Source organism: Xenopus laevis, chromosome 1L (assembly GCF_017654675.1).
Source record: "Xenopus laevis strain J_2021 chromosome 1L, Xenopus_laevis_v10.1, whole genome shotgun sequence".
Lineage (NCBI taxonomy): Eukaryota > Metazoa > Chordata > Amphibia > Anura > Pipidae > Xenopus > Xenopus laevis.
Window position 1 is genome coordinate 19,669,042 of NC_054371.1, and position 72,089 is coordinate 19,741,130.

General features: G+C 39.1%; 2 protein-coding genes across 2 annotated transcripts; both read right to left on the reverse strand.

The window, feature by feature from the left end:
- Positions 1–37,372: 37,372 nt before the first annotated feature.
- LOC121402013 (transmembrane emp24 domain-containing protein 11-like) lies at positions 37,373–47,909 on the reverse strand. Its single transcript, XM_041587511.1, has 5 exons — positions 47,725–47,909; positions 44,860–44,960; positions 42,696–42,821; positions 40,453–40,599; positions 37,373–37,563 (listed from the first exon to the last, which is right to left on the reverse strand). The coding sequence occupies exons 1-5, from the start codon at positions 47,855–47,857 to the stop codon at positions 37,414–37,416; spliced, it is 657 nt and encodes a 218-aa protein (XP_041443445.1). The 5' UTR covers positions 47,858–47,909; the 3' UTR covers positions 37,373–37,413.
- Positions 47,910–54,042: 6,133 nt separating this feature from the next.
- On the reverse strand, positions 54,043–72,067 carry spon2.L (spondin 2, extracellular matrix protein L homeolog). Its single transcript, XM_018227894.2, has 6 exons — positions 71,845–72,067; positions 70,012–70,234; positions 63,542–63,765; positions 61,467–61,658; positions 59,171–59,345; positions 54,043–54,594 (listed from the first exon to the last, which is right to left on the reverse strand). Exons 1-6 carry the CDS (start codon positions 71,887–71,889, stop codon positions 54,416–54,418), a joined length of 1,038 nt encoding a protein of 345 aa, XP_018083383.1. The 5' UTR covers positions 71,890–72,067; the 3' UTR covers positions 54,043–54,415.
- Between the last annotated feature and the right edge of the window lie 22 nt (positions 72,068–72,089).

The window sequence follows — 72,089 nt, forward strand, 5'->3', positions numbered from 1 at the left end:
TGTCTACTCACGGATTTCAGTGAGGACCTGGTCTCTGCCAGTGCTCTGCTTCTTGCTCCCTAAATCCTTATTACATTCTACATTTCTCAGCCATCTTTAACATTCTAGCAGAATACCATAGCCTGGAATGTGACATAACTTTGGACATGCCATGATATCATTTAGATAGAATGACCACTGGGATAAAGGAGTACTGACTGGTAGTCATTGGCTTAACTGTTTTAATCTATTTGGGTTAATTTAATCATCCAAAATGTTAACATTAAAGGTGGCCATATATGAGCAGATTTACTGTAAGTGGCTAATTTGGGCCCTTTAGACCGATTTTGCATCTTATCTGCCCGTGTATGGGGCCCTCCAACGAGTCCACCCAGCCCATATCTGGCTAAAAAAGGAGCAGATATTGATCCGGCAGGTTTTATTTTGTTGGCTCAAATTCCTGCTGTTGTAATAAAATTGATTGGTCCTAGGGCCACCTAGGGTGGGCAAGTTGGGTGGAAAGATCTGCTTGTTTAGCGTTCTTGGCCAATGAGTTGATCTTATAGTGTATGGCCAGCTTGAGGGACCACATGTGATCTAGTGACCATGTAGGTTGGTTAGAATGGACTAAATTCGACGATTTAATCTCTGCCTCTATGTGTGCGGCCAATGTAAAAGAGATGGTTGGGGAGAGGTGATGGGAGAATAAGATATTGATGTCTCCCTTTGAAATGTGGCGTTAAATGCAGAAGTCCTGGAAAGCTAGTCTTTTTTTGGTCACTGTTAATTTAGTACTAATACTAAGAGGTCTTTGGTTAGGTACTTGTGTATTTGGATGGTCTGTTTCCAGAAATGACCCCCAGTGCATTGGATAGGCATCAAACGTAGATACTGCATTGACCTTGTGCATGTCTACCCAAAACCTTATTGACCCATCTGGCTTAGCCACCAGGACTATGGGGCTACACCAGTCACTGTTAGACTCCTCAATCAATCCTCAATATTCCGTAACTTAAGTATTTCTGCTAGTTCCTTCTTCACAAGACCTTTTCTGATGCGAGGGAGGCTGTACAGGTGAGATCTAGTGTTCACCTCTGAGTCTGTTTATCCTTTACCAGGGAGCTCTAAGAGCAAATCTATAAACTATGTGGGTTGGATCCAGCTGATGAAAAATTGTATTAGCTAATGGGCTAAGACTCTGGACCTGGGTTGAGACCTGAACCTTTGATGGTTCACCTCTGGTGTGAGGTCCAACCTGTCCAGGATAGTCACCATTACCATCTACCATTACAGGCTTCTGTAAACTTACTGTGCTTCACCAGTCGTAAGCAGTGCTAGTAGTGTCCCACTGGTCTTTCGTCCATTTTTGGGCACTGACTACTCTTTTAAAAATTAAGAGAAATGTCTCTGGATCCTCAGACTGTCTCGTTTTCAACAGAGGAGGTGGAGGCATGGATGCTGTCTCCAGACTGGACTATGTGGCCTGGAATTGGGTCAGTTGATTTGCAAGGCTGGGCTATTCCTGCAACTGCCTGATTAGTAGGATCTGCTGAATCCTTTGGTGTATCTGTTGATATTGCTCTTGCATCAGATCTTGCCAAAAAAAAAAACGTTGTTCAGAATTCCCACATTTTCACCGAAATGGGAGAAATTCACCCATCACTAGGTATTTTCTCCTATTATGGTTGCCTAACATTAGGCATCCTAGTGATCATACCGTTCCTTCTCCTTTAAAAGTAATGGACACTGAATGCCATTTTTTGAGCTGATGCAATTTAATTTTTTTTTAAAAAGTATTCAATACCTATTCATGCCTAAAAAAACTATGACTTTAGTACATTACTTCCTTAGAGACAGCTGGAGAATTATTATTACAGAAGAAATCAGTGTTTTTCAATGGTATTTATACTTAAAAAAATGTAATATTTTATTTACACTGATATTCCCTTTCACGTAGCTATGTACACAGCTGAAACGATAATCACAATCCTGCATGTCATTTTATAGACGATGAGGCGCTTGTCTGGGTATTCAGTGGTTCTCTCTTATATACAGTATAATAACACCAGCCAGGGAATAGAAAGCTTCACAACTCACACAATTGCACTCATGCTGGGACATGGACAAATGCAAAACCCTCCTTTATTAAAGGCATAAAATACACAATGCAAAATTATTTACTAAAATCAGAATTGATCTCATATTTTATTAAAAAAAAAATCACAACCAAACTCCCATGCCCTATTTTAGCTTATTTATTTATAATAATCTGTTGCGGAAAAACTCAATAACATTGAGCAAAAAGCTGAATCTTTTTCAGGCTTTTTTCCCGAAATGCTCTAATTTTTCAGGCTATTTTCCACAATTGCTCGAATTTTTTGAGTTTTTAGCCCGAAAACCCAGATTTTGGCTAAACCCAGCGCAGACCACAAAAACTTCCAATTGAGATTGGTGCCTCTCCCATTGACTTATATAGGATCTAGATTTTTTTTCCTCTAATCATTCAATTTTTCTAGTGAAAAAAACGAATATTTTTAGAAATTTCACAACTCAACCTTTAATAAATAACCCCCTTACTGTCTCCCAGTCATAAATCAAATTTAGATATATTGTATATAAAACATACTTATTTCATTGCCACAATCATCATTTATAATAGTCATTATGAGGAGCAATCATCTAACTCGGACCTCAATGATCAAAGTCGTGCATCCGCTTTTTCATGTGACCACCGTAACTGTGAGTCTGGCTTCATATAGAGCGATGAGAACTTTGTAAGAATCATTTAGATGGACATTGTCATGAATATATCAAAGCAATGGAACTTCATGGTGGAAACATCCCTAATTCCCAATCTGTGAATGAACCTATTCAGTTACAACAGTTCTGCACTGAAATTCAACCATAATCCATGATGTTTAATAATCCCAGTGCTGCAGTTGTGTCTTTGATCTATACAACACAGTTGCCCTGGGCACATATGGGCCTGATATAATCTATGACAACAACACTACCGTCTATGTTAATCCTGTGCATTTCAGAGCACTTCAATGGGTTGTTTACTTTTAAATTTACTTTTGGGGTGTTGTTCACTTTTAGGGGGTTATTTACTAAACGGAAATTCTTTGGAGCAGGCACTCAAAAAAGTCAATCTTCCACCAGGCAATAAATAAAGTGCTAGTGGAAACAGTGTAGAGTAGCCTATGATTAAGTGTTTGTAACACGAAACGCGTAAGACACAATAAACTGCTTTTTCACTTTGAACTAATTGCCTGGTGGAAGATTGCCTTTTTTGAGTGCCTGCTCCAAAGAATTTTCGATTTGTCTGCTCCCTGTGCTGAGGGCTCAGGGCGGTGCCTTATTTTTTGCCTTATTTATTAATAAAATCACTTGAATAAAATGGATCAGGAAAAAACCCCATAAATTCAGATGAAAACGCAAATCTTAGTTTTTTTCAACTTTTTTCCCAAATTTATCATATTACCGTCTTAAAGGGCACCTATCACAGCCGAAATCAAACACATATTAACAATCTGACCAGTACAAGCTAAACACGTTTAATCAAACTACATATATAGTTTTTTGAAAAAACTGCAGGTTTTAAAAAAAATCCCTTACTTTGTCAAATGGGTTCTTTCACTGAGGGAGGCCATATTGAGACTCTAACAGAGACTCTAATGTGCAAATTTCAGGAGCATGCTCAGATTGTAACACTGCTTTGAGTATTCTACCCAGAATGCCTTGTTTTAGTAAACTCCTCCACTAGAAGTATCCACTAGAAGTGCTGCCACCTGCTAACTTCCAGCAGGTGGCAGCACTACTGTACAGCAGCTAACACACAGGTTTGGCTGATTTGAAAATAGCTTAGAAGGGTTGATAAGCAAACAAGGAATTTGAACTGAGCATGTGCGAGATTTCAGAGCTACAGTTGGCTGGGAAGATATAGGTAGGAGGAGCCAGTGAAATCCAAGATGGCTGCCTCAGCTAGAACTGCACGGGAGATAGGGGAGATCTTGCAGAAGGAATAGTGAGCTGATCATTTACATTTTACAAACAATTCTAACTGTTTTAAAAATCGTATTTCTTGAACTTTCACATAGTGTATTTACTTAGTAAATGATTTTGGTCATGATTGGTGCCCTTTAAAGGAGGAATACTCCCCCAATAAAAAAACCCTATCTACTACCCTAGAATAGTCCCCCTCCCTGCTCCCCCCCCCCCTGCGCATAGTTCTTTTCCCTTGAAAGTGTCCAGAATACATTGCTCACATATTTGTGCAGAGTAAGAGCATCTTCCAGATCTTGCACCGTTGGAGTAGTCTTCCAGATTGTAGCAACTGCGCATGCGCCAAAAGAGGACCAGAAAAAGACAGAAGATCCGGAAGATGCGCCCATGAGCTGTGCTGCACTAAAAGGACTAAAACTGCAACTCATAAAAACTGTGTAGATTTATATAATCCTTTCTAGAGGGCAGCATATAAATAATGATACAAATGTATTGGAAAAAAGGGGGCTTTTGGGGGTGAAGGTAAATATTTCATTGCAGTCTGTGCTCATCATGGGTATTTGGTTCCATGTCCCTATAATTGTTACAATCATTATGCAAATAATAAGGGCAGATGGAGGAGTAACGAAATATTTAAGACCTCTGCCTTTCGGATTGTTAAGGTGATCCATCTATTTCTTAATTGTGTGTGTGCAGGTGTGGCTCAAGCAATGTTTGCTTCTATTTAACCAGAGTCGCATAATTTGAGTGATTATTTATGTTGTTATTCTTCAAACGGTTTGAATGAAACTGATCTGTTTGCAGATCCACCATACGCTCTGAAAAATGTCCCCCCTGTGTAAGTCAGCCTACTGCAGAGCACCTGCAGTCTCCAATCTACAGAATCTTTGGTAATCCAGGTCACATTACACTATGTGTATGATTTACCTGGTGTTTATTACTAATATGATGCCCCCTGACACCAGGCTTTATAATTTCAGGTCCTAAATTCAACATTGTACCCCATTATATAGTGTGCTTGAGGGTATCTACCACCTGACCATGTCCATTCACCGTCCCTTCCATTCCCATGATTTGTGAGTTTAAACTTCCCTACTCTAAATGTTTTTTTAAAGGTTTTTGCAAACCCCATAAGGCTATGTCAGATTTTTATTGCTTAGCATATCTCTGGCACAACAATGTTTTCTTTCAAAGGCAGTGCTTTTGCTAGCAGTGCAACTTCGAGGTCATTATTGGTGGAAAAGGAGCTATAACTCCCGTACACTTGCCCTGAAACACAAATGAAAAAGTTAGCACCTCATATTGAAATACTTAAGGAATTAGGTTTACAGTTTCCAAGAAATGTAAAGGGCTTACTGTTACTCCCCCTTAAAGTCTTCATTGAGTTCTCTTCCTGTAAACGAGTGGATTCTAGGTTGGAGATCACTAAGCTGGCCCTTGAACTTGGTGCCTAAATAGGCGGATGGTGGATGTTGGATTGGCATGATGGCTACAGAGCAATAAAATAATTTCCTAGGATATTTGCCAATGACTCTTGGTGGGAAGTTCTGAAACTCATGCACTATGGGAGTAAAACTTTATGCTGTTCTCGAGCCCACAAGTACAAATATTTATTCTATAGTTATTCTATATTATTATATTTGTGTATGGCTAGTGCAGTATTCCTTGTTTCCTTCAAAGTGCTGTGTCTATGACGGTGCTATATAAATACAATAAAAGAAACCATATAAACGCTAGTCATACAGAGCTTAAGATAAGAGGGTTCATTTTCGACTACAAAATGCAATTTTAGGTGCAATCTACCATGTTTTTTTATCAACAATGCAACTTTTCTCATACAATTTCAGCCTAATTGCACCCCCAGATAACAATACAACAGAGTTGTGTCTGATGTATTACAATGAGGGCAATTGGTATGTGCTTTGACTTGAATCAGATTTGCTGAATATCTGATGTCAGAATGTTGTCCATGGTGCCGACACCTAATGGTATCTGGGAATACACCTGTGGGTGGCCCCATTAGGAATAACATGAAACACATACTTTATTATATAAAAACAACAACTTTATATAAGGAAAGTGTAATTTAAAGGGGAAGTAAAACACATTTACATCATATCAAATATAACCCACTACCATGGGAACCTATGGCAGTCCATTTCCTGACCCTCCATGCCAGGCAAAGTTCCGCACCACTCATTTGCACATTTAAGTCTCAGTCCCTCATCCCAAACGAGTACAATAGGTCACAAGTAGCAATAGCAGCCCAAGATAACGTTCCCTACGGTTAGGTACGGACTCCCTCGTGGCAAGCATAAACAAAGCCCATATCATAATGGAATATTGCTGGATCCTCTCTTTTTCCACCCTCTCCTGCCATCACTCACCCGAGGGCTCACACAGAGAGCTGGTAGGCTCACCTAGAGCTGTAGCAGGCATCCATAGCTGTTAATCCATTCCATAACATATGCAGCTTGTATTAGCTTCCATGACATAGCTCCCAGCATTGTCTATAGCACGAGAACACTGTTGCTAAATCCAAAACTGAACTGCAGCTCCCAGCACTGTATATAGCACAAGTGTTTCACTTTCAGTTGGGCAAATGTGGACCTTCCGACCCTCTTGATCAAGCTCCCAGGCATGGGGTCGCACCCCAGCCGCTGAGGCCTTCCTGCCTCTACATTGTGGCAGCTGAACTCACTACTCATTAGTGAAACCAATCAGCAGCAATCCTCCAGCAGTAATGGCATTGGCTGCGAGCACATGGCAATCTCCTTTTATATAGCACAGCAGCGACACCTTGTGGCTGCTTTTGGGATCAGCCATGCTGCACCAATCAGGAAACCCTGTATACACCATGAGGCTCCAAATGAAAAAGGGGAACTTACGCCCTCAGGGTCCCTACATATACTGTACAAAGGTGCAAGAAGTGGGGTTGTATGCAAGTACCTTCTATGAATGGTGCTGGTTTGTGCAAAGACTGCACCTTTTTTTCTGCAGCTGCAACTGTGGTTGCAGTCATAAATAAGTTTTAAGGTATTGTTTTAGATGCACAAAGCTACGACACAGATATGACATCAACTGACTGTAGTCATTAATACAATCTCTTCTATTTCATACTTTCATCCAGCAGGACCTTCATTAGCCGCTGTGGCAATGCAATAGGCACGTGGGAAACATCTGATCCTACACAAGGCAGCACCAAAGAAATGAAGGGCCCGCTGTAAGTGGTTCATCCATTGGTGAAGTTCTACCCTTGCTGCGGGTTCAAGGTGCAGCACCTGGAACACGTATATCGAGCAGTGAGTGAACTAGTTTACACTGATGTGAGAGAAAAATAGCCTTATGTGAGAGGTTCGGGCATTTGTATTTACAGTTACTACCTTTGTTTTTATAAAAATTTATTTTGTTACTGCAAACTGTGTGATTTATTTTTCCTAGTGGAATCCTCCTGAGGTATGCTCCTCAGTGTCCACTAGGTGGAGGCACTGTACTTTAAATCCCAGTTCTCCCAGTATCTTTCATACACAAAGAGAATTCAGGGCCCTGGATTGCAAAGGGTTCATCGCTATTTAAGAGAGTGTAACCAAAATAGGGTTATAGATACACGTTAGTATTTTGCTTTTTGGTTGGCTGGGCAGTCCAAAATTGGTCCATATTTGTTTGGCCAAATTATATCTATTTCTCAATCAGTTCCCTCAAGTGCACGCCATGAAGTGAAGGAAGAACTGGTCAATCAGCTTGGAAACGCCTGCAGAATGGTAACATGATTTGTCCATTATAAAGCCATGCTGATTCCTGCTGCTCTTATAATGCCAGTCTCCAGAACATCATCGTCACTGTGATGCCTTAGCATTCTCATTAGAAGACAGACTGACCAAGTGAGGGACTGACTGGTGCCATACCAGTCACTGGCTTCTAATCTTTTTGACTTTTGAGATTATATTATTAGAAAAGCTTAATTAGAGAGCATTGTTATATACACTGCTCAAAGACCTTGCCTTTCAGGCAACAACATTGAATTTAATTTTGGTGGAAAGAAATCCAGAGCAATGCCTGGGCATTTCATTTGAAGCACCTCACAATCCATCTGTTCCATTGGGACAGTTGAACAAATCCATGGGCAAGAAGCACAGGGCACTGGTTTCTGCCAGCTTTTTAAGGCCAACACAGTTATTGGCTTTTTGTATTTCTTCAGAGATCATCTTGAAGGAGACGTTGAGCCTTAATAAATTACTTTTACAAACACCAAAGAGCTGCTAAAAACTGACTAACATCATCAGTTGCTATATTTATAACTGTTGGTCTTGGAAAACAAACGTTTATGTTTTGGAGCAAACCATAGGAAAATGCATAATAACAGCTACCAAGTTTACAGCTTAGTTTATTGAAATTATGGTCAATAAAAGTTTTTGATTAAATTCAGCCAAGTTATTTCAAATTACGTCACCACCACTACAGCTGAACCTGGCGCAGGCATCGTCTGTACTCGAAGTTCACCAATAGCTAAATCAGAGGGCTATTAAATGTGAATGTCTCTTTTCAATAAGTACTAATATACATATAATACTGTAAATAAACCTTCCACGGGAAGTTTCCAGATCTTGTTTCTTGTATGCAAAACCAAGGTGTAGCGTGATGAGCAGATCATGAGGTGCTTGATCAGTGGCTTTGTCAACTCTTGGGCAGGAACCGGTTCATGAATCTTGGAAGTGGCATTAAAGGGCATGTCAAGTCTAAAATAGAATAAGGCTAGAAATGCTGTATTTTGTATACTAAATATAAACTTGAACTTACTGCACCACAAGTATAATCAAAGAAATAATTTATGCTTTCAAAGTTGGCTACAGGGGGTCACCATCTTGTAACTTTGTTATACATCTTTGCAAGACTAAGACTGTGCACATGCTCAGTGTGGTCTGGGCTGCTTAGGGATCATCATAAACAAAGCTGTTTGAGTTCTGCATGGCTGGGAAGTAAGACAGGGGCTCCCCCTGCTGTTCATAAGTATGATTGTTTCCCTGCTCAGCAGTTAGGGACCGTCTGACAATTCCTATCCACAGCAGTAAATGAAGGGCGAATTTCACTGCATACAGTCAGGTTTCTTATAAAAACAGTACACATTTTTTTAATTGAAGTATATTGGAGATAGGTTTCTTTTTCATTAAAGAAAGTAAAAATGGGATTTTATTTTTTTGCCTTAACATGCCCTTTAAGCATCCAAATAAATGCTCCACCAACTCTTCTATTCTTTTAATTTTTTAATTATTGTAGTTGCCTTACATTAAATACACAAACACATTAGTTACAAGAAGATGCCCACATATATTTGACATGGCATTTAATGATATTTTCAATCAATACTTGTAGAGATATCAGCCTGGCACATTCTTCTTTTGGTTTTTTTCTCCATCTCTTGGTAAACCATGACTATACTTGTTACACCCTGACCACACCCTATTTCATCCTGACCACACCTTTCTACATTATGACCATGACCTGCTAAACCCTGACCACACCCTGTTACACAACATTCGAATTAGAGTTTGCACAGCTCAAATTGTTCATTTGAATTCAAGTTTCCAAAACACAAAAAAAATCTTTTGAGATTTATTAAGAGCAAAAAACTCTGGCATGTTCACATAGTTTACATAGTTTTCCAGATACATTTCAATTTGTGATTTAACTGCATACAAGTTGGGGTTTTTCACATTTTTGAAAAGTGATCATGTTTTAAATTTTGCCTTCAATATGTGTACATTCAAGATTTGGGAGTTTTCATGTTATTTTGAATTTGAGAAAATCTTCAAAGTGTATATTGCAAACTTATTGTTGGCATGTTTGACTTTGTTACATTGATGAGATGATAGAAGGGTTATAAATCATACATCATAAGTTTATACATTTGGCCTCGAACCATTGGTTCCAGATTTTCCTGTGTAGGAGGGGCAGCCCCAAACTCTGTAAGTGAATTTGATTTTGATTTATTGAATACATTCTGCTACTGACAAAGTTAGAGGCTCTGACCTCATCCATATTTAAAGCAGTGGCTTATTTTTCATAAACAGTGTCAGTTATTTCTCCAGGAACGGTGTGGCTTGATGGATAAAACCTCTGGCAAAGGAAGTGTTTTGGCCAGGTAAGTTGTTACACCTAGAACCAAGTGGACACATCTGGTTGTAGTTTTGGTATGCGGAATATTCAGTGTATATGTTTAAACTCAATCAGTCTGTCCATCAAGGAAATTAAGCTAATGTAGAGCTGGTCGCTGACCTCCTCCATGACCCCAGTACGGAGCTATAGCGAGTGCTATTTTGGATGCCTTGACATGACATAAGCCTTAGGTTTATGGAAGTTCTTATCTGGAAGGTGCTGGTGGGCTCAACCTGAAGGGAGAAGGGGAAGCTATAGGCGGAAGGTTCACATGAGGGAAAGATGCTAAACTTGCTTGTCTCTCAAGTACAAATGTTTGGGACTGAGAAATATCTAGATTCTGCCCAGAATACACCATCTAATAACAAAATATGAAGCTTCTTCACATGTATATCATTTCATGATTGGGTGTAACTAAACTTTTTAGGGTTGCTTTCTTTGTCCTGCATTACATCTCTCTTCTGCAGAAACAAAATACTTTATGATCTTAAAATTACTATCTACTGAATGAGCAGGTACTGAAATCCCATTTCCATTTTCATCCCAAAATGCAAGAAAATCAAAACAAAATGTTTCAGAAAAGAAGATTAAATGAATTTTAAATTGACAGAAGCTGCTAATATTCAGCAGCTACTGCAGCAGAAACTTGACATGAATATATATCAGTTATGAAATATTGTTTTCTATCATTAGTAAATGCTGCCATCTTGTGAATTAAATTGGAAATCCTTTTTTTATATCCTTTATTGTGACTGTCAATTACCAGGTGAGTGTATGAGACTAAAAGATGAGGATAGCTTGTTTTAGAGGATGTTTTCTTAATGTCGCTTATGATAAGGGGCAAATGAATGCATTTATGATGGGCTGTATCATGTTTCATCTGCTGTTTCAATATTTATGATAATAATTATGACTATTCATTTAATTTAAATGCATGGTGTTTACCAATTATATTAATTATTGGAGATTTCTTTACATATGTATAGTGACTATTTGATTTTAATATGCACTTTTTATTGGTGTGGTTTTATAAGTCTTGTACCCATAGGGGGCGTCTAAGCTTCTCATGAAGTGACTTTGGTCACGAAACGCGTAAAGCTGGTTTCCCCTGCCTGGCGTTTATCCTTATTCGCAAATGAATGCACAGGGTGCTGTAGGATATAGTCTAGGGGCCCACAGTGATCAGGGGCCCATTTCTATTTTCTTTTCTTTTAATATTTATTTGCACTGCTGGGTCTGGTCGGGTATACATACTGGGAGAAGACAGCAGGCAAGGCACGTGCATACCCTCGGATGCTTGCAGATCATTGACATCATTGACTCTCCAAACCCAACCCGGCGTAGAGAGCTCAGTGCATGCTTTCTTGGATCCTGACCCAGCAGTAGCCTAGAAGGGGGCCCTGTGTGGATGTAGCCTAGGGCCCTCATGTCATTAATTTGCCATTGCTTATGATGTTATCCTTTTGCTCAGGACTGGACTGAGAATTAAAATAGGCCCTGGCATTTCAGGTACACAGAGGCCCAATCAGCCCACACAGAGGCCCAAACAGCCCCCACCAGCCCACTAAATACTGGCTTTCTACGGCACATTATATATTATATGGCATTTGCCAGAACCCATAGATTGCCAGTCCGAGCCTGCTTTTGCTTCTAGAATATACAGTGGAACATTACTGGTAATATTTTTATTATCAACCCCAGTATAAGGGTTACCCTGACCTGGAAAAGTATGATAATATAAACAAATTTTCAGTATCAAGTCCGGAGTACTGGGGATTGGTGTGCAGGAAATTTTAAAAGCTATTGTATCCTGCGAATCCCCAGTGCTTCCGATCAATGCGGGTGTGGTTGGGAGGCATGCCGCCCCCCTAAAATTCTGCCTCCCTAGACCTGGGCCTTTTCACAAATCCGGGCCTGGGCACAATAAGTGCAATGAACAGGTGCAGAAGTCTTACAGTCTATGGGGCAAATTCACTAAGATTCGTAGTTGCGGTAGCGTCCACTTTGCCGCACTTCGCCACGCGTATTTTCGCCAGCGCTACGCAAATTCACTAAAATCCGAAGTTGCGCTCAGGGGAAGCGTAAGGTTGCGAAGTTGAACTAGCGTTAATTCGCCAAGCAAAGCGAAGTTACGCTAGCGATGCTTAATTTGCATACAACGCCAAATTGAAGTTACAATGGAGGTATATGAAGCATCACTACACAAGCCTGGGAAACCTTCAAAACAGCAAATAAAATTTTTATTTTGCCCTACACATGTGCCCACTGTATAGTTAAGGTGCCATGAGTTAGGAAATGTAGGGGGGAAGGAGGGTAGCCCCAAAAATTTTTTCGATCTTTTTCAGCCTATCACCCATAAAAAAAGAAAAAACGCCAGCGTTTTTTGGGACTTATAAAAATTTGTAACTTTTTTTGAAGCAATCCCTATCTACTCTATTGCACTTCGCCTGGTCTGAGGTGGCGAAGGAAGTCTGGCGTAAAAGGTAGCGTTCAGAAAAATGCACGCGTCAGTGAATTTGCGTAGTTAGGGTGCGAAGTAACACTAGCGAATTTACGCCTGTGTCTGTTAGTGAATCGGCGAATTAACGAAAATGCGCTACGCAAGCAAATTAACGCTAGCGTTAGGCGCTTCGTCCTTTAGTGAATTTGCCCCATAGTTTGGTTCTGCAACATAGCTGACGTGCTACAGAAAACACCGTGCCCTTACAAGTCATGTCCCCATCATTACATCCGCGGATTGTTCGGTAGCAGAACAGAAATGAAGCTCCAGGTTGTGAAACCCTCTTTTCATTCAGCTTCAAGCAACATCACCGCCATTTATTTAAACACTTTAATTGATCTCATTTGCTGCTGCTGCTGCACCGGAACATTAACAACATCACGCAAGGATAGAGTTGAATGATTCTGTTGACGAAAGAGATTTTTTTTTAATTGTGGGTTAGGAAAATGCTTTTGATCAGCAAACAATCTATACATAGACTTTTTAAAACAGAACATCTGACATGAGATTACTTAATTTCAAGAACTGTGGATTCCAGTATTGAGTGACTAATTATTGGTTAATCTACCCTAGTTGACTACCCAAGAATCAAGGGTGAAAAGTGCTGCATAGATGCAGTAAGGAATACATTCAGAAGATGAAGAACTGAACAGTTAGGCCAGAGATGCTGCCCCTTATGCATAGAGTTTCTGTACCAGCCCAAGACAACCACAACCCTTTAACAGTAAAGATCTGTGTCTCCAAAGATGCCCTAGTAGCTCCCCATTCTTTTCTACTGATTCACTGCACATGTTTTGTGCTGCTGAATCTCAGGGTTGGTACAGTAAGTTCAGTAAATAAAATATATTCATTTTTCTAGGCTCTTGTCCTCCTATAAAGGGGTTATTCACCTTTCAATTGACTTTTAGTATGATGTAGAAAGTGATATTCTGAGACAATTAACTGGTTTTCATTTTGTATTATTTGTGCTTTTTGGGGGGTATTTAGTTTTTCATTCAGCATTTCTACAGATAATGTAATTTCAACAAAGCTATTGCACTCTGTAGAGCCGAATTCTGTGTTAAAATGTCTCTTAAAGTTACCAGAGGCAACTTTTTGCCACCTGGTAGCTGGCCATGCTGCCTGAGGTAAGGTTCTCATGGCAGGAGCGCCCTGCTTAAAGATGAACCCCCCTTTAAGTCTATAAACAGGCCATCTACTCAAGCATTAGATATTTTGATATTTTATTCATAACTACTTTAGCATCCCATACCATTCCAAAGGATTTAGCCTTTCATGGGCAGAGGAAGCAACCATAGGTTTTACTCTGGGCAAAATCAGTTTTTCCCCATCGTCACCCCATTCTCTTACCACGTCTTATCTACAGTATGTTACAGTATGTCTGGGAATAAGTTTCCATTGAGGTTGTTGCACAAAGGCTGCGATGATTCTCAGCTTGCAAACAAACCAATGGACGAGAATAGGGCTCTAGGCTGATATCAGCCTTCTTCCTTGCTTGCACTTTAAATCACTACATCTGCCCTGGTGCCGGCACTAGACATGCTTCAACTATTACTGCCGCCTGGGGCGGCGTTGGAAATGCTGCCTCCACCCCGCCCTTCGCACTTATCTAAAGATTGCTGACAAGGGTCCAGAGGGGGCCGTATCGCTGGCGCAGAGAACAAAATAGAGCTATCTGCGCTAGAAAAATAACCGGAAATTCAGCTCTTAAAGTTACCAGAAGCAGCTTTTTGCCACCCCTGGTAACTACTGGGGAGATACCACCAGAGGCAAGGTACTCACCTTGCCTCATGGCAGAAACGCCCCTGGCCGGCACACTTATAATACGTGAGTATGCATTTTGCGCATGTCCATGTGCCTACACTCAGGCCTAAGCAGTGGTTCCAGGTGCAGCCAAAAAGGAGGGTTGATGGCAGAGTAGTGGCTGATTTTCAGCTTGTCTTTTTACACAAGTCCCTGTGTGGCAATAGCCTCATAAATAAATTCAGCAACATAACAGCTAAGTCTAGAGCACCATTTCACCCCCTGTGCAAGAATAGGCCCGGGCCTAGGGCGGCAAAAAAATAGGGGCGGCATGCCGCCCAGTCGCATTATGGGGCCGTGTGCGTCCCCATTCAATTACAGCAGCTGCGCCGGCGTTTTTTCGCCGGCGCGCTGGGAAGGGGAGGTGTAGGTGGGCGCTAGGACCGTGCGGCCGCCTGGTCGGACCGCGCAGCCTAGGGGCGGCCGTCAATGAAATCCGGCGCTGACTACCCTATCCCTCTCTAGACCTCTGTCCAACACTACAGTAGGGGCATCGACTAGTACAGATATGGGATCCAGAAAGCTCCAAATTATGGAGAGGCTGTCTCCCATAGACTCCATTTTATCCAAAAAAAAAAGCTTACAAAAAGAAACTTGAATTTTATGAGATTTATTATACCCCGACCATGGAAATAGCTTGAATCTGAAAATACACTATTTAAACCTGTTAAGGTCATGTAGGAGTCATTGGCAGAGGTCCCTTGAACCATTTGAAGATGCTAATAGCCTTCAAGATGTTTGAGTTTTTTTGGGTTTTGAGGGTTTTTGGGTTTTTGAGGGGTTGTTAACCCCGAACCCACTGATTCAAGTATTTCCCATTTGAGTTTTTTCTTAAATTAGAAACCATTTGAGTTGTGAGTTCATTCGAGGTACAGTATAAAAAGCCTTTGGTTAATAACCCCCTAAGTGTTCATACCTTCCATGAACACTGCTGATTGGTTGGATGGCTATGAAATTAAGGTTAGTTAAGGCGTTCTCGGCAGAGTACACAAGAGCCATGTATATCCTGTTAATTTTATTCTTTTATCCTTTTAGTGATGTCATCAGTTGTGTCACATGACTCACTGAAACTTATGTATTATATATGGCAAAATGTACCCCCTGTTGTAAAATATAAGGATATTATAAGTCAACAAGGAGTACCATGACCATATAAAAGCACAAGGCTGATTGGCAAGCTTTTATACAGGTCATAGAACTGCTTGGTAACTTATAATATTTGACACTAGTGGGTACTGTAGGTTATACCCTATATGTATTATAGCTGCATTAACTAGACAGGGCCATTATCACACCTGAAGAAGTCACTCTTCATTTCCAGGCATTAAATATCCAAACACGTTGCTAGCAGAATTCTTCCCGTTCTCATGCTTGGGAATCAACTTCTTTTGTAAATAGTTACGCAGCCTCCACACTTGTTGCATGAGCCAAGTTTTACAGCGATGATCTCTTTTATGACATTTTAGAGGATTTATCCCCCTGCTTCTTAAAACAAGAAAAAAATAATTTTACATAGTAACAAGGAGTTTATTTTCCGCAGAAGACCCAGTACACATGAATGATGTGCGACATTAAAACACCAACAGTGTTTTAAGTAATTCCTAACACAAGACAGTCCCTCAGCACAGGAAACATGGCACCTCTTACAGGCCCAAAAGGGAGCCGCCGAAATTAAACTGCTCCTTATTGCCAGCTCCAGAGAAAGAACACTTTGTTTCTGCTCCACCCTGGCGTGCTTTTCAACCTGGCTACAATTATTTAACATTAAGGTTGCATTACTTCTAGCTGTCTCTGTGCCGTATTGTTAAATCCAACTGGATTTGCCAAGAGCTACAAGTGGAGATTGTTTTGTGCCCAAACAAATAATAGTAGCTGTCATTTTGTATCCAGGCCTTATTGCTAATGAGCTCCAGGTGGAGGCTGCTTTGCCTGATCACATGAATTTCCCCCCCCCCCCTACCGATCATTTCCACATGGGTTACATCGGCCTGATGGCAATCATAGAAGTGCATTTAAAAAAAAAAAACGAGGCAAAATCATTGTCCCTAATTTGATTTATATATATTTTTTTCTTTTCCATTGTTCCACGGTTTTAAATCCTGGCTTCGGAACGGCGTTTCCCGGACTGCTTTAATTCCAAATGTCTCCAGGAACGAGTGCTTTTGCTGATTAGGCCTCATCATGCGGGTTTGCCTTTGCAAATGGAAGCAAATGGAAGGTATATGCGTTTAGCATGGATGTTTCGGATGACTGGGAGATGACAGTTCTGGAAGAGGTTTGAATAGATTTATGAGAATTTGTTTTCCTTGTGTGGACGACCTGGCTTTTCAGTTACTAAAATATCTTTTTCTCCATGCTCCAAAGCAATATAGTAAATAAGCTACTGACACACGCTGAACTATTGCCGGCTGGAGCACTTATAGCATTCCTTCTGTCCTTTTCATTTTTTGTCCCAGTTAGTGATATTCATGATATGCTCGGAACAGATTAACATACTGCAGGGAAAACATGGAAGAGGAATATAGGAGATTGCATAAAGAAGGGAACTATGGAATGTTCCTGTAAGATTTTCTAAAGTTCCAGCGCTGACGTTGAAGTCCTTGAAGTGACGCCGGCGTCACTTCGCCAGTGTTGTGACGCGCGCGTCATGAGGTCCTCATTTGGAGCAAATTTGAATTTTTGGCACCAAAGATTCCCTTTAAAGAGCCAAATCGCCATTTTAACACTGCCCAAGCTGGATTCTGTTACAGATCCTGCTGAAGCGTTTTTTGTGATTGATTACTGCCTGTTTCTTGACCTTGATTCCTGCTGCCTGCCTCGACCCTTCTGCCTGTTTGACTATGTTTTTGCCTAATCCCTGCCGGTACCTCATTTCGGACTAGTTGCTATCTATGATGTACTTTTTCCACTGTGGTTCCGCAGCAGAAAGCCCGGGCCCCAAAAGGGTCCGAAAACCCAAGTGCGTCTGAGTGTACCCGGTTCCTGTTTGACGAGTACGTTACAGTTCCTGAATCCTAATGTGAATGCTGTCCCTGAGACCTCTTGTGTGTATTGTGATACTACTAAGCTCCAATTGCAATTACTGTAGCACCTTATAATAATCATTATAGATTGGTGCAGATGCAAGAAAGTGCATGCCATTCAAGGGCTCACCTTCAGGGTCGGACTGGGCTGTTGGGACATCAGGAAAAACCTGGTGGGCCCCGGCCTTAGTTGGCTCTGAAGGCCCAGACTGGCTCCCTGCACAACGATGCTGCTCCTAATTCTCCCTACCTGGACCCTCTGCATTCGCAAGAATAAAAATGTATGTGCAGGGGGCCAAAGGGGGATTTGCTGCTCAGGAAGGGGGGCTTTGACGCTGGGTCTTTGGGCACTGGGGGCCCTGAGTTTAGCGATGCTCACCTTTGAGTGTTAGAGTTCAGGAATGTACCCATGATCTAACAGGGCACATGTAAGGTTGCCACCTTTCTATGCTGATAATACCGGCCTTTGGGTTTGGGGGGCGGGTGATGACATCATTCGAGGTTGGGGGATGATGAAACAGGGTGTGGAAATGGGGGCGGTTGGGCAGGCAAGGGATAATAGTAGGAAATGGGCCATGTGGAGGCTGTTAGCAGAGAGCTGATCTGAACTACATGTGTAGCTTCTCTGTAAGTGAGGACAGACACATCAACTTCTGTGTGAACAGTAACTTGGTTGCTTTATAGAACTCAGCATAAACACTTCAGCATGTCTGGGAACAGGAAGTTTCATAGCGAGCATACACAGGAAGAGGAAGAAGAAAATCACACAGGGTTACAGGTCAAACATGACATCACATTGCTAGGCAACAATAGACCCTCCCTGAATTAAGTAACATCCACTGGAACAATCTCTGTTGTTGTTTTCCAACATTGGCAAAGGAGGGGGAATGAAGGGAAGAATTTGTAGGTCTGGTTGCCACCCTTACAAATTAACTGGTAAATTTATAGCTGGTAGTTTTTTAATAACCGGCAAAGGCCCTAGCTGGCAATTTTGCCGGCTAGGCCAGTGAAATACCGGCTTGGTGGAAACCCTAGGCTCATATTGACCATAATAGCATAAAGTATATAAGTTACAGCACCATAACACTCTCCTGATCTTCTGCAAAACATTATCTTTAAGTTCAAATGTAACAATGTTGGATCCAGTTTATAATGCGTCATCAGTCCAATTTATTTAGCCCAATGCTGATCTGTCTGCAACTATTCCATGTACATTGGTGACTAAATCGAACAAATTTGCTTGTTCAGCCATTGACATCCAGTCCAAATAGGCACTTGTGTGACCAGGCTGGTAAGTCCAATGTCATTAAACATTGTTTTTTTTTTTACTTTTTTCTTAATGGAAAATACCCAGAAGCCTCACAATTCCTGGCACTGAAGCCTTTGAAGATTTCACAAGATTCATTTAAAAAAAATCTCTTAAATGAAGGAATTTAAAAAGGAGACGAGCAGGTGTTTAACAAAAATCCAGGATGTTCAGATCAAACATTAGATTAAGTGCTGGTAGAGCAACACAATTCTAAATTCCTTAAAAAGATCAGAAGGAGAGAAAGTGAAAAGCCACAAAAAGTGGCATGCCCATCAAACAGGTGAAAATAACATGGTATGGGATCCAGAAACCCATTATCCATTAAACTCTGAATTACGGGAAGGCCATCTCCCATAGACTATTTTAAGCAAATAATTCAAATTTTTAAAAATGATTTTCTCTTCTCTGCAAAAATAAAACAGGAGCTTGTACTTGATCCCTGTGAAGATATAATTAATCTTTAATGGAATCAAAACCAGCCTATTCAGTTTAATTCATGTTTAAAGTTTAAATGATTTTATACTTGACTTAAAGTATGGTGATCTAAATTACGGAACGATCCCTTAAATGGAAAAGACCTGGTTCTGAGCATTTCGGATAATAGGTCTTCACTTGTCTCACTGTGCGTTCCTGGCCGTCTCCTCCGTTCCTGTCAGATTCACCTTCTTTTCACACCATCCACATCCACTGCCACCTCTCGTCTCAAACCCTTCTATCTTACTGCTCTTTACATCTGGAAATCCATGCATGAATTCCTCCATAAGGAATCCTCTCTCAATCTCTCCAAATTTTGCCTGTATGTTAGCCACCCTCCCAGTTAGATTGTAAGCTCTGTGGGGCAGGGACCTCCTTCCTACTATGTCTTTTACCACATAGCACTTAAAGGGGTGGTTAACTTTCAGTATGTTATAGAATGGTCAATTCTAAGCAACTTTTCATTTGGTCTTAATACTTTATTTTTTATCGTTTTTAAATTATTTGTCTATTCATCTCTTTCCAATTTTTTCGTAAACATTTTCAATTTTCACTATTCTTTTGGGGACCTTTCCGATTTCACGATTATCCTGCAAATTTTTTGCCATTTAACCTTTAGTGCTATGTAGGCAGAGGTATTCTGAGACAATTTGCAATTGGTCTTCATTTTTTGATCACATTAGTTATTGATGGCACCAGTCAATGGTTTTTTTTCTTAAAATGCCTTTATTAGGACATGGGCTCTGACTCCAAACAATTGGCAACATTTCATTTTTTAATTGATGCGAGTTTTCCATTATTTATTCTTTTGTTATGTTGGTTTTCACTTTTAGCCGTTATGTGGTTGCTACGATCTTACTTGCCCTAGCAACCATGAAATGTATGAGACTGGAATATGCATAAAAGAGGGAGAGCTAAACCCATAAAAAATGATTTATTAACTTATTTCTCTGAAAACGTTTGTAATAGATTCATTCATTTTCTATTTTTAGCCCATTTCCAGATTTCTAATACAAGGCTTGTGGTTCAACTGAGAGTCAGGCAACCATGAGTTACCTGAATTCTGAAAGTACAGAGGCAGTTAGGGTCACTGACATGGCCATCAAAGAAAGCTGTTGAGTTGAAAGCCTGAAGAATAACACTGTCCAAACCTGCAAACATCTCTGAAAACACTAAAAATGGTACATGATTAACCTGGACCAAATTTGATGTTGATTTGCTACCATCTAGTGGTTGAGATGGAGAGTGCAAGTTTTATTTTAAAATGAGTTTTCGACACTTGGGGACAATGGTTTTAGCTTGCTGACCTATTAAGATATGCATACCTCCCAACTGTCCAGTTTTTAGCGGGACAGTCCTGCTCTTGACAGCTCAACACGCAGTCCTGCTTTTCTACTGAAAAGTCCCGACTTTCTCTGCACTGAACAGCCATATGCACCTGATGAATCTTAAAGAAATCATCCTGCATGAACCCACAGAGGACACAGACTTGGATGAGGACAGAAGGAAGAAAGAGGAGGCTGATGCTGAGTTAATTCAATTTTTGGATGATAAAAGTCTATCTCTGCAAGAAGCAGCTGATGATGGAAGGAAAGCGCTTCAAATCCTGAGAAACCACTATGCTGGCAAATGTAAGCCACTAATAATTAGCTTATACACAGACTTAGCATCTCTTCAGAAAGCTGCAAATGAAAGTGTCACAGACTATATAATACATGCAGAAACAGCCAATACAGCACTCAGAAATGCTGGAGAGACATTAAGTAATGGACTGTTGATTGCAATGATTCTTAAGGGCCTACCTGAAACATTTAAACCCTTTGCTATCCATATCATACAAGGTGACGGAAAAGTGACTTTTACTGAGTTTAAAACACAGTTAAGAAGTTTTGAGGACACTGAGAAATACCGTGTCAACCCAAACACTGATAATGTGATGCAAGTCAGCGCCCATATTACAACAGAAAGGGAGATAGACAACTTTAACCCTGTCCACGACAAAAAGGGCCACAAAGCTAACGCATACCCAAGCAAACTAAATAAATGAAGGGCACATTGGTGTAACTATTGCAAGAGCCTAACACTTAAATAGACATTTTGCAGACACATGGGGTGGGACAAAGTAAAGCAAGCAGCTGATGACACAGAGCAAACATTTGTCTTTCAAAATAAGAGAGAGGCAGTCAAACAGTTTAAAGGAGAACTAAACCCTAAAGTTAAAAAAAACCCTACCCCTACCCTACATAGACCCCCTCCCTCCTACCCCCCAGCCTAGCTGCTAACCTGGGCAAATGCCTCTAAGTCTTTACTTACCCCCTCCATGCAGATTCTGTCCAGCGGGGTTAACGAGCGCCATATTCAGCCACTTCGGTAATATTCAGAATGAGACCGGTGCTTCGACAATTTTCGTGAGTTTCGGCACAGGCACAGAAACAGAAAATTGCTCCAACTGCGCATTTGTCGCTACACCGGTCTCATTCCAAAGATTACCAAAAAAGAAGAAGATGGCGCCCGTTAACTCCGCTGGACTGAATCTGCACGGAGGGGTGAGTAAAGACTTAGGGGCATGTGCCCGGGTAGCAGCTCGGCTGGAGGGAAGGAGGGGGTCTATGTAGGGTAGGGGGGTAGGGTTTTTTTAACTTAAGGGTTTGGTTCTCCTTTAACACTGAAGGTTCTAATGGTGGATACAGGAGCAACATAACATATGATTGCAAACATTAAAAAGTTTAAAAGATTTGATGAGGCATTCAAGCCAGAGAACCACTACATGCAGTTGGTGAACAGTAAAAAGACTTCTGGTGTAGCGCTGAGGAGAGGTGATGCAGAAGTGTGTCTGACTGACAGCAAAGGGAACAGAGTAAAGACAACATTACTAAATGCACTGTATATCCCACATATCCACAGGACATTTTCTCTGTTGGAACAAGCAAGATGGGAGTGACCCCATAGAGCCAATAGCTACCGGTTATCCCATCTCTTAAGCAGAATGGCAATATGAATGGTATATGACCCCACTCCAGTTGCCTCAAAGTGCCGCAGTTTTCCCTGGCATCGCACCTGGGCAGACATGACTCAAGGTACATGTGCTGCAAACTGGGTGTACGAACTAGGGGTGCTGATAGATGCATTCTCTGTGTTGCACACCTATATCTGGAATATATAGTAAAAAACAAAATTAAATTAAAATGCATCTGTAAGGGAGGAGCATAGTATGCTATTTTATATTATAGTTTCCATCAAAGAAATGTATAGAATTATGGGAAGGAAGTTAGATTTAACTTTAATGTTCATAAAGCTGATGCAGTACTGTTTTACCCTTAGGGCTCAACAGAGTAGCTATGGGGCAGATTTATCAAAGGTCAAGTTGAGTTTTCTCGAAAAAAATCGTGTATTTTTAAGGGTAGTTTAAGTAAAAACTCAAAATTTTAAAAAAAGAAAATTAAAATTTTTTAGGATTAAAAAAAACCTTGAATGTTTGAGATTTATTATGCCCTGAAGCTGCAAATAGCTGAAATTCGGAAATATTCCAGCCAAAACCTGTCAAGGTCATGTAGAAGACAATGGCAGAGGTCCCTTCAACTATTTCAAATTTTGTAGCCTTCATGATGTTCTGTTTTTTTTCAGTGGTTTCACTCGATAACTCAATCAATTTGAGTATGCAAGTTCCCCCCCCCATTGCACTGATTTGAGTTTTACATTTGAATTTCTTCATAAATATGCAAACATTTGAGTTGTGAGTTTATAGAAAACCTCACTAACTTGACCTATGATAAATAACCCCCTTAATGTTTCTGCTCCAAAGTGTTCCATTTTGCTTTAAGTCAGGTGTTTACAGCCATACTATATGCACATAAGGTACTAGATTATATATGATCTTGGTGTTATATTATAATATAATATATAATCACCTTTCTGCATCACCAACTATATTACAAAAATATTATTTACTGTCTTTCTTCTTTACCTCCAAATACTTGTAACTCCAAGTAATTTTATTAATATTATTTTACATTTCTTGGGGTTATTTCAGATCTTTTCCTATTCATTCTATCAAATGTCTGTTTGTTTGGATCTGGGATCCTAGACCTTTAATCAGTGGGCTGGTTGAAATGCTATACTATATAGGAAGCACTTCCTACTGGAACACTTCGGAACCCGGTGTATTTAATAACAACTTTGGCATTATTCAGGTGCATATCTAAATTTCATTACAATGGGGGTGAGCAATTCTAAGGCGTTTCTTGCCTACATGCTTGGCACTTGAGCCTCCATGTTTAAATGGCATCACGAATGCGTATCATAATTTAAAGGTAAAATATGCTTTAAAAATTGTGAATAGATATGTATGTACATATCTGTGTATAAATAATAATAAACCATTGTGAATCATATGGTCTAAATATGTGAATAAATATATAAATAAAATTAATTAATCTATGTACTTCATCCTACAATGTTCTTTTTAACTTGTAAGGGGGGCCCTGGTGCCAGCGAAAAGACCAGAAGTCAGGAAAACAGCCGAAATTGAGTCCTGAAGCGGCGAAAAGACCAGAAGTCACCAAAACAGCCGAAATTGAAGTCCTGAAGCTGCGAAAAAAACGGAAGTCACAAAAACAGCCGAGACTGAAGTCCTGAAGCTGCGAAAAGAGCCAAAGTCACGAAAACAGCTGAGATTGAAGTCCTGAAGCGGCGAAAAGAGCCAAAGTCACAAAAACAGCCGAAATTGAAGTCCTGAAGCGGCGAAAAAGAGCCAAAGTCATGAAAACAGCCAAAATTAAAGTCCTGAAGCGGCAAAAAGACCAGAAGTCACGAAAACAGCCTAAATTTACAGTAAGTCCTGAAGTGGCGAAAAAAACTGAAGTCACGAAAACAGCCAGGACTGAAGTCATGAAGCTGCAAAAAGAGGCAAAGTCACAAAAACAGACAAAATTTAAGTCCTGAAGCGGCAAAAAGACCCGAAGTTACGAAAACAGCTGAAATTGAAGTCCTGAAGCCATGAGTTCAATTCTACTGAACACCAATGTGTGTTATTTTTTTTTTTAATCCCCTGGCCACCAGTGTATTATTTTAATACTCTATAGGCCCCTGCCACCAATATTTTTTTTAAAAATATTCTCTGGGGCCCCAATTTTTTTTTACTTGTAAGGGGGGCCCTGGCGCCAATGTTTTTTTTAAAAAATATTCTCTGGGGTCCCAATTTTTTTTTTACTTGTAAGAGGGGCCCTGGCACCGGTATTTTTTTTAAACTTTTTGTTGTACGGGGCTCCGTAATTTCTAATGGCTGCCCTGAGCCCTTCTCTGAGCTCTGATAAGACACCTACTGGAAATTAAAGTGTTTCACTTCTCAAAGCAATCAAAATGACACATCTATCTGTTTTAATTAATGTCTTAATGGATGAGGAAACTGTAACGTTTGGAAATGGTTGATCTGTTAGGAATTCTGCTCTTAGCAGCAAATGAAATAGGTCTATATACTAAATATACACAGTGAGACAAGTGTCCTGGGCCCGGGCATGAAGGAGGGCCCGGCAGTGCTGCAGTTTTGAAAAGAGCCGGGCCTATCATGAGAGCGGCGAAGATTTGCTGCCATTTTTGAAGTCCCGAACAGCTGAAAATATGGAAGTGTCAAAAAGCCCAAAAGTCACGAAAGGAGGCAAAGTTGAGTTCAATTCTACTGAACACCAATTTGGGGTTTTTTTTTGTTTTTTTTTTAAATCTCCTGGCCACCAATGTATTATTTTATTATTCTATAGGCCCCTGCCACCAATGTTTTTTTAAAAAATATTTTTGGGGCCCCAATTTTTTTTTAACTTGTAAGGGGGGCCTGACCATCAATAGATTTTTATAACTTGAGTGTGTGGGGGGATACTTTTTTAGCGCTGATGCCTGTGTGGTCTTTTAACTGTTATATGGAGTGAGTGGGATGTGGGGTGGAGCTTGGGCGCCAGGGTGGGCTGGGCCCAGGGGGCCCCGAAAATGTTGTTGTATGGGGCCCCATGATTTCTAATGGTGGCCCTTCGCAGGTTTACCTGCGACTCAGGAAGGTTCAGCCCATCTCCTGCACAAAATCTTTGTGTCACGTGCCTAGCACTGCCAATTTCCAACAACTTAATTTATAGACTCACTCCCGCCCCTGCCCCTTTCGTGATGTCATTGTGGAGTGGGCACGGGTCTATAAATAGAGGGGGAATGTTGGGCCGAATACAGTTGGGGGGGGGGCAGGTTAGAACACAAACAGATAAAATTCTTAAATAAAAAATATACACTAAGAAAAACCACCTCTAATTGTTGAGACCCAGCTCTCTTGTGTACACTGGCAGTGGTAACTAAACCTGCATTTACTAACTGTGGTGCTCAGAAAATAAAATAAATAAATAAAAATAAACATATGTGCTAGCAGTTTCAGGAAATAGTTGGAATGAGGTTACTCCCTTATAGTCTACGATGAAGAGTATACAGATAAAATGGAGAGGGGTGCAGGTTACAGGAGCGTTGTTCCAGGAGAAGACTATTGAAATGCATTCTCTAGAAAGAGATTCTTTAAGGACAACAAAAAGCTTCTGACCACCCCACATTTGACCCCCCATCAATCTCACTATCGGGGACTTTGCAAACAGAAGATATTGCTTTTGTGACCTCCTGCAGTATTGCACAGGGTCATCACTTAGGTCTTCTCCACTGCACTCTTTACCCAACCATGATCTAGACCTGGTGAAGGACATGGAAGATTTAATATGGCGCCTGTCAACCCTGCTGCATATTATACAGTCAGCAAAAGCAATATGTTCTGTTTGTAATGTCCCCAGTAGTATGGATCAGGAGAGGGGAGGGAGGTCTGTGGAGAGGGCCAGAAGGGTTTCATTTGGAAGTTTGAGTACAAATTTAAAGTGGGACTTGTCTGATGCTAGATGTTAGAGTATTCCAGAGACTTGGGGTAATCAGAGTAAATGGTTTAATTCATGACTCAGCTCCAAAAGTGAACTGTATGGACAATGGACTGTCCTGAGCTCAGTGTAAGGACCAAGAGGGAATGTATTGGATGTTTAGGGACGCTATAGACACAAGAGCTGAATTCAGGGTTTTGAAGAACAAGATGAGAATTTTGTTTATGTGCCCCTTGAAATGGATTCAGGAGAGAACCAAGTAATGAAGGTGATGGAGAGAGGTAAGAGGACTCGGCTGTAGCAGTAAGGCTGGGTTGCAGTAGGGGAGACAAGATTTTAGGTGACCAACTAATTATGCATCACAGCAGTCAATGCTGGAGAGCATAAAGAGAGGAAGGGACATGAGTGTTTGTTGATATGACTTCTTTGAAAACGTTGATAATAGCGAATCTTCCTTTCTGTCACATCTGTTTAGTCGTTAAAATCTAGCTTGATTCTGTTATATGGATGTTATACATTTGTGAGACAGAATGTGGGTTAAAATCGACAGCATATAATGATTTTGTTTTCTCTCTTCAGTAGAAAAAATGTATTTTGTATATTTTTTACCTTTGTATATGGCCACAATTACATGTGTATTCTGAAAGACATTCATTCTCTGAACTGGGGATATTTTTGTACGCCAAATGTATTTTTGTAGACAAAATTTACTGGGGACACCTTATAGTGTTAAAGCTCTGGGTACACCGTGTTAATGGTTGTTTAGTGCAAATCTTAATGCTTTCATTTGTTTTGAAGACTGGATACCCTGTGGATTTTCTGCAGTTACAGTTCTCAATAAGCACAGGACTATACAATCTACACTCACTATTTAAGTCTTTATTACCTAATAAAAAAAACAGCAGAACACAAAATATGTGTCCTGTAATTAACTTGCATCCTGAAATTGGAACTTGTGTGCATCTCTGTATAATCTGATGCTGAAAAAGAAGGGATTAATTCATAAGCCACAACAATGTTCCTGAAGCCATGACCTCTTTAGGCTCCCTTGACATATTCTGGGATGAGAGGAAATGGATATAATACCAAAGTGAAGAAAGGCTTCCAGTCGTCTGACATTTCCTGCTTTTAAAGGAAAACAAAAGGCAAATTACATTTGGGGGTGCCAAAAGTTAGGTACCCATACCCGGGCTGGTGCTCCTATCAGCAAAAAACTGCACTGGCCCAGGGTTCTTCCAGCGAGCACTACAGAGCAATTGTCTTCCGGCTTCTTCTTTCTTCTTGCTTGAAACTGTCAGGGGGCCTATCGGCTCCCAGTGGGAGTAGTCAGGACCAAGGAGGAAGCCCAACAAGGGTTAAAGTCCGAGTATGCAGTACAAATAGGAATCAGGCACAATCGTTAGTTAAAGTCCAGGCAAGAGTTCAAACAGGCTGGCAGATAAGGATCAGAGTCAGCAGGTACACCCAGGTACTCACAGCATTGAAGACCTATAATTGGGCAGGGTTTCAGCAGCACCCTTTTATGACAAAATCCCGGCACCAGTGATGACGTCATCATGTGTTCAGCATGGGCGCCGCCATCTTGGATTTTCATTGCGACCGCCGGGAAGGTAAGCAGCGCCGCCGGGTGCTTCCGGCAGTCCTGACAGAAACATTGCTTAGAATTAGCCATTAAACACCAATGGTGTTGCTAAACAGAGAATGTTTTCTTAGTTTAAAGACTTTAGTTCCTGGAAGCTGGAGTATTTTGCAAAGGAACAGGCAGGCCGGCTACTCCATTCCAGCTAGGGTTGCCATCTGTCTGGATTTCACCCAGACAGCCCATTTTTTGGAAGGACTGAACATGTGAAAATCTGGGAAATCCGGACAGGACATGTTGATCAACCAATCGCTGATTGCTGCATCATCAGCCCCGCCCCTGGTGTCACAGGTCCACTATTATTGGTACTGCACAAGGGTAGGGTTGCCACCTGCTACCAGCCAAGGCCGGGGCCGGTATTACAAATTTACTGTCAATGTATTAGCCGGTAAATTTGTAATCCCTATTGTTCGGCCCCAGGCCCCCTTCAAATCCGCCCTCTCCCCCGTTCCCCTACTCAACTTATCCAAGTGCTGCAGTCCCTTCCTGGTGAAACTCCATGAACTCATAAACCCGCCCCTGAAACATCATAACCCTGCCCCCAAAATGGCACAAGCCACCCCTCTCTGGCCCGCCCTCTACGTCACCGGCCGGTAGGGCCGAAACTTAAACTTGGCAACCCTACACAAGGGGCCCAGTATAGTACATATCAAATATTAAATGTATTTGCCTTGTAATTTGCCATAAATGATAAATGTTACAGGATGCTGAGATCATGCAATTTCTATGAATTATTTTCATACACCTCCAGTTATGAACATAACCTTTCCATACCTCCCAACTGTCCCGTTTTCAGCTGGACAGTCCCGCTTTTGACAGCTCAACCCGCAGTCCAGCGTTTGTACAGAAAAGTCCCGACTTTTCTCTGCACTGAACAGCCAGAAAAAGAAACGAAGTTTCTAACTTAATTGGCTTTTGGCAGAGAGACCAGAACAGCCACCAGGTGCAACTAAGATACTTTGTAACAATTAAGATTAAGAGATAAGCAAATAAGTAATTGTAGCAATATAGATAAAGGGGTCCCTTGGGAAAAATTAGAGTCACAGCTTTTATTAATTTACCTTCATTAATAAAACTGTAATAATTGGAAAAAAAACACAGAAATATGTTCAAACTTTCATAACCTGCCAAATTTTCTAAAATGAACATGGTAATTAGGGGGTGTGGCCACAGAAACGGGCGTGGCCAAAATATGTTTTTATCCCTCTTTTTAATTCCATAATGTTGGGGGGTATGCCTTTCTAGATAACTGAATAACATGTTAAAGTGAATATGAAAGTTGTACTCTTGTAACTCTCAAAGCCCTCACTAGAGGACCTCAGAAGTCCAAGTAAACTTGTTCAACACACTGAAACATGTAAGTGTATGTCGGCCACAAATTGTGATCACTTCAAATGTAACGAAAACATCATAACAAATCAACGACCTCTTGCAAAATTACAGCATATGGTTTACATTTATTTTAAGCGATGTTAATGATGTGCAGATATTTTATTGTTAAAATTGTAATTGAATATTAGGGATGCTCCGAATCCAGGATTCGGTTCGGGATTCGGCCAAGATTCTGCCTTTTTCAGGAGAATTCGGATTCGGCCGAATCCTTCTGCCCGGCCGAACCAAATCCAAATCCTAATTTGCATATGCAAATTAGAGACGGGGAGGGAAATTGCGTGACTTTTTGTCACAAAACAAGGAAGTATAAATTGTTTTCCCCCTTCCCACCCCTAATTTGCATATGCAAATTAGGATTCGGATTCGGTTCGGTATTCGGCTGAATCTTTCTTGAATGATTCGGGGGTTTGGACGAATCTAAAATAGCGGATTCGGTGCATCCCTATTGAATATAAATGTAAATTCTAAAATCTAAGATGCAGGGTTGGACTGGGGGCCCAGGGCCCACCAGGCATTCTACTTCAGGGCCCCCAAACCCCCCCCAGGCCCCCCGCCTCAGTGGTGGCAACCGGAGGACAGAAGGAAGTTCTTTTTTCCCAATGTCCTGCCGGCCTAGTTGTTCAATTTTAAGCAGGGGCGCGCCGCCAATGAGTCGAATTGAGAAACTCGCCTCAGGCGGCAACGGGAGAGAGGTTTACAGGGGCAGCAAAAAGTCGCTCATGGTACCTTTAAGAGCCGAATTTCAGTTTTTTAAACCGCAATTGCGCTCTCCACCAGGGCCGGACTGGGAGTAAAAAGCAGCCCAGGCAAAAAAATCAAAGCAGCCCAAATGTAAACACGCGATGGTCTTATACTCATGATTCTGTGACCATATAAAGGCACAAGGCTGCAGAATCTTTAACATATTTTACATTAATTACACTTAAGTGAAAAAGGCATGGACCTCATTGACTTCTAATATCCTTATCATTTACAGTAGGGGGTACATTATCCCTTATAATACACGAGTGATACTAAGAGTTCCCTGTATAACTCAGTCTGCAGCCTTGTGCCTTTATATGGTCACAGAACAACCCCTCAGTGACTTCTAATATCCTTATCATTTACAGTAGGGGGTACATTATCCCTTATAATACATGAGTGATACTCAGAGTTCCCTGTATAACTCAGCCTGCAGCCTTGTGCCTTTATATGGTCACAGAACAACCCCTCAGTAACTTCTAATATCCTTATCATTTACAGTAGGGGGTACATTATCCCTTATAATACATGAGTGATACTCAGAGTTCCCTGTATAACTCAGCCTGCAGCCTTGTGTCTTTATATGGTCACAGAACCCCTCAGTGACTTCTAATATCCTTATCATTTACAGTAGGGGGTACATTATCCCTTATAATACACGAGTGATACTAAGAGTTCCCTGTATAACTCAGCCTGCAGCCTTGTGTCTTTATATGGTCACAGAACCCCTCAGTGACTTCTAATATCCTTATCATTTACAGTAGTGAGTACATTATCCCTTATAATACACGAGTGATACTAAGAATTCCCTGTATTGCTCAGCCTTTTAAAAAACAGTGTTTTCTATAAATATAAATGCCTTCAAGCAAAATGTGGAAGGGTACTAATGGTTGTTGCTGGCATGATGCCTAAGATTTAGTGTGGCAGAAATTTCCCCATAAAGCATAAAAAGCAGAGCCCAGTGAAGTGGATGGGATATTTGGTGTCTTCCAAAAGTATTCATGGAACAAAACTTTGATGATGTGTTGTTTCTGTATACTGTACATGAATCATTATAAGGTTATAAGGTCTCTGATCCCATGTAAATATTTAAGAGCAATGTCATGTACAGTATATGTAAACAATACATAATAATAGACTATATTTCAAAAACTTTAACCAGATTGCTTTATCCAAGTCATTGTTGTAGACAAGTCAATAATATATTATCTGCAGGAATTAACAAATTAAAAATCCCTAATTTATTAAACAAATTAACATGAATGTATAAAAGTTTCCTATTTACTACCCCAATGAGCAGTTTCATGTTTATCATGATCTACAAAACAAGGAGCCCAGCCTTAAGTCAGAACGGAGGGCAACCCTCACATACACATTACGCTATTTCCACAAATGCAACCCCCTTAATACAATACCCGAAGTCTATACACGGCCAAAGAATGCATAAAAGACACAACAACCGTGAAGTGTCATCTACTTTCTCTTGTGCGGCATTTTTAAAGTTCCAACGGCTTCGCGTGACAGTTCCCGGGCCGGAAGGAGCACTGTGAGACGACAAAAAATTGTTTGCTCGCCTCTCTCTCCTGCCTTCATCCAATCAGGAGCGGAGTAGAAACCGTGGAGTCGCTTCCTCTATTGTTACGCGCCTGGCTCCCTTCCTGTGCAGCTGCGACACACGGGCTTCCCTTCCTGCCCTGGCGACTTGTCAGCTTCAATCTGCAACTTTATCTCCTGGGATGCAGGGGGCGCGTATCACACTGGCTGTAGGAATCAGTCTTTACGAAGGGGTGTGTCACATGGCTTTCAGAAACAGCGAGTTAGTAGTGTGGGAGAGACACTGCAGTACAGTTTCAAATTAGGATCAGGAGCGGCCCACTTGAATTAAATGTAAACGGCCCCTCGGGCAATTGCCCGAATAAACAGATTGCCAGTCCGGGCCTGCTCTCCACATTAGTGTTCCTGCCTCCCCTACCGTCATATAAGCCGGCGAAGGGGGGCAGCATTGCAGGAGCCGCCTCAGGCGGCTCTTAGCTTAGAATCGGCGCTGTCTTTAAGTTAACTTTTAGTATGATGTAGAGAGTGATAGTCTAAGACAATTCTCAAGTGGTTTTCATTTTTTATGATTTGCAGTTTTTGAGTTATTTAGCTCCTCTCCAGTTTGTAGTTTCAGCAATCTGGTTGCTAGGGTCCATATTACCCTAGCAACCATGCATTGATTTCAATAGACTGGAATATAAATAGGGGAGGTCTGAACAGAAAGATGAGTAATAAAAAGTAGCAACAACAATACATTTGTAGCCTTACAGAGCATTTGTTTTTTGATGGGGTCAGTGACCCCCATTTGAAAGCTGGAAAGAGCCAGAAGAAGAAGGCAAATAATTCAAAAACTATAAAAAAAATAAAATAATGAAAGTCAGTTGAAAAGGTGCTTAGAATTAGCCATTCTATAACATCCTAAAAGTTAACTTAAAGGTGAACCACCCATTTAAAGCTGATTTTACAAATGATAGTTCCCCTTTACCAAAGGTCCATATAGGACTCCCAGTAGTGTCCCAGTGAACCTGGACGGTGACTCTCCAAATTGTTACTATTTTATACATTTGCAGTCTTTAAATTCTTTAGTGTGAGTGATGAACAGGTCTGTTAGGTGTGGTGATTGTTGTGATAGACACATAGGGGCGTATTTATTATGATATGAGATAATAATCCACACATCACCAAGCTTTACCGTGTAAAAAAACTGCGTAAAGTTTTTACGTGTTTTTTCTTAGAGTGACTTCCGGAAGCAATGTAAAAGAGCATGGCAAATGTGGTGTTCACATGCTGTAAAATTACACACACCTTGATAAAATTACAGTACCATTTATTTTAGTTTTAATTTAGTTTTACACAGCATAATAAATATGCCCCATAGTAAAGTAGAAAAATAAATAAATAAGGTGGTGGACTTCTGTTGTAACACTTAAAATTAGTGATGATGGGCAAATTTATTCACCTGGCGCGAATTCGGTGCAAAAATTAGCAAAATTACCATCATCAATTTACCGCACGCCCATTGACTTTAATGCAATTGGATTAAACTTTGATGCCCGCAAATCAAAACTCGCATTTCATTAATTTTTTGCCATTTTGGAAATGGCGTGGGAAACTCGCAAAATTTCTGGCGCAGCAAATCGGGACAAATTCGCCCATCACTACTTAAAATGCAAAATGAGTAACCTGAGTATTTATCTGCAGAAACAAGTTGAAAGACATTATTCCTCAGCACTGCTTGTGAAACAATGACAATGCAAAATAACACAGTTAGTTAAAGTTCTAAAATATATTCAAAAGCTTACAGAGTTTATGGAGACTAAGGGGGTTATTTATCAAAATCCAAATTTTTCTGATTTTTTTTGATTAAAAAAAAAAGTTTTACCAAACTAGAATCTACAATTTGACCTTATTAATTATTAAAAAAGAACGATTTAATTGTATCAGGGAGAAACTCAAAATCGAGCGAAAACCTGAATCGTACGTTTTTTTCATGCTTTTTCCGAAAAGCCAGAATTTTTCAGATTTTTACCCAAAAAGATCAAAAACTTTCAATATAGTTAGTTAGGCAAAAATCTAATGTATAAAGGCTGGAGTGACTGGATGTGTAACATAATAGCCAGAACACTACTTCCTGCTTTTCAGCTCTCTTGGTTTCCACTGATTGTTTATCAGGCAGTAACCAATCAGAGACTTGAGGGGGCCACATGGGTCGTAACTGTTGCTTTTGAATCTGAGCTGAATGCTGAGGATTAATTGCAAACTCACTGAACAGTTATGTCCCATGTGCCCCCCCTTAAAGGAGAACTAAACCCTAAAAATGAATGTGGCTAAAAATGCCATTTTCTATATACTGCACTTATTGCACCAGTCTAAATTTTCAGCTCCTCAATAGCAGCAATGATCCAGGACTTCAAACTTGTCATAGGGGGTCACCATCTTGGAAAGTGTCTGTGACACTCACATGCTCAGTGGGCTCTGATTGGCTGTTGAGAAGCTAAGCTTAGGGCTCGTCACTAATTATCCAGCAGAAAATGAGCTTCCCTGGCTGTAATATAAGCTGATGCTACAGGTTTGCTGATTATTAAATTCTGATGTTAATTGCACTGGTTTCTGTGCTGCCATGTAGTAATTATGTGTATTAATTACTAATCAGCCTTATATTGTGACATTTCTATTCTATGTGTACTGTATATTGTGAGTGGGTCCCTAAGCTCAGTAAGTGACAGCAGCACAGAGCATGTGCAGTGAATCAGCAGAAAAGAAGATGGGGAGCTACTGGGGCATCTTTGGAGACACAGATCTTTACTGCTAAAGGGCTGTGGTTGCCTTGGGCTGGTACAGAAGCACAAAACATAATGTACAACATTTATAGTCTACTTCGTTATTTAGGCTTCAGTTCTCCTTTAAAGTCACTGACTAACTCAGAGTTAGAGAGCTGAAAAGTTGTGTTCTGTTCTGTTATGTTAGACATCCAGTCACTCCAGCATTTATACATTACATTTTTGGCTAACTAACTATATTAGACACATCTTTTATTTTGCACAGTCTATTTATTTAACCAGTTTTTATTTTTCCACTGACCTGTTACTTTAAGAAGCTGTGTCCAACAAATCTGCATCTGATGTGACATCCTTAAAAGGAGGCTACAGCTTGTTTGCATGTGACAAGGAGGGATGCAGGCTTTATCAGCTTTAGTAATGCTATAGACCAGTGATCCCCAACCAGTGGCTCGTGAGTAACATGTTGCTCTCAAACCCCTTGGATGTTGCTCCCAGTGACCTCAAAGCAGGAGCTTATTTTTGAATTCCAGGCTTGGAGGCAAGTTTGGTTGTATAAAAACCAGGTGTACTGTCAAACAGAGTCTCCGTGTAGGTTGACAATTCACATAAGGGCTACTAAATGGCCAATAACAGCACTTATTTGGCACCCCAAGAACATTTTTCTTGCTAGTGTTGCTCCCCAACTCCTTTTTCTTCTGAATGTTGCTCACGGGTGAAAAAGGTTGGGGATCCCTGCTATAGACTGATGATAAAAGTGCAAGAATACTATGTTTTTAATAATAAAGAAAGGATGGGTGCTGCCCACTGCTCCAGACTATATTGCAGACATTAAGGACAGGAAAATCCCAATTCAATGGGGGAGGGTGCTAATTGTTAGACCGTTGTAACTGCCCCTGAGCTCCAACTTCAATTACTTTAAAGGAGACCTACTGTGTGAAAAACTAGAATGTGCCAGTTCACTATACTCCTCTAAATATAGAAGGAACATGCTTAAAAAAAAAAGTCGTATTTTTGGCTGATTTATTGAGAATTTCTGCAAAATCCCTACTTGTCCCACCCATCTGTTCCACCTACTGCTGGTCGAATTCTCTGGTTGTGCCGGGAAGCCAGCGACACTCAGCCCAATCAGCAACTAGACTGACCTGATAGAGAACTGAAGCTTGTCTTTGCTTGTGTTACTGCAGGGCTGTTATTGGCTACCCCCCTCGTACTGTGCTTCTGGCATGGACCAACCCCCCATTTGAAACACGGACAGGGACCATAGGAGAGCACCAATAAACGGGCCATATTTAGGTGATATTATGGGGGTTATTTATTAAAATCGAAATTTTGAAATTTTGAAAAATTCAAGTTTTTTTCACTAGAAAACTTTAATTTTTAGAGGGGAAAAAAAACTAAATTCTTTTGAGATTTATTATACCCCGATGCTGCAAAAAGGCAGAATCTCAAAATCCACAGTGGGAGAGACACCTATATCAATTTGAAGTTTTTGTGGTCTAAGATGTGGGAAAAAAGCCAGAAAAATTCAAGCAAATCTGGAAAAAAGCCAGAAAAATTAGAACATTTATGGTTTTCGCTCAATTTTATGGAGTTTTTACACATTGAGTTTTCTACTTAAGAAATATGATAACATTGGGCATGGGAGTTTTTTTTTAATAAAATATGAGATAAATTCAGATTTTAGTAAATAACCCCCTAATTATTAGCCCAGAGTAATATGAGCACCATCAAGTATTCATTATTGCCTACACAAATAGGGAGTTTCCTGGGGTTTTATGTATGGATCCCATACCTTTAGGGGCCGATTCATCAAGGGTCGAATTTAGAGGGTTAATTAACCCTCGATATTCGACTAGGAACTAAAATCCTTCGACTTCGAATATCGAAGTCGAAGGATTTAGCGCAAAAGTTTTTTTGATCGAAGGATTATTCCTTCGATCGAACGATTAAATCCTTCGAATCGAACGATTCGAAGGATTTTAATCCAACGATCGAAGGAATATCCTTCGATCAAAAAAACTTAGGCAAGCCTATGGGGAATAGTGGTCGAATAGTCGAACGATTTTTACTTCGAATCGTTCGATTCGAAGTCGTAGTCGAAGGTCGAAGTAGCCCATTCGATGGTCGAAGTAGCCCAAAAAACACTTCGAAATTCGAAGTTTTTTTACTTCGAATCCTTCACTCGAGCTTCATGAATCGGCCCCTAAGTCTTCTAAAAATCATTTAAACATTAAGGGGCAGATTTAGTAAGGGTCGATTTTCGAAGTTAAAAAAACTTCGAAAGGTGACCCTCGAATTGAAATCCTTCGACTTCGAATATCAAAGTCGAAGGATTTTTAGCATATTTGATCTAATAGAAATCGTATGATCGAATGATTAAATAGTTCGAATCGAACGATTTTTAGCGATCGATCGAAGGATTTCTATTCGATCAAAAAAAAAAGTAGAAAAGTGCTCTGGAAGGTCCCCATAGGCTAACTTCGGTGGCTTTAATTTGGCGAAGTATGAAGTCGAAGTTTTTTTTAAAGAGACAGTACTTCGATTATCGAATGGTCGAATAGTCGAAATGATTTTTACTTCGAAACGAAGTCGAATTAATTTCAAAGACGTAGTATCCTATTCGATGGTCGAAGTATTCAAAAAATTACTTTGAAATTTGAACTTTTTTAACTTCGAAAATTCACTCGAGCTTAGTAAATCTGCCCCTAAATAAACCCAACAGGATTGTTTTGCCACCAATATAGACCCATGCCGCTTTGTTACCATCAAGAACAAAGTACTGTTTTCTTGTTACAGCGAAGAAGGAAATCATTTTTAAATTAGAATTATTTGCTTATAATGGACTGTATGGGAGATAGCGTTGCCGTAATTCTTAGCTTTCTGGATAACATGGTTTTGGATAAGAGATCCCATACCTGTATACTATCTATTAGCCTACAGGAATAAGAAGATTTCAACTGCAAGTATGGTTAAATAATGAATGCAATATTTATTTTCAGTGTGAGCTCAATAATATCATTTATATTTTTATTTGTATAATGTGGTTCAGAGAGTGAAAAATGTATGAATAATCAGCAGTATGAACTCTTGTTCCAAATATAAATGCACTCTATAAAATTCTAAAGTAACATTAAAAAACACAATGTCATGTTGATCTTATTATATCATAATAACATTTTATTGAGTATTTTAAGTCTACACAACTTTTTTGGCAATCAGAAAATCCTTAAAGTGCTTGATTTGCCATATGCCAACAGATGTTAGGATCGCAGTTTGTATAATAGCCCACCACAAGACATTATTATTTGTTTCTTCACTCTTTTGTCTGTAATTCTCCTCTCTCTCCTGTACAAATGAGAAACATTCATTTATTATAGCATGAAATAAATAGTAAAATATCACAGGCAAAGTAATAGCTGTGATTCCTTGGAATCATCCACTGGTTTACTTGGATTTGTATAGAAGGTGCTTCTGAGGCTATTGCTTGATGAAGAAGCATTGACCCTCCTTATGTGATGTCCAAAATAGTACAAGTTGTGTGTGCTTCATCTACCTTGTATGAACTTGTGAAGTGGGTGCAAAGTAGTCCAAAAACCCTTGCCAGGGGTTTCTTAGACATACAGGAAAAAAATACTGCTACAGCACCTTTTAGTAGCAAAAGAGAAAAATTTAATTTACTACGTCCGACAACCAGGCAACATTTCGGGCTCACACTCACCCTTTCTCAAGCCTAGCCCAGATGCTGATATTCCTAGGGGCCAATTCACTAAGGGTCGAATATCAAGGGTTAATTAACCCTCGATATTCGACTAGGAATTAAAATCCTTCGACTTCGAATATCGAAGTCGAAGGATTTAGCGCAGATAGTTCGATCGAACGATCGAAGGATAAAATCATTCGAATCGAACGATTCGAAGAATTTTAATCCAACGATCGAAGGAATATCCTTCGATCAAAAAAAGTTAGCTAAGCCTATGGGGACCTTAACATTGACTTCGGTAGCTTTTAGATGGCGAACTAGGGGGTCGAAGTTTTTTTTAAAGAGACAGTACTTAGACTATCGAATGATCGAATAGTCGAAAGATTTTTACTTCGAATCCTTCGATTCGAAGTCGTAGTCGAAGGTCGAAGTAGCCCATTCGATGGTCAAAGTAGCCCAAAAAAAACTTCGAAATTCAAAGTTTTTTACCTTCGAATCCTTCACTCGAAGTTAGTGAATCGGCCCCCTAGTGTTTGATGGTTTATTTCTCCTATAGGTGTTGAAGACCATAAGTTACCCATTTTACTTATCTCTGTCCTTCATTTAGTTTTTTTTAATCTCTTTATTGCTAATAGCAAGCAAGACTATTTTTTGCTCTCACTGGATAGCCTTGTTTTAGAGTATTATTTATCAAAATTCAGATTTGTGTCGTTTTAGGGGGTTATTTACTAAACTTCCGATGGCAAAAATCACAAAAAAAATCTTTTTTTATAAAATCATACTTTTAAAAAATCACAAATTTTTCAGGAATTTATTAAACCCCGACGATGTAAAAGTGTGAATCAGAAAATCCGGCATCTCAGACCTGTCGAGGTTGCATATAAGTCAATGGGAGAAGTTCCAATGATTTTTTGATGTGCGCTGGGTTTCGTGCAATACCCTGTTTTCGGATTTTTTTTCAGCATGAAACATAAGAAATCGGAGTTTTCATCGTGATTCGTGAAATCGGATTTTCTCCAGCAAAGCCAATTTTCGGGAAAATGTAATAATAAATAAGCATAAAAAACCAGATTTGATCCGAGTTTGCAGCAGAAAATGTTGAGATAAAATCCGACTTTGATAAATAAACCTCTTAGAGTTTTTTTCCACCTCTTCTAATCATTTTTAAAATGCTGATTTTAATTCATAAACAAAAAGCGCAAAGGAGTAAAAATGCAGAATGAATATGAATACAAAAGAATTTGAATGCGATTGCAAGCAAAGAGTATACAAAAAAACTCTAAACCCTCAAAGTAAATTAAGATCTTACAACTTGCTAAGGACCCCTGTCATTAACTTATATATGACCTCAGCAGCTTTCAGATGCCAAAGTATTGTATTACAGTTTTATGGGAATTTTTACACACCAAGGGGTTATTTACTAAAATCCAAATTTATCTCATATTTTGTTAAAAAAAAGCCACAATCAAACTCCCATGCTCGATTTGACCTTATTTATTAATAAAATATCCCAAATTAATTGGATTGAGGAAAAACTCAATAAAATCGCGCAAAAACCTGAATAGCTCGACTTTTTTGAGTTTTTGCTCAAAAACTCAGAAAAGGCAGATTTTTGGGCTAAACCCAGAGCAGACCGAGATAACTTCAAATTGAGGTAGGTGCATCTCCCATCGACTTATACAGATGACCGATTTTCGGATTCTGGCTTTTTGCAGCATTGGAGTATAATAAATTTAAAAAAAAATGTTTTTTTATTAAAAAAATCACAATTTTTTCATGATTTTTGCATTCAGCGTTTAGTAAATAACCCCCAAAGTGAGTCTCTTAAGGGGCACATTTACTTAGCTCGAGTTAAGGATTAGAATGAAAAATACTTCGAATTTCGAAGTATTTTTTTGGCTACTTCGACCATCAAATTGGCTACTTCGACCTTCGACTTCGAATCGAACGATTCAAACTAAAAATCGTTTGACTATTCGACCATTAGATAGTCTAAGTACTGTCTCTTTAAAAAAAACCTTCGACCACCTACTTCGCCACCTAAAACCTACCGAGCACCAATGTTAGTCTATGGGGAAGGACCCATAGGCTTTCCTAGCAATTTCTGATTGAAGGAAAATCGTTTGATCGATGAATTAAAATCCTTCAAATTGTTCGATTCGAAGGATTTAATCGTTCGATCGAACGATTGTTCCTTCGATCCTTCGATCGAACGAATTGCGGTAAATCCTTCGACTTCGATATTCGAAGTTGAAGGATTTAACTTCGATGGTCGAATATCGAGGGTTAATTAACCCTCGATATTCGACCCATAGTAAATGTGCCCCTAAGTGTCCAATGTTCAGTCCTATGTTGCAGTCCAATTATGTATAAGGTAAAATGAATTTGAGGTCTCATCCATTTGCATGATTGCATCCACTGAATTAAAGAATGATCTGCTAATATTTCTAATTTCATTTTATTATACTGACTTAGCACAAATCTGTGAACTAATGCACATGTTCTAAAAAGCAATATTTAGATTTATTACTTACTCTTTGATATTCCTGTTGTTTGATGATGTGGTTTATTTCTCCTCTGAGGTGTTCAAGGCCAAATGTTAACTCTTTGACTTTGTCTTTTGCATTAATAATATGAAAATCAAGTGGATTTTCTCCTGTTTGTACGTCAAAGTGAATCCGCTAAAAACAAAACATTGCAATCATCATCATCAACTCTCCTGCTACAATCGAGCTCTATCAATAGCTAAAGAACTGTACTTCTCTTCTATAATCTCCTCTCTATCCCCTAAATACCCTCCACACTCTCCACCCATTACTGTAACTGCCCAAGATCTTGTTCATTCAAGAAAAAATCAATCTTATTAGACTGCTCATATCATCTGAGAACAATCTCAGACTAACTTACAGTCCACTCAAACTCCTGCACTCCTTCACCCCACAACACTAGATGAAGTTAACAAACTTCTAGCCTGCTCAAAACCCACAACCTTGACCCCATACCCTCTCACCTCCTTTATCCAATCTCTGATACACTTTCTCCTGCACTTACCCACCTATTTAACTTTTCCCTTTCTACTATCCTCAAAAAACCTTCCTCGGCTCTCCCACCAACTACAGTCCAGATTTCCTTCTTCCATTCACATCCAAATTACTGGAAAGGTTTATTTATCAACGCATGATCCAGCATCTCACGCACAACTCCCTTCTCCACTTTTTAGTACTCATCTTTCTATTCAGGTCCTCTCCTATTCATATTCAATGCATCGTTGCTTAGGGTAATTTGGACCCTAGCAACCAGATTGCTGAAATTGCAAACTGGTGAACTGCTCAATAAAAAGCTAAATAACTCTAACACAAATTATTAAAAATAAAAAATCAATTACAGATTGTCTCAGAATATCACTCTGTACATCATACTAAGGGGCCGATTCACTAACTTCGAGTGAAGGATTCAAAGTAAAAAAACTTAAAATTTCCAAGTGTTTTTTGGGCTACTTCGACCATCGAATGGGCTACTACGACCTTCGACTATGACTACGACCATTCGTTCGACCATTCGACCATTCGATAGTCGAAGTACTGTCTCTTTAAGACAGTCCCCATAGGCTTGTCTAACTTTTTTGATCGAGGGATATTCCTTCGATCGTTGGATTAAAATCCTTTGAATCGTTCGATTCGAAGGATTTTATCGTTCGATCAAAGGAATAATCCTTCGATCGTTCGATCGCACTACTTGCGCTAAAATCCTTCGACTTCGATATTCAAAGTCGAAGGATTTTAATTCCCAGTCGAATATCGAGGGTTAATTAACCCTCAATATTCGACCCTTTGTGAATCGGACCCTAAAAGTTAATTTAAAGGTGAACAACCCCTTTATTTTCCTCCCTGGTCAGTGGTGTGATCACAGGTCAGATTTTCGTCCTTCAGTTAAAACGAGTTGCTATCAAAGTGACTTTTGTCTTCAATGTGCCATAGGAGACTGACATTATGGATTGGTGTCTGTTTTCTGACAGTTTGAATGAATGTTCTGTGCAAAAAGTAGTATCTCCGGAAGCTGCTTGATGCGTTCATCCGCGTTCAAGTGTTTGCTTGTGCCTGTACAGTCCCACCCTGCAGAATGGGTTGTGGTTTTCAAGTGGTGGAACACTGGAGAGGTCCACTGCGGGAGAACGCAGGACGAAACACCCACGTGTAAGAGTAAATACACCTTTAAGTATTACTGGGTTGTGTAAAAGTAGACATAACAAATAAAATGGACAACCCCACCATTTAAATATTTTTTCATAAGCTGTGTGTAACAATATCTTCTGTACTTTTCATGACATGTTATTTCCAAGATAATTATTGTTTACTTCTCGGTGCTGGGCCTGTGCCGGGTAAATTACATTTCAAGAAGGCCCCAAGAATTTCTTGGTATAGTTTTAATAAACATTCATGCTGCAATAACCAATATAAATCCACTTGTGCGACTGTTTAAATCCAATCAGAACACGTATAAGAATAAATATTAGAAAGCCATTTTGTTCAGATTTGTAGAATCTTAACATTTACCCTATAAAAAAGCCATTGCTGAATGCATACGCTGAGCTTGTTTTTGTACTGTATAAGCAATAAACGAAATGCATTAGGACTTACTGCTGAGTGATGCAAAAATCTTAAATGCATGACAAATATGAACAAAGAAGAGTGTGTCAAAAAAAAATGGTTTGCGGCTTTCGGTTAACTATGAAAAATGGATGGCCTGTCGAATACATGATTTATGAAAGTATACTTACCAGTTTATTTGAAACAAAAGCTATAAGGTTTGTTGAATTGGACTGCATGCAGATCGTGTGTTCTCCGGGAGAATGAGAAGTGAAAGTGAATTTTCCATCTGGCCCATATAACTTTGACAGTAATATCTAGGGAAAACATCATCAACACTGTTATTCCATCTATAGCAATATGATGTTCGACAGAAAAGTTATTTATACTAAATTCTACTGAAGCATGGTCGTTAGTTACATACTAATACATAAATTCTACTGGTCGTTAGTTACATACTAATACATAAATTCTACTGGTCGTTAGTTACATACTAATACATAAATTCTACTGGTCGTTAGTTACATACTAATACATAAATTCTACTGGTCGTTAGTTACATACTAATACATAAATTCTACTGGTCGTTAGTTACATACTAATACATAAATTCTACTGGTCGTTAGTTACATACTAATACATAAATTCTACTGGTCGTTAGTTACATACTAATACATAAATTCTACTGGTCGTTAGTTACATACTAATACATAAATTCTACTGGTCGTTAGTTACATACTAATACATAAATTCTACTGGTCGTTAGTTACATACTAATACATAAATTCTACTGGTCCTTAGTTACATACTAATACATAAATTCTACTGGTCGTTAGTTACATACTAATACATAAATTCTACTGGTCGTTAGTTACATACTAATACGGCTGTTGAGGTTCAATGTCATGCGCATCCATCAACTTCAGCCTTTACTTTTAGGGCAGTGGCACACGGGAAGATTTGTCACCGACTGTGGGCGACAAATCTCCCGAAAATGCCTCTGGCAGTTGTGTCCAACTGATCGCTAAATCACCTGAAATTTCCTCTGGATTAGTGATGGATGAATAAATTTGCCTGGCACAAATTTGTGGCGACTTTGTGTGTTTTGCCTCCAGCTAATAAATTAAAAATCTCCTGCGAAAATACGGCAGAGAAATTTCACCAGCATCAAAAAAATTTTGGACGTCCGAAAAGTCGGTGCACGTCAACGCTATTCAGGCGCCCATTGACTTTAACGCCAGCGTCAAAATTGACTTTTTCGTCAATTTTTTGTGAAAATTTCAGATTTTCACAATTTTTTTCGTGAAATTTTCTGATTTTCACGACTTTTTCAGCAAACTTTCAGATTTCCGTGATTTTTCGTGAATTTTTCTCCATTTCACGAAATTGGCAGATTTTGCGAATTTTGGGGGAATACGCGAAATTTTCAGCGAAGCGAAACGGGAGAAATTCGCCCAACACTACTCTGGAGGCATCTTTGGGCAATTTAGAGATCAGTTGGGCATTCCACCATGTCAATTACTGCCAAATAGTGGGCAACAAATCTTCCCATGTACCACTGTTTGTATTGCTGTTCTTGTCAGTGTATCAGAAACAACAATATAAAAAGAACATTAAGGGGGGAGGATAAATATAGTAAAATAAACAGAATTTTTAAACAACAAAAGTCATCCTTCTCATATACCCTCACTAGAGTATCAAACTGTTTCAAGATTTCAGAGATATTACAAAAGGCTTAAATAGTGCCATCAAATTTGAACCAGTCAGGGACCTGCATTTTTTCCCTTTTTCCTTTCTGTACCCTTTTTTACTGTTAAAACTGGTGATGGGCGAATAAATCCGCCAGACGTGAATTGGTGGCGAATTACCGTGTTTCGCTGCAAGCGAATTAATTCGCCAGCGAAAAACCTGCCGCACATAAAAAATATTCGGATGCCCGTTGACTTTAATGCATTTGGACCCAATAGTCGCACATACAAAAATTGACGCTTTGATTGACGCAAAATTATTTTGGCGTCCATTGACCATTCAATGGGGTAAATTTATCAAAGCGTGAAGTTCCAATACTAGAGTGAAATTCCACAGCTCTCAATTCATTGCTATGGGATTTTGAAAGGCGTATTTATCAATGGGTGAAGGGAAAGTTCACCCTTTGATAAATGCGCCTATAAAAATCCCATAGAAATGAATGGAGAGTGGCGGAATTTCACTCTAGTGGCGGAACTTCACTATTAACTTCACTCTTTGATAAATATACCCCTACGCGTTTTTCAGCACAGATTTGCCCATCAATAGTTAAAACTAATAAAATAAAGATTTTTTTTTTTTTTTAAATGTGGCAAAAATATAACTTACCTCTCCATTTGGTGCCGTTATAGTGACAACCATTCCTAGTCCAGGGGCAGATGGGAGGAAGTCATGTTCTTTAATATCCCATTTTTGTATTTTGTAACGGCCTTAATAAGAGAAGGTAATTAATAACAGAAGGTAAGTAGAGTTATGCTGGTGTTTATTCTGAACTTCAGTTCAGTATGGGATTGCTATAGAATAGAGAGATAGAACCATTGCAAACAATTTGCTGTGAGTAATAAAATCTTGCTGTTAAATTGCAGTGAATAGAATAAAGTCTGTGACCTCATGGGATGGTAAAAAAAAGCTTGATTATTGCTCCATGGAACGCTTAGATAGGTATCTGTATTTCACATTTAACTGGTGGTTTGAAAACACAGACTCTTCTTCTGGGATACTAATGTCTCCAGATGTCACCAGAAATGTAACAGTGACAAACCTCAACAACAAAATCCCTTGAATTTTCTCTTATGTCTATGAGAGGATTGGTATTTAAGACCCACCATGCCTTATATATCAAGCAGACTTGTTGCCAGGTGCAAAAAAAAAAAAGGTGTTATTATCACTTAGGAAAAGTCACGTTGCACCTAGTAGCACTTGGCCTTAGTAAGAACTATTAAAAAACATTGCAGAAAACTCGTAAAATTGTTTTTTTTTACTATAAAATCTGAATACTTAGGGGCCGATGCATCAAGGGTCGAATATCGAGGGTTAATTAACCCTCGATATTCGACTGCCGAATTAAAATCCTTTGACTTCGAATATCGAAGTCGAAGGATTTAGCGCAAATAGTTAGATCGAACGATCGAAGGATTTTAATCCAACGATCGAAGGATTATCCTTCAACCAATAAATTTAGGCAACCCTATGGGGACCTTCCCCATAGGCTAACATTGGGTTCGGTAGCTTTTAGGTGGCGATCTAGGGGGTCGAAGTTTTTTCTTAAAGAGACAGTACTTCGACTATCGTATGGTCGAATAGTCGAACGATTTTTAGTACGAATCCTTTGATTTGAAGTCGAAGGTCGAAGTAGCCCATTCGATGGTTGAAGTTGCCCAAAAACACTTAGGGGCAGATTCACTAACTTCGAGTGAAGGATTCGAATGAAAAAAATTAGAATTTCGAAGTATTTTTTGGGTACTTCGACCATCGAATTGGTTAAATTCGTTCGAATTCGAACGAAATCGAACGAATCGAAGTAAAAATCGTTCGACTATTCGACCATTCGATAGTCGAAGTACTTTCCCTTTAAAAAAAACTTCGACCCCCTACTTCGGCAGATAAAACCTACCGAAGTCAATGTTAGCCTATGGGGAAGGTCCCCATAGGTTTGCTAACCTTTTTTTGATCGAAGGATTTTCCTTCGATCGTTGGATTAAAATCGTTCGAATCGTTCGATTTGAAGGATTTAATCGTTTGATCGAACGAAAAATCCTTCGATCGATCGATCGCAGGATTAGCGCTAAATCCTTCGACTTCGATATTCGAAGTCGAAGGATTTCAATTCGAGGGTCGAATTTCGAAGTATTTTTAACTTCGAAATTCGACCCTTAATGAATCTGCCCCTTAGAAATTCAAAGTTTTTTTACTTCGAATCCTTCACTCGAGCTTGGTGAATTGGCCCCCTAGTGGGGGGAAAAAAACTAAATTTTATCAAAATCGGAAAATATCTCATTATTTTCTGAAATCTACACCAACCAAATCTGAACGTTTTTTCCCCCTTATTTATCAATACATTTTTCTGAAAATTTCCGAAAACCCAGATTTTTTTTAGATTTTTGCCCGAAAACCAAAAAATCTTCATTTTAGTGCACAAAACCCAGTGCAGATTAGCATATCTTCGGGACCTCTCCCATTGACTTCTACATGAACTCGGCAGGTCTGAATTGGAGTATTTTTTAATTCAGACTTTTAACACCATTGGGTTTAATAAACTCTGAAAAATGTAAAAAGAATTTCCACTAAAAATTTGGATTTTATAGTAAAGAAAACTGGAGTTTTTGTCAATCGGACTCTAATAAATAACCCCCTTATTCTACCCGAGAATGGAAAAAGTCAGAATCTGAAAATCCTCAACCTCAATGAGAGTCAATGGGAGTCAATGGGAAATGTTCCTTTCCTATTTGGAAGCATCTGTGGTCTGCACTGGAATTAGGCTGAAAAGCTGACTATTTCGGGCTTTTCAGGCAGAAATCCGAAAAATTCAAATTTCAAAAAAGGCAGAAAAAATCGAGCGATTCGGGGGGAAAACACTGACAAAATTGTATGATTCGGATTTTTGCTTGATTTTATTGAGGTTTTCCCCTATCCGATAAAATTGTGCTTTTTTTTAATAATTAATAAGGTCAAATCGTGGATTCTAGTTTGCTCTGACTTTTTTAACAAAATTATCAGAAAAAATCGGATTTTGATAATCCCCAAAATGGGGCTTAGTTCTTTGGCTGTACTTCCAATGTGCTATGAACTATATGCACATCTAACCAAAAGAAAATCCATCCCTGGTTAAATTTGGTTTTCTGGGGGGCGGGGTTGGAAATTTGTATTTTGGAAAATACTCTTCATGGTCATCAAAAAGAGAAAACCAGAAATGTCCATATTGAAATGACAGTTTAAAATTTTCGTACAGTACCAACAAGTTTTCTGTCATCCAAACTAAAAACTGCACCTAAATTGTTAAAATTGGATATTTAATTATTAGATTGGTCTCTTGCATCTCCAAGAAAAAGCATGGGAGTAATCTAATACTTAAGGTGAAGTGCAAAATATGGCCAAAATTCACAATATCCCCCATGATGTCCCTTTAAATGGTTGTAAACGTTCACCCTAAAAAAAAATAGAGTATTTCTATGTACAGTATAAGCAAGATCCTACCTGTGACCAGTGTCTCGGATGGGAGATCTTCTATTAGGCATTTCTCCTCTTTTTCGGCTACATGAAAATACATAGCAGAAGACAGAGGCCAGAAGAATAGAAAAATGAAATATGGAGTATTTCTTGGATTCATTGTGGCTCCTGGTGTTTGCAGTGTCTGCAATAAACGCGTTCAGTATAATTTCAGGGCTTGTGTCAGATATTGATTCTCATGGGAAATGGCATCTGGTGGCTGATTCTGTGTTAATAATTAACACTGACACAAAATGGAATATTATACAAATACATGTGAAGAGTTATACACATACAGCTTTCTTAGGATAACATTTGAATTACAAAATGAAAAAAAAAACACACGCATATATACACAATATGGAAATTAAGCACACCCAGGGGTCTTCAAATAAGAATAATTTCATTACTAATAACTCCCTTTATTTTTCTACATATTGTCGAAGGCATTATCTAGAAAGCTTATAAATATGTAAATTGTCCATAGAGCCACATCTCTATCTATTTTATTATTCTTTTCCCTCTGTATAAAAACAGTAAATAAATGAGCATAAATCCATGTTTTTTGTAGAGGTATGGGATCCATTATCTGAATACCCCTTATCCAGAAAACTCTGAGTTATCCAGAAAGTTCCAAATTACGAAAAGGCCATCTCTCATAAACTCCATTTTATCCAAATACGCCACATTTTTATAAATATTTTCCTTTTTCTCTGTAATAATAAAACAGTCGCTTGTACTTGATCCCAACAAGATATAATGAATCCTTATTGGAAGTAAAGCCAGCCTATTGGGTTCATTTAGTGGCAGATTTATTAAGGGTCGAATTGAAAATTTGAATTTTCGAATTCGAATTGTGAATTATCCAAACTCGATTGGAATTTGAATTTGAATTCAAATTTCGAGATTTATCAAACTCTGGCCCTTTAAATATTTGAATTTGACTATTCATCACCTAAAACCTGCAGAGTTCATGTATAAGTCAATGGGAGAGGTCCAGGGACCAATTTGGACATGATACTTGCCTTCCTGACATTCAAGTTTTTTTGGAGAAGAAACTTGAATCAACTTTAGTTGAATTTGAGTATCTTGTACTTGATCCCAACAAGATATAATGAATTCTTATTGGGAGTTAAGCCAGCCTATTGGGTTCATTTAAGGGCAGATTTATTAAGGGTTGAATTGAAAATTTGAATTTTTTAATTTTTTTATGGTCAAAACTCTCAAATTCAACTTGTGAATTATCCAAAACTCGATTTGAATTTCAATTAGAATTTTGAGATTTATCGAACTCTGGCCCTTTAAATATTCAAAATTCCCTTTTCAACACCTAAAACCTGCCGAGTTCATGTATAAGTCAATGGCAGAGGTCCAGGGACCAATTTGGACATGTTACTAGCCTTCCTGACATTTGAGTTTTTTCGGAGAAGAAACTTGAATCAAGTTAAAGGGCATGTAAAATCTAAAATAGAATAAGGCTAGAGATGCTGTATTTTGTATACTAAATATAAACATGAACTTACTGCACCACAAGTCTAATCAAACAAATAATTTATGCTTTCAAAGTTGGCTACAGGGGGTCACCATCTTGTAACTTTGTTAAACATCTTTGCAAGACTAAGACTGTGCACATGCTCAGTGTGGTCTGGGCTGCTTAGGAATCATCATAAACAAAGCTGCTTGAGTTCTGCATGGCTGGGAAGTAAGGCGGGGGCTCCCCCTGCTGTACATAAGTATGATTGTTTCCCTGCAGAGCAGTTAGGGACCGTCTGACAATTCCTATCCACTGCAGTAAATGAAGGGAGAATTTCACTGCATACAGTCAGGTTTCTTATAAAAACAGTACACATTTTTTAATTAAAGTATATTGGAGATAGGTTTCTTTTTTATTAAAGAAAGTAAAAATGGGATTTTATTTTTTTGCCTTTACATGTCCTTTAAGTTGAATTCGATTCAAATTTGATTAGAGTTTTCGTGCAAAATTTCAGGTAAACTTTGTCCGAGTTTGAGATATTAGATTTTTTTTTAATAAATAACCCCCCAATCAAATTTCGAATATATTCGAACTTATTAGGGTAAAAAAACCTCACATTAATTCGAAATTCAACCTTTTTATAAACGTGTCTCACCGTGTTTACATGCAATATCCAACAGACCGCAGCACACTGACACGTTGTTTCTGTGAACTTTCTTTGTGATTTATTGGCTCATTATCAGTAGACAACCGTGTTTACATGACTTGAGGTATGAAGATCCAAATTACCGAAAGATCCATTATCTGGAAAACCACGGTCCCGAGCATTCAGGTTAACAGGTCCCATACCTGTATTTCATCATCATCATTTATTTATATAGCGCCGACAAGATACGCAGTGCTATACCTTGGTTATAACAAACAGGGAATAAATGGTGGATTTACAAGGGTTTAGAGAGTACAATATTTGTATTTGAAATCTGTTTTTGGTAATTTAGGAATTTTGCTCTAAATTAATGAAAGACCCCTTACCTGGTAAAACCCAGGCCCCAATCATTGCAGAAAATAGATTCCATGCCTATATTATTCAGAGAGAAAAATGACCTTGGTTATGCAGGGTTGAATGCTTCAGAATTTATTTTAACCGACTATTTAATGGTGGTTTTAGTACCACTGTTTTAAAGATTACTGGCAGTTGCTCTTCTGTTTTGGACAGCCTAGTCCCAGGGTTCTTTTAACTGCTGATCACTTTATCAGGAATTGGCCTGTGCTTATTTTCATTTACTAAAGGGTTTGATGGAACACATTATTGAGTTCTTTGCTCTGGGATGCATAATATTGGCTGCTTCAAAGTGATACACATGCTTCTTCTTTCTTCAAATTACCCAGGGCAGATACATGCTCAGTAAAACAAAGTAGCGACTTTTTCATTAAAGTTCAGCTGTTCGCTCTGATGCACATGCGAATGCGCAGCAGCGAGAAGAGAGAAGAAGAAGGAAACCGATCGCTCGGTGGTGATCACTGGAATAACTCCGGGCCGGTGCAGTTTTCTCTTGATCATATGTTGGGAAAACTGACCAAACATTAAGATTGCAGATGGACGGCCACCGTTCCGCAATTAGTACGGCCTTTAGAGATAATACAACTAATAAACCAGTTGCCAAACATTTTTTAGAAATAGATTACCTACGTTTAGATTCACAGCTATAGACCACATCCCCCCTTTGAGGCGGGGGGGGGGTGAGAGATCGAAAGCACTGTTGCAATGTGAAACGTTTTGGATACGTAAATTAAACACTACTGCTCCTTTGGGTCTAAACGAATACTGCTCTTACCTATGCTTTCTCAATCAATGTTAAGGGTTACTTTGCAATCTATACTATGTTGCCTTTCAGTATTAACATGTTTTTATGTCTAAGATTCTGAATGTTTCATCTAACATGGTTATATGTAACATTTTTGTTTTTATATTTTAGTAGCAAGATACCATTTATTCCTATACTCTGGTGTTGGCTTTCCTCTCAGTCACATGATCATGTGGGCGGGCACGAATTGGTGAGTGACATGTTTTTTAGTTATTTATTCACGGAGGGCTTACTGTGAACAGGGTCTTGATAAAGGTCTTAGATTTAGTCCGAAACGTTGACCAGCTCTTTTTTAATGTAAATTAATAAAAATGGATTTTTAACCTTTTTGCCAAATCCTGGTGTGCATCTTCGTTTCTATAAAGTATATATATATATATATATATATATATATATATATATATATATATATATATATATATATAGCCACCCTTTAATTGTGAATGCATTACTAATTCCGGTAATTCAAATATTGTTTTTTCATGGGTTCATGTTTCCTTTAGAAAACACCATCATCATTTAATTATATAGCACCAGCAAGTTATGCAGCACTTTACATTCATTTATAGCAAACAGGGGTCTTATAATAAGTTGACAAACAAGGGTTACAGAATAAAAATGGAATCAAAGGGTCATACTAGCAACCAACTAAAAAGGAGAGGTATTTGTTTAAAATACTAACACCTCTATCTTTAAATTTGCGGCTTGATTCATCTCCTGGTGGGCAGGTTTGAGCTCTCTTTTACATAACTCTGTTACAGGTCATAAACCAGCTTTCGTTACGATGAAGGGGTCATGGAATGAAATATACCGTTTAGCAGTCTACTCCAATTTCTTCCATAGATTTGAATGTCAGACAGAGTAACTTACTGACAGCTTCTTGTGAAGCTCCGATAGCTCATTTAACCTAAATGTTGTCACGTATGCCCTTCTCTTAGAATAATACTTGCTATGGCTCCTTTCAATCTTTTCCTTGGTTTAGTTTACCTCCTATATATCTTACTTGTGAATAGAAACTCTTCTTTTCACTTTGGACTTTATACTTATTGTTGTCATACAGTTTTTCATGTATGTTTATGACTTTGTTTCAATCATGGAATAACCAAGTGTAGCCAAAACTACTTAGGAATCATTCTTTTATCCAGGAGGACACCAGCTACTACTTTTGGTTTAAATAATTTAAAGCCCTGAATGCAGGGTTATTTCCTATTTCCACATTTGACCGTAGAATCCATTAAAGGGGAAGTAAAGTCTTAAATAGAACAAGGCTAGAAATGCTGTGTTTTGTATCCTAAACATAAACATGAAGTTACTGCACCACAAATGATTTATGCTTTCAAAGTTGGCCACAGGGGGTCACCATCTTGTAACTTTGTTAAACCTAGACCAAGACTGTGCACATGCTCAGTGTGATCTGGGCTGCTTAGGGATCGTCATAAATTATCAAAACAGCACAAATAATATCTGCCAGAAGCTGATACAGCAAGACTGATTAATAATCAGAATATACAGACTGCACTGGGTCCTGTGTTGTCATGGAATCTAATGTGGAATTTTTATAGTTTTTTTATTGTTTAATACAAACTTTCTCCAACTCTGCAGAACCAGTGGCTGCAACAAAATAATCCTCCAAATAGAATCCCAGTTTTTCTGTTTGAATCTGGTTCCATGATCTTTGTCCCTGCAGCTGGAGTTGGAAACAGTAAAGGGGATGTAAAGGCAAAAATAAAATCCAATACAAAACTCTACACAGTCGCCGACTGCTCTACAGGGAAACAAACAAAGCTGCTTGAGTTCTGCATGGCTGAAAAGTAAGGCGGGGGCTCCCCCTGCTGTTCATAAGTATGATTGTTTCGCTGCAGAGCAGTTAGGGACTGTCTGACAATTCCTATCCACAGCAGTAAATGAAGGGAGAATTTCACTGCATACAGTCAGGTTTCTTATAAAAATGGTACACATTTTTTAACTAAAGTATATTGGAGATAGGTTTCTTATTCATTAAAGAAAGTAAAAATGGGATTTTATTTTTTTCCTTTACATGCCATTTAAAATTTTTCAGGGACCATCCTCCAGATGAGGTAAGCAGCTACTTTTTGTTCATAGCCACCAGTGAGCCTTTAGTGGATGGTTAGGCAGGACTTTGGATAGGGACTGAGAATAAGGGGCCGTGATTTCCTTACGGATCGGGAGAGGACTCTGGGTAAAGGGGTTGGAGATTCTATCAGATTTGAGGGTCAGTGTCTGCTTGAGTTGTGCCTGAGACACAGTATAGTTTATTTGTTAGGCCGTCTAATAACGACAGCGTGTCGCTGGTAAACCTTATATGGGTGCGTCCACCTTTTCGATCCGCTCTCCTGCTATATTTTAACCAATTCACACTGGATATTTTGTTTTAATAATTTATTAAAAGTTACGTTTTTTTTAATGATTACACAAGTTTTTGGATGTAATGGATGGGAGGGTGCAGTTACATGGGTCAGCTCTTTTTCTCTTCTGATATGTGTTCAATTTACTTGGCCCTGCACACTATCCTCTATGATTTATGGCTGGTGCTCCCAAATCTCTGATCTTTACGTCCTGTTATCCAGAATGCTCGGGACTTGGGGTTTTCCGAATAAGGGATTGTTCTGTAATTTGGATCTTTATACCTTAAGTCTACTATAAAATCAGGTAAACACTAAATAAACCCAATAGGCTGGTTTTGCTTCCAATAAGGATTAATTATATCTTAGTTGGGATCAAGTACAAGCTACTGTTTTATTATTACACAGAAAAAGGAAATCATTTTGAAAAATTTGGATTATTTGAATAAAATGGGGTCTGTAATTCTGAGCTTTCTGGATAACGGGTTTCCGGATAACGGATCCCATACCTGTAAATGGTTAGGACAAGTACATTTTCCTCTGATATCTATTGTATTATCAGTATGCATACTGTATGTTCTTTAAATGACCACATCCGCTGTGCTTAATTTTGGAAGACGGTGAAAAACCTTAAAATCTTTATTATGAACATTTTCCCAATATTGTGAGCTTGACTATGTATATACAAACACAGCACGGTAGTAAAATGAATTACTTTGTACTAAACGTTCCAACATAGGTGTAATGTGTAAAAAAAAAAAAAAATTGTTACTCGTCTCGCAAAGGAATTCGATATAAAACTTGGAATTAGGAATCAAAACATGGCACCGGCCTGAGGAAATATTCATTTTCTCAGTGAAAAGGTATCCAAACTGTCAGTTTAGATAACATATATTGTCCCAAACTGTTATTTACAATAAGTAAGTATGTACCATACGTCTATAATAAGTTATCTAGCGCAGTCGTTTTTTTTTGTTCTATACACAGTTTTCTGGTTCACATTCTTTATCTTCATTGAGGGCTGGGCAGGCAGTTCCATTGTTAGCAGGTTTCAAGCGAATGTATCTTGTTCTACTATTAACCCCAGCGGTCCCACAGCTGCCTCTACAGAGACCCCAGGACGACCATACGGAAACCTCGCAGTCCAGTGGTGTTTCTAAAAAATAAGCAGTAAAACTAGTTACTGGAAAGCCATATGCAGAGATTTGAGTATGTCGATGAGATTTTTGGTTGATTGTTTTTACTGAAATAATGTGGGTTTTGTTTGAAACCATTTTGTTTCTTCTGTTGCAAGTTTAAGGGGCAGATTTACTAAGGTTCGAGTGTATTATCGAAGTTAAAAAAGTTCGAATTTCGAAGTCATTTTTTGGGTACTTCAACCATCGAATAGGCCATATCCGACTTTATTCTAACTAAAAAAAAATTTGACTATTCGACCATTCGATAATCAAAGTACTGACTCTTAAAAAAAAAACTTTGGGGCAAATTCACTTAACGCCAAAGCGCCTAACGCTAGCGTGAATTCACCAGCGTTGGGCATTTTCGTTAATTTTCGTAAAACGGACGCTGGCGTACATTCGCTAGTGTTACTTCGCACCCTTACGCCTGGCGAATTTGCGCAACGGACGTAACTATGCAAATTCACTAACGCGCGCAGTGTTCTGAACGCTACCTTTTACGCTAGACTTCCTTCGCCACCTCAGACCAGGTGAAGTGCAATAGAGTAGATAGGGATTGCTTCATAAAAAGTTAAAAAAATTTCTAAGTCCCAAAAAACGCTGGCGTTTTTTCTTTCTTATGGGTGATAGGCTTAAAAAGATCGAAAACATTTTTGGGGCTCCCCTCCTTCCCCCCTACGTTTCCTAACTCATGGCACCTTAACTATACAGTGGGCACATGTGTAGGGCAAAATAAACATTTTATTTGCTGTTTTGAAGGTTTCCCAGGCTTGTGTAGTGCTGCTACGAATACTTCCATTGTAAATTGAATTTGGCGCCATATGCAAATTAAGCATCGTTAGCGTAGTAGGCGAATTAACGCTAGCGCAACTTCCCAACCTTACGCTACCCCTGAGCGCAACTTCGGATTTTAGTAAATTTGCAGAGAGCTGGCGAAAATATGCCTGGTAAAGTGCCGCGAAGCAGACACCGGCGCAACTACGAATCTTAGCGAATGTCCCACACTGACTTCAATACTTCGCCAAATTAAACCTGCCGAATTGCTGTGTTAGCTTATGGGGACCTTCTTCAAACTTTTTCCAAGTCTTTACACATCGAAGTAAAAACCTTTCGATCGCTGAAATCCTTTCGAATTGTTCGATTTTAATTAGATCGAAAGATTGCCAAATTCGATGAAAAAACTTTAAATTGGATGTATTTAAATTCGATGGTCGAATTTCGAAGTACTTTCAACTTCGAAATTCGACCCTTGATAAATCTGCCCCTAAGGGTCCGTTTACTAAAGTTTGTAAAAATTGTCTATAACCCATCGCCCATTATCGATGAGAATATTCTAGCGACAAAATTAACTCCTCTCACATGTTTACTAAAGTGCGATGAGATAAATTTGTCTTGCGATAAGTGGCGTTAATTATGCAAGCGTAGCAGTTAATCGCAGCGCTATTTCTGGCGCATTGTGAGTTTTTTGGAGGTCATTTAGGTTAACTGCATAATCTACTTTAAGGGTCAGATTTATCAAGGGTCGTAATGGGAGTTTTTTTTGAACTCCCATAACTTCGAAATTCAAATAAAAAAATACCAATCGAAATGTATTAAAAAAAACGTTTTTGGGTGAAAATTTCACTTTGGGTGAATAGGCTGTATTCGAATTGTTCGAAGTTTTAACGCATTCGATTGAATTCGAATCAAAGTATTTGCCCAAAAAAACTTAGATTTTTCAAAGGAGGTCCCCCATTGGCTAAAACAGCAAATCAGCAGGTTTTAGATGGCGAATGGTCAGAGTCAAAGTTTTAAAAGAGACAGTACATGATAAATTTCGATATTCAAAGTATAAATTTTTTCAAATTCGAATCGAATTTTGACCTATTCAATAGTCGAAGTACACAAAAATAACTTGAAATTAGAAAGTTTTTACTTCGAATTTTCACTTCGACCCTTGATAAATCTGCCCCTAAATCTTGAGATTTTAGGGCACCACTGCCAATGGCAACACTAATGTGTATATTATATATATATATATATATATATATATATATATATATATATATATATATATATATATATATATATATATATATATATATATATATATATATAGTATATCAATGAGTTTATATAAAATAGTATTTATTACCAGTTTATGTTATTAAAAATACCTATGACCAATAAAGAATAAATTATTGTCCCTTTATACATATTTTTCTTAAATTAACTAATACTACAAAGTTAAGTATCATTCTACGCCAGTGCAATCACTAAATTTTCGTTGCTTATGTTTAAAAAAACTGACTCTATTCCTCTTTTACTATACGATTTCTGTCTTTTTTTCCACATAATGCCACTCTCTGGTTGGCAATAAAATTGGAGACAATTTTGTTTATATTTGGAGATAATACTGGCAATAATCTTTAGTAAATCTTGCGAGACAATTTACGTAGCATGAATGCGATAATAGGCGTTAATATATATGTTTGCCAGAATATTTGCACTTTAGTAATCTTGCTCTTTTGTCATTTCTGGCATTTTTTCTGGCGCAGGCTTTTATTGCTGCTTTTCGCACCTTAGTAAACTGGGAACCAAAAATAAATTGCGAGTTGATTAGGGGAGTTAACAGTGTTTATACAGTGTTTCCGAAATAAAAGGGGTTAAATTGTTGCCTAATGAAAGAAAATGTAATTCTAAGCAATTTTCCAGTATACATTCCAGTTGACCCTAGGGCTAGCAATTGGATCAGCCGATTTGGCCGGCATGTGGGTGTCCAAAATAACCCCAGATCCACTCAATGACAAACTCGTATATGGCTGTGTAGCCACCTTTAAACCCAGGTTGTCTGATGGTTCATAGACAACTAATTACAATTTTTTTTTTGCTATTAGGCTGAATGGATAAAATTCATCAATTTCTGTAGTGGCACAGAAGTGTAAGGCAAGAAGTACATCTGCCATAGGGTATAAACTTATCATATATGTCTGGGGGAAACCAAAATGAGCATTCCTATGTTTATATTGTAATTATTAGAACATTAAAGGGGACCCGTCACCCAAAAAAATTATTCAAAATCCTATTTTATCACATTAGTCAAGCAAAATGAACTTTATTTACACTATATAAATGATTAAATTCTTGCTTCCTTCAGTCTGGAAATTCATAATTATAACAAGCAGGCAGGAGCCATTTTGTGGACACTGTTATTAAGACAAGCCTTGTATCATCTCAGAATCTTGTTTGTGCACCAGAATGGGGGACCTGATGTCCATCCCCATGTCCTGGTTACACAATTAAATGGTAAAGAGAACTGGGAGAATGTGGGGAGAGCAGTGACATGTAGGAAGTGCTGAATGGAAAGTGAAAGTAATTGTCTGCCCCGCCTCTATGCCACTGGCATAGAGGAGTGGCAGACAATATTTGATTGACAGCTGAGATTTTTAAATGAGCTTACAACAGCTATGAATGCTTTAATAAAAAATAGAAATTGGATTTCATGTTTAATTTGAAAAGGACTTTTATTATACAATTTTTTGTGTCTGGGTGACAGGTCCACTTTAAGGGGCAGATTTATCAAGGGTCAAATTTTGAAGTAATGGGAGTTTTTTCAACTTCGAAATTCGAATAAAAAAATGAATTTATTTAAAAAAAATCGAATTTTTTAACTTCGGGTGAATAGGCTGGATTTTAATGATTCGAAACGACGTTTTAGTGCATTGGATTGAATTAGAAAATAAGTATTTGCCACAAAAAACTTAGAAGGTCCCCCGTAGACTAAAACAGCAATTTGGCAGGTTTTAGATGGCGAATGGTCGAAGTTTTAAACAGTACATGATAAAGTACATGATAAATTTTGATATTCGAATAGTCACATTTTTTTCAAAGTCTAATCGAATTTTGGCCTATTCGATAGTCGAAGTACACAAAAATAGTTTTTGAGTTTCTTTGCTTCAAATTTTCACTTCGACCCTTGATAAATCTGCCCCTTAGAATGTTAATTATTGACTATTACTGGTTATCTAAAGTGCAGCTCATACAGTAGACAAAAATATTTCCTTTTATTTTTAAAACTGCAATATTGCAGCAAATGCTAACAGATTCTCAATGGGTAAGAGGTTCCCTGAGCAAAGCACTAATATAAATGCAAATATGTTCCAATGGATAGAAATCAATTTATCAGTCGTGTGAGCAGAACAACATATAATTCATGGTAACGATTAAAATAACAATCATCAAAATCATCAATAGTGATGGGCGAATTTATTAGCCAGACGCGAATTCGAGGCAAATTCCCGTCTGTTTTTTTTTTTGGATGCCGGCGCATTTACGCAGTGTCCAAAAGATGGACGACGCCGTCAAAAATGAGACGTCAGCGCTGTTTCACGAATTTTGCAGGAAATTCGTGGATTTTTCGACAAAACGAAATGCCTCAAATTCGCCCATCACTAATCATCAACCTAATTTGCTGGAAAGGTATGTTTAATATCTTGCCAATATCCAGTCACTGAGTTATCCTATCCATTCAGCTTGACTGTTGCTGGTATCAGCTGTTAAATAAATGCCGTTTACCTGAGATATGTTCATCGATCTCATTTCCTGTTGTAGTGACATTGGAAACAATATCGAGAAACGACGAAAGCCTTCCTTTCACTTTAGTAAATACAACTTTGGCGATGGGTGGCAGGTTCTTTAGTCTGGGATAATAAAATGAGTTGGCAGGATGACTTGGCGATGAGGCTGTAATCTGTACAAATGAAAAGTCCTACAACATTAGGTGACTTTAAAGTGAAATGCGATGCGTATTTATAACATAAATCAGTCTTAAATTAGAAATATCATCGATGTCACTTGGTCAGAGCAGTTGGAGAGGAGGAAATGCTAATAACCAAGTTGTCCTCCCAATTAAGCCCCATTTTACGTATAAGTAAAATCACAAATGGAATTATATGGTGTGTGATTTCTATGGCTATGGGTGTCCACAAATAGGGGCATTTGCTCCTCCCTGGACTTGTACTTAATAATGAATTAGATTCTCTTGCCATATATATACTTATTCTTTTGTTTTTTATTATATGAGCACATTTCCATTAGAGAGCTGCCACAAGTTTAAGCAAGGCTTAAATCCTGGGGTTAGCACCCCTTCAAAAATGGACCATCCCAAAACTTTTCAGCTGAGTTTGCTGCCTATTCTCATGAGTTCCGTCTTAGATCCGCCCCTTCCCACAGTAAACTTCCTGCTCCTCCTCTGGGGGAAGAAGAAGAAGAAAATCAGAGCAGGTGGGCATCTGGAAAAGTGTGTGTGTTGTGTGTGTGATAGAGAGTATAAATGAACTTGTATATAGATACAGTGTCAGACTGGGGTGCCAGGGGCCCACCAGAAAACCTTAGGCTGAGGGCCCACGTTCCAAACTATTATATCTCCTCTTCTCACTCAATCTCTTTAGTCTCCTTGTCTCTTTTCTCTACATACTATCCTCTATTCTTCCATTATTAAGCCTCTTTGTTCTCATTAAGCCTCTTTGTTCTCATGACCATGAAATAGGCCAAATGGTTAGGCGCACTGATATCTGGGCCCACCGGGAGTTTTCCTGGTATCCCGGTGGGCCAGTCCGACACTGTATAGATAGCAATATAAATACTTATTTTGACATTATTAAATCTCATAGGTGCAAGTTGGGTGTTTGGACCGCGTGGCCTAGGGACGCCCGTCGTCTAAATCCGGCCCTGCCTACAACCATTCTCTCTAGGGCATTTGCCACAAAGCAGATTGACCCCTTCAGTTCCTTGTCCCATTGAATCTTTTAAAGGAGAACTAAAGCTTAAAAATGAATATGTCTAAAATTGCATGTTTTATATCATGAACTTATTGCACAAGGCTAAAGTTTGAGCTTGTCAATAGCAGCAACGATCCAGGACTTCAAACTTGTCACAGGGGGTCACCATCTTGGAAAGTGTCTGTGACACTCACATGCTCAGTGGGCTCTGAGCAGCTGTTGAGAAGCTAAGCTTAGGGCTCGTCACTAATTATCCAGCAGAAAATGAGCTTCCCTGGCTGTAATATAAGCTGATGCTACAGGTTTGCTGATTATTAAATTCTGATGCTAATTGCACTGGTTTCTGTGCTGCCATGTAGTAATTATGTGTATTAATTACTAATCAGCCTTATATTGTGACATTTCTATTCTATGTGTACTGTATATTGTGAGTGGGTCCCTAAGCTCAGTAAGTGACAGCAGCACAGAGCATGTGCAGTGAATCAGCAGAAAAGAAGATGGGGAGCTACTGGGGCATCTTTGGAGACACAGATCTTTACTGCTAAAGGGCTGTGGTTGCCTTGGGCTGGTACAGAAGCACAAAATATAATGTTCAACATTTCTAGCCTACTTCATTAGTTAAGCTTTACTTCTCCTTTAACTCTATTCACTTCTCATATTTATATTGATATTTTCAATCTTCTGATTTACTCCGCAATCACCTCTCAGTTTCTAATACCCTTATGCCTCCTCACTCTAAGTTGCCCATACACTGAAATATCCGCTCACTTGAAGAGGTCACTGAATGAGCATATCTAAGCCTGATTAGGCCACCCACATGTTGGGCCAAATTGGAATGATCCATTTGATGGTAACGTGTCAGTAACAGAATAAGAATGCTACACATACATAGCAATGTATACTACTTTATATATTATAGAAAAGCTTTGTAGATTCTGAAACCAAAATATTGGTACAAGTAATTTGCAATTCCTTTGCCTCCTTGCCCCCCCCTGGCAAATGTTCTGCAGACACCCATGTCTATGTCCATTTTTATAATATTTTAAACTTGAATTGTAACCTGTTCTATGATTGAATACTAGTAAACATACCTCAGTTACAGTGCCCTGTGGTATAGTAGCAAAGTTCGGTGATGAAAATGTAAATCCACTGTCTGTTCCGGCATCATACGGATGAAGTTCCAGTGTAGCGGATTGTTTCCAGTGCTTTCCTTCACAAAGGTTTAAAGTGTCAACGCCAACAAACCAATCCGGGCTTGGCACAATTCTCACCATGAAGGAGACCTAAAAAATTCCATCTATACAGTTATCAGAGGCGGTGATGCATCAGAGTGAATCCTTCTGACCCCTACTAATTCTTTCTATCATTTTGTCTTTTTATCAAGTCGTCAATATATATATATATAAATGGGTGTATATATAGGACAAAATAACAAAAACATGTAACATATTAATATCAAGTACATAGTATTAGTAGGGCCACCCTTTGCATTCAGAACATTTTCAGCCTATCCTGGAATGCTGTCATGCAAGACCAGAAATGTTTGTAGTCGGATACTGGACCATTTTTCAAGAAGAGAAGCATGCAGTTCTTTGAGAGATGAAAGGGGATATACATGTACTTCATGATCTGTACTGCACAGAACATCATTTGATGACTGGGGAAGGCAAGGGAGGTGATTACTTTATGAAACATTATGAGATCTGTTGTTCTCTTGACCCTGAAGAACAGGGCCGCCATCAGGGGGGGACAGGGGGGACAGGGGGGACAAGTGGCCCAGGCCTGAAGGGGGGCCCAGCAGTGCAGCATTTTTGAAAGAGCCGGGCCCCCCTTACGAGCGCCCGAGACGTGCGGCCTTTCCTTAGGATGCTGAATAAGGAAGTGAGCCGAAATTAAAGTCCTGAAGGAGCGAAAAAGTCATGAAAGGAGGCGAAGTTGAAGTCCTGAAGCCTTGAGTTCAATTCTACTGAACACCAGTTTGTGGGTTTTTTTTTTGTTTTTTTTTAAATCCCCTGGCCACCAATGTATTATTTTAATATTCTATACATAGTAACATAGTAACATAGTAACATAGTAAGTAAGGTTGATAAAAGACACATGTCCATCGAGTTCAACCTTTTTTTTTTTTATTAACTACCTATCTGCCAATTGATCCAGAGGAAGGCAAAAAAACCCATCTGAAGCCTCTCCAATTTGCCCAGAGGGGGAAAAATTCCCGCCTGAAAAGTCTGAATTTTTTCATGGAAACGGCGGAAAAGCCCAAAATGTTCAGATTGTCATACGAAACCCAGCGCAGCCCATAATATCTTTGAATTGCAAATAGGACCTCAGCCATTGACTTCTGCAGGACCTCCCAGGTTGAAGATGGAGTGTTTTTTCATTCTGACTGTTTGAATCCTCGTGGTATAATAAATATTGAAAAATTTTAGTTTTGTTTTCCACTAAAAATTCTGATTTTATAGTTAAAAAATCTTTTCTAGAGTTTTTGCATTCGAACTTTAGTAAATAACCCCTATACTGTACCTCATTCCACAGATAGACAGGAAATCATAGTTCTCATATGAGAAGTAGCCTTCTTAGGCTCACAGTGCAATGCACAGTCCTGGATTTGTGGAGAGGCCACAAAGGCCCGGGCCTAGGGCGGCAAAATTATAGGGGCGGCATGCCGCCAAGCCGCATCCCTAAGGAGCACTGGGGACTCAGAGTTCCCCAGTGCTCCTGTGCTTTAGAGTGCACTCGCGTGTGCAGGGAGGTTGTGCATGCGCTATGGTGCCGGCGCTAGTGCCATGCGTCCTCGGGAGGAAGGGCGTGCGTGCAAGAAGCGGCAGGCGCTGGAACCATGCGGCCTTGGGGCACCGTGCCATGAAATGCAGCCCCTTTTCTCTATTGTTCTAAGCGACAGATTCTGGTAGTTGAAGTCCCTCTGCTTTCCAGAAAATCTTTGCACCACCCTCTATGTAAAGCAGTATGACTTCAAGTCCCCGGAACCATCACTTCAAAATGGAACAAGATGAGAAAGGAACTGCATTATACTGTGAGCCTAAAGTACTCAGAGAAAAATTCGGATTTTGATAAATAAGGCCCAAACTGTGTTTACTTTGTTTCAATGATCCATTTTTGTGTTTAACACAAATATACAGTGGCAGAAATATTTTAGGGTACTTACAAAGGGGTGCCTTGAATGTGCCTCAAACTCAGTAGAGGCCTGCCCTGTGCCGCTAGAGATTGAGACTGCCGAAAATATTCCGTGCACACTTTGAATTTTTTCCCCGGCTGCTTCTATTTCTTTCATTAGCGGCCACGCTTCACCTTTTTCCGCAAAGTCCCTCACTCCATTACTGGCGGGCACCAGCTTTTTCCACATGTGGTAGTCGGAGCTGTGAGTGACTCCTGTTAAATAAAGGTATCAGCACAGATATGAATTATAAAATAAATATGGCCATGTGCCCTTCCGTGTCTTTTCAAAGGAAATAAATGATTATTTATACAAGAACAGTCCTTAGCATCTGAAATCTGATTCCAACCTTGAAATATGTTCTGTAACTTGTTTACGAAGAATAACTCCAGAATCAGAGAGAGAAGGGTGATATTGTCATTTGTATTTGGAACCATATTCATTTGGCAGTCCTGAGTGACTGGCCATTTCCCCAGTAACCATCACCTGCATTAACATTCTTGCAGAGACATTCAATTAAATCATTTCTCATATACAGTACATTTCTGAATAAATCAATGTTTGCATTCTTCTATTTTGCAGCAATTCTGTGTAAAACTAAGTTTTACTATGATATAGACAATCATATTCTAACTATTTGGAATTGGATTTCCTTATTTCTTTTTTATGTTTTGTGAATTGTTTAGATTTTTGTTCTGCAGTTCTCTCTCCAGTTTGGAATTTCAGCAGTTATCTGGTGGCTAGGCTCCAGTTTACACAAGCAACCCGGCAGTGATTGGAATAAGAGACTGGACTATGGATAGGAGAGGGTCTGAATTGAAAGAAAAGAAAAGTAAAAAAAAACGTAACTATAACTATAAAATTGTAGCCTCATAGAGCTACTTTTTTTTGGCAGGGGTCAGACCATCTGACAGTTTTTAAAAGGCAGAAGAAAAAAGAAAATTATTTGAGAACTATAAAAAATGCAGACCAATTGAAAAGTGGGTAAGAACATTCTACATCAAGTAAAATTAAAGGGGTTCTCTTTTAATTATATGCCCTCTGGTGTCCCTGGCCATCTCAGCTCTAATGCTACTGAATTGGAAGGACACTGCATTGTGTAATGCAAGCCAATAACATATTCGTTTACATGTGACCCAACAGTGATGTCACTCTTAGGTGCCATGTACAGTCACTTCCCATTGGCTCCTGCTGCACAGGGAAAAGCTGCTGACCAGTTCAATTCTGGCAGCTGGGGTGAGGTGTATTGTCATTGGAGGGGAAATCTTCTCTAAAAGCATGTGAAACATAAAATTTTTTGAAATTATCACCTGTACGTCTAATTATGGATAAAAAAAAAGTATCTCTTACAGTATGAATAAGTAAAAATAAAATATATATTAGCTTTTCACTTTCCCCTTTTTTTAGGGATGCACCAAATCCGCTTTTTTGGATTTGGCCGAATCCTTCTTGAAAGATTCGGCCGAATACTGAACCGAATCAGAACCCTAATTTGCATATGCAAATTAGGGGTGGGAAGGGGAAAATATTTTTTACTTCCTTGTTTTCTGACAAAAAGTCACGCAATTTCCCTCCCCACCCCTAATTTGCAGATGCAAATTAGGATTTGGATTTGGTTCGGCCGGGCAGAAGGATTCGGCCGAATCCGAATCCTGCTGAAAAAAGACCGAATCCTGTAAAATAGCAAAACGTAAAGAAAATGAAGATAAAAGCTTTAATTCTGCAAAGGATTTATTTGTCCAAGCCATTATTATTACAGCAACCCTCCCATTTCCTTCACTTAGCTCAGTATTTCATCGTTGGTGGCAGACAGGCCTTCCCCTTTAAATGCATTACAGGATAAGTAAACCTTTAAAACAAGTGAATGTAAAATTGATGAGGGGGCTATTCTAAGCACTTTTGTCATTTACATCCATTATTTATGTAATTAAAGGATACACATGCTGATAATATGAATGAATTTTGTTACAACAGCGTCACCTGCTGGTCAGTTTCCCACCAGTCTGACCACCAAGTAGTCAAGGAAATTGTCAGGAGAAAGAAGAAGGCTGCTCTGATGTTCTTCTGCTTAGGAAAGATTTGAGAGATATATATATATTTTTTTCCTAAGCAGAAGAACATCAGAGCAGCCTTCTTCTTTCTCCTGACAATTTCCTTGACTACTTGGTGGTCAGACTGGTGGGAAACTGACCAGCAGGTGGCGCTGTTGTAACAAAATTAATCATAGTAACAGTACATGTATCCCTTGATATCTTGGAATAACAAATAAAAATAAATAATGACAAAAGTGCTTGGAATAGCACCCACTTCAATTCTAAATTCACTTATTTTAAATGTTTACTTATCCTTAAATGCATTAAAAGGGGATTAGGTCCAAGTGGGAAAAAATAATTGAAAAGTTACCAGATTAATTAAGGGATAATGAAAGTTTCAAGTACAGGTGTAGGATACATTAGCCAGAAACCTGTTATCCAGAATAGCTGTCCCCTTTAGACCCCATTTTATCCAAATAATCCAATTTTAACAAAATGATTTCCCTTTTCTCTGTAATAATAAAACAGTATATTGTACTAGGTCCAAACTAAGATATAAATCCTTAAATAAACCAGCCTATTTGGTTTATTTAATGTTTCTATTATTTTATAGTAGATTCGAGGTATTGAGATCCAAATTATGGAAAGATCTGTTATCCTGAAAACCCCAGGTCCCGAACATTCTGGATAAAGTATCATATACCTGTACTGGCATGAAAAATTGGACTTATTCTTCTTGAAAAGAGGCACGTTAGAGGGAAGGACACATAACTGTCAGGGCTTTCAAGGAACTAAACGTCATAAATAGTCACTGATTTCCATTGAAAGGAAAAAAAGCTCTGGCAGACATGGGCAGTGACAAGTAGGCATAGCTCAGAAATGTTTGGTTTGGCTTCACAAGTAATACCCGTCATTCACCGTCAGTATCTGCCAAAAATAGTGTTTCCTGTGATTTCAGTAGGTGGCAATAAGTTATGAACACAGTGGTTCTTACTGAGATCACAAAACTGGTCAGAAATACTGCATGCTATAGGCCTTAAAGGAGAACTAAAGCCTAACTAAAGAAGTAACTAGAAATGTTGTACATTATGTTTTGGGGTTTTGTACCAGCCCAAGGCAACCACAGCCCTTTAGCAGTAAAGATCTGTGTCTCCAAAGATGCCCCAGTAGCTCCCCATCTTCTTTTCTGCTGATTCACTGCACATGCTCTGTGCTGCTGTCACTTACTGAGCTTAGGGACCCACTCACAATACACAGTACACATAGAATAGAAATGTCACAATATAAGGCTGATTAGTAATTAATACACATAATTACTACATGGCAGCACAGAAACCAGTGCAATTAGCATCAGAATTTAATAATCAGCAAACCTGTAGCATCAGCTTATATTACAGGGGAAGCTCATTTTCTGCTGGATAATTAGTGACGAGCCCTAAGCTTAGCTTCTCAACAGCCAATCAGAGCCCACTGAGCATGTGAGTGTCACAGACACTTTCCAAGATGGTGACCCCCTGTGACAAGTTTGAAGTCCTGGATCATTGCTGCTATTGACAAGCTCAAACTTTAGCCTCGTGCAATAAGTTCACTATATCAAATATGCCATTTTTAATCATATTGAGTTTTAGGGTTTAGTTCTCATTTAATACCAGACTTCCCCAAAGTGAAAATTTTTCAATTGGACATCATTTGTATTGGTGGAATTAGTAGGGGTAGGGGTGCGACTGAATCACATCACAACCCGCCATCCATGGGACCCAGATGGGATCACTATATACCGCTAGTGATGGGCAAATTTGTCCCATTTCGCTTTGCCGCGAAATTCACAAATTTTGACGCGGGCCCCTATTAAAGTCAATGGGCGTGCTTTAATTGTTAATTGTCAACAACGTCGAAACCGTCGCTAATGTCAAAAAAACTGTGACACTGTTGAATCTTCAAGGCAAATTCGCAAATTTATTCACCGGCGGCGAAAATTCGCAGCGAATTTGCGCCTGGCAAATAAATTTTCCCATCACTATATACCGCAGTGATGAGGATGGCAAGATACCAAACATTCTGTTATTACAGAATAACATAGGTATAGGATCCTTTATCTGGAAACCTGTTATCTAGAAAGCTCCGAAATACAGGAAGGCCATCTCCCATAGACTCCATTTTAATCATGTCATTTACATTTTTAACCATGATTTTCTATTTCCTTGTAATAAGACAGTAGCTTGTGCTTGATCCTAACTAAAATATAATTTATCCGTATAGGAGGCAATGCAATCCTATTGGGGTTGATTAATGTCGCAGTTATTTTTTTAACAGACCTAAGGCATGGAGATCCAAATTACAGAAAGATTCCCTTATCCAGAAACCCCCAGGTCTCGAGTATAGTGGATAACAGGTCTCCTTCCTGTATCAGTAAGGTAATATCAGTTCATTTTTAAAATATGCCTACTGGGGGGCAGCATGTATTTCAACCAACCGCCCGCAATGAATTTCTCATAATGAAAAAATGATTTAAATAAGAAACATTTTGTTGTTAGCCTTTATATTGTGACTAGTGATGGGCGAATTTGGGGCGTTTTCGCTTCGCTGAAAAATTCTTGAATTTCGCGAAACGGCGTTTTTGGCGAAATTGCGCCGGCGTCCATTTTTTTTGACGCCGTTGAATATTTGCTGGCGAATTTTCGTGGCGGTTTCGCAAATTTATTCACCAGCCGCAAATCGCGGGAGCTCGCGACTGCCGAATAAATTCACCTATCACTAATTGTGACATGTCCACAGGTTGTCCTTTTTTACCAATATAAGTTGAAATTGCTCATTAATTAGGGCATTATGGAGCCCCTATACCTCCAGGGTCTGCTTCCTCTGTAGTTACCCCCTGCTTACACTCCAAATACTCCAGACTGGAATGACTGGCTGACATGATTTATATTAGGCCTTGAGAACTCACAGGACAGAAACCTCTAGTTAAATAATCAGTAGAGATGCTTTGTATTCATTGCATTCAGCTGTCTTTTCTTTCTTTTAGGGAGGAACAAGGGGTCAGGTGCTGAGAAGCAGTTGGATTTTGGAAGCTTCTCAGGAACTTTCCACTAATAAGTTTATAGAAAAGCACAGCGAGGCCTCGGGCAGTCAAAGGTGATATTGTATAATCCTTTAAACGCTAAATGCACTCAAGTGAGTTTATATGACTGTAAAAACACAGATTATTTACCTTGTCTTTACCTACAGTGGCTTAGAGATCTTTCCATAATATACATCATGTCTTAAGGGCGCTAAAAGAATGTAAACATTAAAAGGGTAGTTTGCCTTTAAAGGAGAACTAAACCCTAAAAATTAATAGGGCTAAAAATGCCATATTTTATATACTGAACTTATTGCACAAGGCTAAAGTTTCAGCTTGTCAATAGCAGCAATGAGGACTTCAAACTTGTCACAGGGGGTCACCATCTTGGAAAGTGTCTGTGACACTCACATGCTCAGTGGGCTCTGATTGGCTGTTGAGAAGCTAAACTTAGGGCTCGTCACTAATTATCCAGCAGAAAATGAGCTTCCCTGGCTGTAATATAAGCTGATGCTACAGGTTTGCTGATTATTAAATTCTGATGCTAATTGCACTGGTTTCTGTGCTGCCATGTAGTAATTATCTGTATTAATTACTAATGAGCCTTATATTGTGACATTTCTATTCTATGTGTACTGTATATTGTGAGTGGGTCCCTAAGCTCAGTAAGTGACAGCAGCACAGAGCATGTGCAGTGAATCAGCAGAAAAGAAGATGGGGAGCTACTGGGGCATCTTTGGAGACACAGATCTTTACTGCTAAAGGGCTGTGGTTGCCTTGGGCTGGTACAGAAGCACAAAACATCATGTACAACATTTCTAGCTACTTCTTTAGTTAGGCTTTAGTTCTCCTTTAAGTACAGGGCAGCATTATGCATTACACCTTGCATTAAGACAGATAGTGCAGCCTACACATGCAGTATATCCCCTGGCACAAGTGCTCTGTGCATGGGCCTTAATGGGCACAATTTAGCTCTTCTTAGTGTTCTTGCACAAATAATAAATGAACCCCATTATCTACAGTATACAATTAAAATGTTCACTTCTGATGTTACTTACCCTTTACTTGGCACAGTGCTGTGTATCCCTACTCACACATGTGCAGCATCAGTGCTCCACAACTTTTTCACTGTAAAATGCCCCACTCCCATACTTTAGTCTTTCAGATCTGACATGTACATTAAAATTAAAATGCCTCTGTAAAGTTGTTACTTGTCCCCTTAAACTGCAAACTCACTCTCTGATTTCAAAATGCCATTTATACTTTACAGGCAAAGACGATCCTATACATCCGTTCTGACTTTACTGTAATAATATCCACGATTTGATCCTTAATTAGGTTTTAATTTATTTATATTCATATTCACTTACCTAGCAATGATGACCACTGAGCTGGAGGCCTGTAAAGGGGATATTGCTTAGGGAATGAAGCCTGGCTCCACTTCCCTGTAAAGACGATGCTATACTTAGCAAGTTCCTCTGCCGTGCAAATAGAATCTTCACTCAAGGGAAGGCAGCTGGAATACTCCAACATGGATAGCATGGCCAGGACAACAGTGCAATGTTTGTAGACCAGAAACATGGTTTTCGTTTTCTGCATATAAAGCACACATAACAAAATAACCACTTTTATCCATATTATAATAATATACTTAACTATAAAGAACCTGAAACAAACTCATAACTATACATAAGAACTGACATCTTCCTCCTACTGTGGGGCAAATTCACTAACCTCCGAAAATTCGTCAGAGAGGGCTTCGCTCACAGAGCAACACTTCGCCAGGTGTAGATTCGCGAGGACAACACTAATTCATTAAAATCCAAAGCTGCGTTCAGGGCGCTGAACGCTAGTGAAGTTGCAGTATCGTTACTGCGCCAAGCAAAGCGAAGTTGCGCTAGCTTTGGCGAATTTGCATATGGCAGGAAGTTAAAGTTGTATAGACGTATATGTTGCAGCAAATACATTACACTACACAAGCCCGGGAAACCTTAATAAAATAAAGTTGTTATATTGCCCTACACATGAGCCCAGTGCGTAGTTTATGTGCCATATGTTAGTAAATGTAGGGGGAAAGTCGGTTACCCCAAAAAATATTTACGATCTTTTGCAACCTATCACCATAAAAAAGGAAAAAACTAAAAAATTTTGAGGAACTCCTATCTACTCTATTGCTCTTCGCCCGGTCTAAGGTGGCAAAGGCAAGTCTGGCGCAAGAGGTAACGTTCAGTAAAATCCGCATCTTAGTGAATTTGCGTAGTTATGTCCATTTGCCAGAGCGCAAATTCGCCAGGTGTTAGGGAGCGAAGTACCAATAGAGTCTATCTCCTTCGCTTGTGAAGTTACGCCAGCAACCGTTAGTAAATCGGCGAAGTACCGAAATGACGTTTTCGCCCGCGTTAGTCACTTCGCCCTTTAGTGAATTTGCCCCTGTATGTTATTAAAGAACACTCAATATCATGAATAATATCATGTCACATACAGTGAATAAAATCTCTCCGAAATCACCTTCCAAACACTTGTTTCAGTTCAGTTGTTTTCAGATTGTTCCCCAGAAATAAAGACTTTTTTCAATTACTTTCCATTATTTATTTTTTACGGTTTTTCCAAAATCTAAGCTGAAAATTGAATGTTCGTGTCTCCGGTGTTTGAGTCTGGCAGCTCAGTAATTCAGGTGCAGACTCTAAACTGCTACAATTTTGTATCATTTAGTTGATACATTTCTCAGCAGCATCTCTGGAGTATTAGCAACTATTGTATCAAGTCTAACAGCTGCCTGTAATGAAACTCAGGGATTCTGCTCAGCAGGGACAAAGATAAGAAATGTATCAACTAAATGTATCAATTTAGAACAGTTTACAGGGTCGGCGACCCCCCTTCCCAGAGCTGCTTCAGAAGGTGAAAAATGACACTTTACACGTCAATATTAGAAAAACAGTGACACATAGAAAATAGAAAGTCACTGGAAAAAGTTATTTTTTGTGAATATATCTGAAGCCAACTAGTTGTTTGAAGGTGAACCACCACCACTTTAATTTCCAAGGTTTGTTTTTACCTAAAATACAAGAATAATTCAGTTTACATTCAGCAATGACTGTAAACCTCTTGGACATTGCTGTAGACAAATATCCAGAAAAGCACCTATTGCTGACTTCTAGTTGTTAACATTGATTTAGTTTGAGATATAGAGCAGGAATACTTACAATTTGCTTTGTAGCAGCAGTGAGCGAGGCTGGGAGCACCTGCATTTGCTGGCAGCTGAGCTGTTCTGGTGAAGAGAAAAGGAGGAACGTTCTATTTATGCCTTAAGAGGGACCACTTAGTCCAACAATGATTGTAACCTTAAGACCTTGCAGATTAAGTCAGTATGAAACAACCCTTTTTTTTTTTTTTCTTTCTTGGAGTTTTGGAGAAACAATTAGAGCCGTCTGTGTGCCAGCTGAACTAG

What these genes read in the sequence shown, in the direction of transcription:
- LOC121402013 (XM_041587511.1), bottom strand. Translation starts at nt 47,857, where the DNA reads ATGAATCCAAGAAATACTCCATATTTCATTTTTCTATTCTTCTGGCCT. An exon ending in ATCCGAGACACTGGTCACAG is followed by an intron (nt 44,961 to 47,724) that starts GTAGGATCTTGC and finishes TCTCTTATTAAG; the next exon opens with GCCGTTACAAAATACAAAAA. An exon ending in AACAACAGGAATATCAAAGA is followed by an intron (nt 37,564 to 40,452) that starts GTAAGTAATAAA and finishes TCATTTGTACAG; the next exon opens with GAGAGAGAGGAGAATTACAG.
- spon2.L (XM_018227894.2), bottom strand. Translation starts at nt 71,889, where the DNA reads ATGCAGGTGCTCCCAGCCTCGCTCACTGCTGCTACAAAGCAAATT. An exon ending in CTGCTGCTACAAAGCAAATT is followed by an intron (nt 70,235 to 71,844) that starts GTAAGTATTCCT and finishes CTTTATATGCAG; the next exon opens with AAAACGAAAACCATGTTTCT. An exon ending in GATCGATGAACATATCTCAG is followed by an intron (nt 54,595 to 59,170) that starts GTAAACGGCATT and finishes CTTATTTTTTAG; the next exon opens with AAACACCACTGGACTGCGAG.